General features: G+C 43.9%; 1 protein-coding gene and 1 pseudogene across 1 annotated transcript; one reads left to right on the forward strand and one right to left on the reverse strand.

Annotated features, from left to right (window-relative positions):
* Positions 1–15,965: 15,965 nt before the first annotated feature.
* On the reverse strand, positions 15,966–50,373 carry HPRT1 (hypoxanthine phosphoribosyltransferase 1). Its single transcript, XM_039239860.1, has 9 exons — positions 50,199–50,373; positions 39,551–39,657; positions 37,471–37,654; positions 26,473–26,538; positions 22,434–22,451; positions 20,141–20,223; positions 17,372–17,418; positions 17,124–17,200; positions 15,966–16,668 (listed from the first exon to the last, which is right to left on the reverse strand). Exons 1-9 carry the CDS (start codon positions 50,223–50,225, stop codon positions 16,621–16,623), a joined length of 657 nt encoding a protein of 218 aa, XP_039095791.1. The 5' UTR covers positions 50,226–50,373; the 3' UTR covers positions 15,966–16,620.
* LOC120236826 lies at positions 26,721–34,070 on the forward strand (annotated as a pseudogene).
* Positions 50,374–62,840: the final 12,467 nt, after the last annotated feature.

Consider the following 62,840-nt stretch of genomic DNA (forward strand, 5'->3'; position numbering starts at 1 on the left):
TTCGAGCCCCGCGTCGGGCTCTGTGCTGACTGCCAGCTCAGAGCCTGGAGCCTGTTTCAGTCTGTGACTCCCTCTCTCTCTGACCCTCCCCTGCTCACGCTGTCTCTCTCTCTCTCTCTCCTAGAAATTAAAAAAAAAAAAAAAATACACATCATTCGCTTAGAGCCTATTTAGAGTCAGTATGGTATTGCTCACACCGCATGCCTGAAACATCAGACTGGCAGCTCTCCCCTTCTTGATTTACACAATAGTTCCATATACCTGTCCCATTCTTGGGTCAGCTGTTGTCGTATCTTCTACTTCTACAACTGTTGTAAACCCCAGCGTACAGTTCTTATTCCCTCCTTTCTAGAGTTGTTTGTCCTTTAAGTAAGTTGAATTAAGAAAACACAATTTTTTATGTTTTACCCACTTAGTTGCTATTTCCAACGCTCTTCATACCTTCTTGTACACCTGGCTTTCCTTCTGGCGTCATTTCTTTTTGGTCTGAGGGAACCCCTTCAACAGTTTCTTGTAATGAAGGTCTCCTGGGGACACATTTTCTCACCTTTGGTTTACCTGAAACTGTTCCTCACTCATTTGTGAAGGATAATTTTGGATGGACACAGAATTCTGAGTTGACAGGCTTTTTTTCTTCCCCCAGTTTAACAAAGTTATTTCATTCTCTTCTGACCTCTGCTGTTCCGATGTCAGCAAGAAATCTTATCCCTGTTTCCCCCACGCCATTTCAGGATTATTTCTTTATATTTGGTTTTTAGCATTTGACTATGATGTGCCTAGGTGGGGTTCACTGAGCTTCTTGAAACTGTAAATCAACGTTGTTGTTTTTTTTAATCAATGGGGGACATTTTCAAATGCTTTCAAACGCTTTCTGCCTTAATCTCACTCATTATTGCCGAAGATTACAATTACACCTTCATTCTATCATTTCATATTGTTCAATAGGGCCATATTGTTCAATAGGGCCCTAAAAGGTCCTTTCTCTTCTTCTTTTCTAATCTTTCAGATTGGATTATTTCTATTGGTTTGTCTTTAAGTTTACATACTGTTTCTTCTACCTCTTTTCTATCTTAAGCTCATCCAGGGACTCTTTTATGTTACTTGTACTTTTCAGTTCTAGAATTTCCATTTTTTTGTGGGTTTCATTTTTCTGCTAGGATTCCTTATCTGTTCACTCACTAAAACTTAATTCCCCTAACGTTCTTTGACCATATTTGTAAGTGCTGTGAGGTCTTCCTGTTAATTACAGCATCTGGGCCATCTCAGGTTGTTTTCAATCCCTTTTTTTTTTTTTATCTTGACAACGAATCACATTTTTTTGTTTCTTTGTGTATGTAGTATTTTTGATTGAGTGCAGGACATTATGAACACTATATTGAAGATATTCTGAATTCCATTATCGTCCTCTGCAGAATAAATAGCTAATGACCTACCAGCTAATGACCATTATTCTTGTGTAGGCGTGGTTAGGGCCGCAGCTGGGCAAGATGGCGAAGGAGCCAGTGTGCCAGCAGCTCTGCGCTGCCCATACCCTTTCTGATGAGAGCACTGCCGAATAGAATTCACTGCCCTGCCCCCTTCTTACAGAAGTAGAGATCTGAAATAGGAAGGGACTTCTCCAAGGTCACGGGAAATGAACGGCAGGGAATGGACTACGTGCCCGGACTCCCAGGCCAGTGCTCTACATGGTCTTTTAGAGTCTGCCCCGTTACATGCCCTTAAAATAGATTAGGCAAAATAAAAATGCAGGTGGACAGCCGAAGCCACAGCTCAGGAGAAGATGACGGGCCTGACTTAGGATGGCAGCGGAGAGCTAGAGAGAAGCAGACAGATTCAACAGATATTTAGGAGGTCACATTTTTATTGTAAAAGGGATGTCCCTTCCCTTTCCCTGTCCGTCCTCTGAATTTGGTTATGAGGGCTTCCCTCCATCACCCTTCTCCATGAACAGTGATTCCCTGAAAGCCTGAGAGCGGTGAATGAGCTACGGAAGTGTCGAGGCCTAGACAAAGTGATTTTCGCACTCGCAAGAGAACAGGACAGTTGGCAAAAGTAATGATCACACTCACACGGTGGGCAGTGTATGGCCCTGCTATTCTTGGATTATGGTGCTGGAGGGACTTCCTCAGGCCCACACACTCCTGGGCACAGACACAGTGCTCTAGACTGAAGCTCTGTCCCTGTTGATTGGACCCAGCACTTGCTGGGTCACCACGTGAAGACAGGAATGTGTTGAAGAATGGTACGGGACACCTGAATCCCAGGCCTCCTCTTCCCAGGCTCCCCACAGGCTCCTGCCCACTTTCTCTTCCCTCTCACCCATAAATGCACCCATTCTTTTCCCTCACAATAGAGCTGTCTTTCAACAACACACAACTTGTTCACTCTCTGGATGGTAAGGAGGTCCCACGCCTTAAAAACCCGATGGTGTCTTCTAAAGCACCATAGCCATAGGGGTGTCTGGCTGGCTCAGTCGGTAAAGCATGTGACTCTTAATCTTGGGGACATAAGCTCAAGCGCTTCGATGGGTCTAGAGCTTAATGTAAAAAAATTTTGGGGGGGGGGTGCCTGGGTGGCTCAGTTGGGTAAGCGTCTGACTTCGGTTGGGTTCGTGAGTTCAAGCCCCGCGTCGGGCTCTGCACTAACAGCTCAGAGCCCGTAGCCTGCTTCAGATTCTGTGTCTCCCCCTCTCTCTGCCCCTCCTCTGCTCCCACTCTGTCTCTGTCTCTCAAAACAATAAATGTTAAAAAAAAATTTTTTTAATTACAATAAAAATAAAGCACCATAACCACACTAACAACAAACTGAGTTTTCATACCCTGATACCTTTTCTTATATGAAGACTAATGAGAATGTGTACCATTTCTGTTTTAAAAGTCCTATCATTTAAGAAAACACAAATGTATATGCTGAGCATGGAGCCTGACGTGGGGCTCGATCTCACGACTCTCAGATCACAACCTGAGCCAAAATCAAGAATTGGACGCACAACCGATGGAGCCACCCACGTGTGCCAGTTGGATTAGTTTTTTTAAAGTTTATTTATTTTGAGAGAGAGCATGGGGGAGGGCGAGAGAGAGAGAGAGAGAGAGAGAGAGAGAGAATCTCAAGCAGGCTGCACACTGCCAGTGCTAAGCTCAACGAGGGGCTCAAACCCATGAACCATGAGATCATGACCTGAGCCGAAACCAAGACTCAGACGCTTAACCAGTGGAGCCACCCAAGCGCCCCTGTTGGATTAGTTTTTAAGGAACATTCTCGGCATTGGGTGTATGGTTCAAATGTACATCCTACCGTGGAAGTTTTCAGCCATCTCAGTAGGGCTGTGAAAGGGACTGCTTTAAGTCAGGGCCTTCCAAAGACCACAGACAGGGAAATAAAGAGCTATTTTGATTTCGAAACAGTTACTGATTTAAAAATAACATACAGCTGTTAAGAAGACTGGCAATAAAAGTCTGTGCAGCAGTTGTATTAAGAATTGCCATTTACTAGGGTGCCTGGGTGGCTCAGCCAGTTGAGCATCCGCAGCTCAGGTCATGATCTCACAGTTCATGGGCTCGAACCCTGCATTGGGCTCTGTGCTGACAGCTCAGAGCATGGAGCCTTCTTCAGATTCTGTGTCTCCCTCTCTCTCTGCCCCTTCCCTGCTCATGCTCTGTCTCTCTCTGTCTCACTCTCAAAAATAATAAAGATTTAAAATAATAATAATAAAAAATTGCCATTTACTGACTGCCTACCCCGTGTTATTGGAAGTGGACCCTTGGTGGAAACTGAGGCTCAGAGAGGTTGAGAGGAAGTGAGGGTGAGCATGGGCATCCAAATCTGTCAGTAGACATGTGTTGCTCTCCTGCCTGGAAATGCATGTGACACACAAAAACAAGAAGTCGTGGTAGTGTATAAAATGTGATTACAATTAGGATAAAAAACACTGTGCGTTTACCATTGTATTTGGATGACTTACCTTCTAGTTTTCTGTATTTCCCACATTTTTAAAAATCAGAGAACCATAAAAACCATAGGAACACAAATCAAGGCTTTCTTTTGATATAAGCAGCATGATAGAAAAATTATGATTGAAAAGATAGGAAAAAAATCAGAGTGCATTAGCTTCCTTTAAAAAATAACCCCCCTTCTCTGTTTTAGCTTCAATAAAAATAATTTCATTTGTTCTGATGATATACATTTAGATATACACATAAAAGTTCAAGAACCAAGCAAAAAACCTGATTAAAAAATGGGCAAAGCACTTGAATAGACATTTCTCTGAAGAAGACATACATTTAAATAACCAGGGGCACCTGGGTGGCTCAGTTGGTTAAGTGTCAGACTTTGGCTCAGGTCATGATCTCACAGTTCATGGGCTCGAGCCCTGCATCGGGCTCTGGGCTGACAGCTCAGAGCCTGGAGCCTGCTTTGGACTCTGTGTCTTCCTCTCTCTCTGCTCCATCCCTGCTCATGCTCTCTCTCTCTCTCTCTTTTAAAAATAAATAAACATTTAAAAAGTTTATAAATAAATAAATAGCTAATAACCACATGAAAAGATGCTTAACATCACCAATCTTTAGAGAAATGCAAATCAAAACCACACCTGACTGGCTCAGACTCTTGAGCTTGGGGTCATGAGTTTAAGCCCCACATTGGGTGAGGAGCCTACTTAAAAGACAAAACAGGGGCGTCTGGGTGGCTCAGTCCGACTTCGGCTCAGGTCATGATCTCACAGCTCATGAGTTCAGGCCCCGCATCATGCTCTGTGCTGAATGCTTGCTCAGAGCCTGGAGCCTGTTTCGGATTCTGTGTCTCCTTCTCTCTCTGCCCCTCCCCTGCTCATGCTCTGTCCCTTTCTCTCTCTCAAAACTAAATCAACATTAAGAAAAAGATAAAACAAAATGAAACAAAACCCCCCACAATGAGATACCACTTCATACCCAGCAGGATGGCCATTATCAAGAAATCAGGGGGCGCCTGGCTGGCTCAGCTGGAAGAGCATGCAAGTCTTGATCTCAGGGTTGTGAGTTCAAGTCCCACGTTGGGCGTAGAGTTTACTTAAAATTTTTGTAAATATTAAAAAAGAAAACAGACCATAACAAGTGTTGATGAGGATGTGGAGAGAATGGCGCCCGTGTGCACCCCTGGTGGGACTGTAAATCATGCAGTCATTGTGGAAAACAGCAGGGCATAGAATTATCATATGATCTGGCATTTCCACTTCTGACTATATACCCAAGGAGAATTGAAGGCAGACTCCAATAGATATTTGTACACTCATGTTCACAGCCGCCTTATTCACAATAGCCAAAATGTGGGAGCAACCCAGATGTCTTAATTTGCTAGGGCCGCCATGACAAAAGACTAGAGAAGGGGGGAGGGCGGGGCCTAACCAAGAGACATTTATTTCCTCACAGCTATGGAGGCTGGAAGTCCGAGACCGAGGTCCCAGCAGGGTCAGTTTCTGTTGAGACCTGTCCCCATGGCTTATAGATGGCCTCCCGTCTGCTGCATCCTCACGTGGTCTTTGCATGCATCCTTGGTGTTTCTTCCTCTTCTTACGAGGACTCTAGTCCTATCAGACTAGGGCTCTGTTCTTATGACATCATTTAACCTTAATTACCTCTTCAGAGTCCTATCTCAATAAAGTCACATTGAGGGCTCTGGGCTTCGCCGATGGATGAATGGATAAATTCTGGTACCTGCTACAACATTGATGAATCTTGCAGACATCGCACGGAGTGAAAGGGCAGTCGTTGTACGACTCCACTTCCACTTAACCACGTAGAGCGGTCCGATTCGTAGGGCAGAAAGTAGAATGGTGGCATCCAGCGGCTGGGGTGGGGGGAGGGGCGGGGGGATTATTGTGTAGCCAGACATGGCGTGTCAATTCTGGAAGATGAAAAGGTCCTGGAGACAGTAGTGATGGTTGCCTGACAATGCAGATGTGCTTAAAGCCACGGAATTGTATGCTTAACAATGTTTAAAATGGTAAATTTTATGGTCCCACAATAGACGCAGGAGAACCTCCCTGAGATAATCATCATTAAGACTTTGGGAACTGAACTTCTGCCTCTTTTTCTATACACATATCACACGTTGTTGTTGTTTTTTTCCTTTTCGTCCTTGTAGGAGTCCTATTCATCAACTGTACAATATTCTGATTATATTTCAAATGTCTAGAGAATCATTTCAAGTATAAAGCATAGAGAATCAGAATGTAGATGCCTGTGTGCCCACCACTCAGCTCTAACCAAGTTTAACATTTCCCCATGCTTGCTCGAGATCTTTTATCAAAGTCTTTTTTTTTTTTTTATCATGTGACATTTAGTACCTACAGTATCGTATGTGAAATGTGCAGGTAAAAACATAGTTGGGAGCCCACAACACCTGACCTCAGCATTAGGCCCTTATGGTACCTTTGGATCTACCTGTGCTCTTCCCCGGGGTGGCCCGTCACTTCCTACCTGCACCTCCCTCCCCCAGGAAGCACTATCCCGACTTCCGTGTTTATTATCCCTTCGCTTAAACAACCTGTCACTTGACATATGGCTCTCCTCTGGCCACCTTGTGCTGTCTCAAAAACTTCCTCAAAACATAGGGACTTAAAGGATCAACCATTTAATTATATCTCAGGATTTTATGGTTCAGGAATTCAGGCCGGGTTCAGCGGGTGATTCTTTTATTTCACATAGCAGACGGGCTGGTCTGGAAGGTCCGTGTGGGCTCCACTCAAGTCTGGAAACTTGGTGGGGGCAGGTAAAAGATTGAGTACAGCTGCGACTCTATTGGAAGCTTCCCAAATGACCGTCTCCGAGTAGTCAAATTCCTCACATGGTAGCTCAGGTCTTCCGGAGCGTTCCAAGAGAGCCAAAGAAGGCTTATGAGGCTTCTTATGACTTAGCCTTCTTCAATAGTCCTAGAATATCCCTTCTACTGCCGTCAATTGTCAAGCAACCCTCTACGGCCAGCCTAGATTCCAGGAGAGGGGAGTTTGCTCCACCTCTTAATGGCAAGATTAGAAAAGGATTTTTGGCCATCTTCAATCTATCACAGCCCCTGGATAATATGTTTTTTAGTATTCTTAACACCAAATGGTGGCAGGGGTCCTGTACATGCTCAGCCTTGCACAGCAAATGTCACCTTCGCACGTAGGCTTATCCTGATAACTTGTTTTTCCTTTTTAAAAAAGATTTTATTTTTAAGTAATCTCTACACCCAACGTGGGGCTTGAACTCACAACCCCGAGATCATGAGTCGCATGCATCACTGACTGAGCCAGCCAGGCGCCCCTTTCTCTTCCTTTCTTAAAAACAACTTATTATGAAAAATTTCAAACACAGAAAAAGGTAGAATAGTATCATGAACTCCGCATTTACCATCGCCCAGCTTCACTGGTTACCAGCTCATAACCAATCTCATGGTCATGACCCTACCTATTTCCCCAACTCCTGTATTATTTTGAAACGAATCCCAGACATCAAGCTATTCTCATCTGTAAATAATTTAGCATGTATTTCTAAAAGATAGGACTCTCTCTCTTTCCGTCTCTTTTTTACCATAACCACAACATATTTCCACATTTTTAAAACCACAGTAATTCCTTGGTATCAATGTATGCTCAAGTCAGTGTTCACATTTCCAACTGTCTCATGTCAGAGATGTGTATTTAAAATTTTTATTGATGTTTATTTATTTTTTGAGAGAGAGAGCAGGGGAGGGGCAGAGAGAGGGAGACACAGAATGTGAAGCAGGCTCCAGGCTCCCAACTGTCTGCACAGAGCCCGACGTGGGACTCGAACTCATGAGCTGTGAGATCGTGACCTGAGCCAAGGTTGGACACTTAACCGACTGAGCCACCCAGGCGCCCCAGAGATGTGTATTTTATTTTATTTATTTATTTATTTATTTTTACAATGTTTTATTTATTTCTAGGAGAGAGAGAGAGAGAGGGACAGCGTGAGCAGGGGAGGGTCAGAGAGAGGGGGAGTCACAGACAGAAACAGGCTCCAGGCTCTGAGCTGGCAGTCAGCACAGAGCCCGACGCGGGGCTCGAACCCACGAACCGCGAGATCATGACCCAAGCGAAAGTCGGACGCTTCACCGACTGAGCCACCCAGGCGCCCCCAGAGATGTGTATTTTAAAGTTTACTCGAATCGGGACCTAAATGAGGTCCAAACATTGTTACTGGTTGATATTTCTTTAAGTCTCTCTTTATAGGTTTCCTCTTTCGTTTTCTCCCTTGCAATTTATTTGTTGAAGAAACCATGTTGTTTATCCCTCTAGACAAACACTGGAGAGTATCTTAGATGCACTGAAAAACAGGAATATTTTTATCAAACTTAAAAACTTTCCGCATTTCCCAGTTTTCACTTAACGAGCACAAGACTCCACTTTCTTGCCACTTGAGGCCACAGAGGCTGTTGGTTGCCTCCCCAGCACCAATCCCCCGTTACTCTACTTCCTCTTCACCAAGTTCAGATTTTGTTCTATGGGTCCCCAGGGAAATGGACTCTAATCTTAGCTCCGGAAGTGGGTCTGATGGGGCAAAGGGCAATCCCACCCCCAACCGCCAAGTGACCCACTGTGGCTAGTGAGACACAAGAAGCGATTTTTCAGCACCTCTAAAGGAAAGTTGACCCAGAAAGCCGTTCTCCACAAAGCTTGCACTCAGCTGACCTCACCTGACCGCAGGAGGGCCGGCCCGAGGGTGAAGCCGGCAGTATAGACAGAGGAGCATGGGGTGGGGACCACGTGGGGGCCTGGGATCAGAATGGAGCAGTGGATCAAGTGGATCAGGCTTGAGCTACCCTTGGGCTTCCAATTCCGTAGCCAATACGTGTCCGTATCGTTTAAGCCAGTTTGAGCCGGTCCATCTGACTGGAGGCCTAGAACATCCTAACACATACATAGGCCTTTACGATGACCCCAGTCTACCTCTCTGGCTTTCTCTTATCGCTCCCTTCTACATCCTCTCTGCCACGGCCAAAATAGCCTCCTCGCCGTTTCCCACGCTGCCCTGCGATTTTTTTTAACCCGTCCCTCCGCTCAAGCAGAGACCCTGTGGCTGAAAACCTTCCCCCAGTCTCCCTTCCTCTCTATGTACCTATCCGAGCCTTTCCCATCTTCCAAAGTTGCAGGTGAAACGTTGCTTCTCCCGGAAGCTTCTTCTGGAAAGCCCCCTTCCGCCCCCTCCTCGTTCTGAGTTTTCTTTGAACTCACATTATATTATGAGCACCTTCTTCTTCCAGGACAATGGAGCCCTGCCTTGCATTACACCTGTGCACTTGGCCTCTCTCCTCTCCTAGACCGTAAGTGAGCACACCAACCTGCCGCATCCTGGTGTCTAATACCGTTCTTCAAAGCAAACCAGGGTTCCTTGAAGTGACGGCTGATTGTGGGCCAGGGCGGGGATATTACAAGGTAAACCTGCAATGTCCTGTGGAGCCAGGAAATAGGGAAGCACTTGAAAAGGGGCGGGACACGAGAAGGGGACAGAGGGGTCACTGGGTAGATGTGGGGTGAGCGCTCCAGAGGAAGCCAGGTGCAATATAATGGAACCAAAGAAGCTCGCAAGTGTTGTCGTAATTAAGGAAAGAGGGGAAAAAAACAACCCACCTCAGGAAAGGGAGTTTCACTGTAAAGCTACCAAGTTTGAAAGTCACTTCGGTCATGAATCTTAACGGCGAGGCTCATTATGAACTGGACCCACAGTGTGTAAAGAGCAAACTTGAAAGAATTTGGCAGTTTTTATCAGTAATGCTTGAAGTTACAAATAATAATGAAAAAAACCATTAAAAAATCATTACTCTTTCAAGTGGTTTGAAGTATCTATAAAATTCACATTTAAAAATGGCAAAGAGCACACACACAATCCTTCATGCCAGGAAGTTATTTTGTCTGAAGCTGCCCATGGGATCGTAAAATAAGCCAGCAGAAAAATTTGAAGATCACATTGGAAGAACTCCGTAATTGTCTTTGAAAAGGGTTCTTAGAGCTGGAGGAAGTCAATTTATATTCTTAAAGATCAGCCGTGACCTCAAAGAGCTGTTTAATGTTCAAGTCATTTGGAATTATTACCTTCAACGAGCTTAATATTTTTCTCCATGCTGTCAGTGTAATAGTTTGCACATAAAAGCTGGGCACTAACAGTTAAGTGGCAATGAACTACAAGGGCAGATTCTGGAATAAGATTGCCTGGGTTCAAATTCCTCATCTCTCATGTCTAGCTGAGTGATCTCCGGCAAATTACGCAACCTCTCTGGGCCTGCATGTCTTCATTTGCAAAATCAGGATGATCAAAAAACATCTGCCTGGGGCGCCTGGATGGCTCAGTGGCTTAAAGCATCTGACTCTCGATAAGGGATCAGGTCATGATCTCCAGGTTCGTGTGATGGGGACTCGGTCTGGCTCTGTGCTGACAGCACGAGGGTGCTTGGGATTCTCTCTCCACCCCTCCCCTGCTTGCGTGCATGCACGCGCACATTCTTTCTCTGTCTCAAAATAAATGAATAAATGTTTTTAAAAACACACAAAAAATTGGCTTCATAGGGGTATCATAAAGAGTCAGCAGTGCTTACTTAGTATGACCATATCGCATATGGTGATAATTCAGTACCAGCTGGTATTAACAAGAAATAGATTTTTGTTTGTTTTCTGAGGTTTGTTTTTTTTTTTTGCTCAACCTGAAAAAACATTTTGCCTCTAATTCTAGGTACTTCAGATATAATTGTAAGTAGTTTATTTGCTTTTTAAGTTCCTATCATGTATCCAACAAATACTTAGCACAGTGGTAGCCAGGCTACACGCGCTGGAGGTACGCGGGGAAAGACTGGCAGTAAGTAGAGAAAGATCAATTGGCAGGTGCTTGGGAGCGAACAGCTCTGCCACAGATGTCACCATGTAGGGCATGGAAAGTCAACTGCATTCCGACCCCAGGGACCCTCTCGGGAAGAAGGTGAGCCGCCACCTGGTGAGGAGGCGTCCGCAGGCTTCACCCAGCTCATCTAGCGGGGGTCTGCCGTGCGTCAGTTTCTCGCCACCACCCGCCCCCCCACTTCGGGCTAAGCCATGTGACTTTCACCTTGCCGCCCGAATCGGGACCGAGCTGTCTCTAGAAAGTCACTTCGCTGGCGTGTGGAGGCGGCTCCTCCACGACAGGGCAACTAGCACTGTGTCATCTGCCCTCTGGTTCGGTGTCACCCTGTGGGACCCGGATGCGGGGAAGCGGCATCGCGCTGGTCTCGCTCAGGCGGAGACCGCATCCGCCTGGGCTGCTTCCTCCCCTGTCCCCGTGGGGACGGCCGGACTGCCCCCCAGTGCTGAGGGCCACGAGGAAAGTAAACACAACATGTCGTGGGGGGCGACTTTGAGGCTGTTAGAGGAGACCAGGGAAGGGCTCCCCGGGGTGGTACGTGAGCCAGCCTGGTGGATCAGGGGGAGTGGAGCCGCGGCAGGAGGAACAGCGGGGACAGAGGCCCTGAGGCAACGGGTGGGGGACCGGCAGGTCTGAAGAACTGAAAGAGCAGCGTCCCTGGAGCGAAGTGAGCAACAAGGGCAAATGAGGTCAGATGGCGGGGGGGGGGGGGGGGGGGGGGGGGGGGGGGGGGGGGGGGGGGGGGGGGGGGGGGGACTAGATCAAGTGCGGGCTTGCAGGCCAAGGGACAGCTGGAGCTTTCAAGTGTTAACCAGCCAAGTGATAGAGTCTGATTTATATTTTTAAAAGGTCATCATCCAAAAGAAGCAAGCGAGCACCAAAAGTAAGAACAGAGGGGCGTCCCTACAGCGGGGGGGCGAAATGGGGAGCGGGGAAGAGCAGCCGTCGGAGGGGGGAGGCGGGGGGGGCGGCTGCAGCGGTCCCCGCTGGGGCAATGGGCGTGGCGGCCCCCCGAAGGCTAGCGATTCCGGGAGCAGGCGGTGACGCCAGGGTGGCGGCAGCCACGGGCTGGGGACGAGCACACTACCCGCCCCGGGATGGACCTGGCCTTTCACCGCCAACCCGGAAGCCGCACGGGAAGGATCGGAGCCAAATCTAACATCTTAATTAGGGTCACTCTGCTGTCTTGGGACGCTGTGGGTGTCAGTCACCAGGACAGGGGCAGAGGATGGAAACTGGAGATGTGACTTCCAATAATCCGGGGAAGAAAAGGTGGCCAATTTGTCCATGGCAGCCTCCCCTCCACTAATTTGACAACTGACCCTCGGAGACCGTCTCTACTGTGAAAGGTGCTGAGAGCAAGTAAAAATAGTGAATACAAAGCACTTAGTGCCTCATGTGCGTGTATTGGAGGCAGTTACTCGTGATGTGGCTGGTTTTATTCCCGAAGCCCCTGCATCTACTTTCACAACTGCTCTGGGAGGTTCTTGTGCCCTTAAAAATTGCAAATAGAATTTTTCTAAACTTTTTAAAAAAAGTTTACTTCTTTTGAGAGAGAGAGAGAGAGAGACGGGGGAGAGAGAAAATCCCAAGCAGGTCAGCACAGAGGCCAACACGGGACTCAAACCGTGAAATCATGACCTGAGCCGAGGTCAAGAGTGGGAAGCTTAACCAACTGAGCCACCCAGGCGCCCCTGAAAATGCAAATAGAGTCTTAATCACTACCCCCTACTTAACNTTTCAAATAAACAGCAGTTCGCTGTAGTTCTAAAATGTAGATGAACTGTGCACATGTTGAGTGGCATGAATGGGAAAGTTTCATTTTACAAACCCCCCCCCCGCTGCACAGCGTGGAGAATCCGTGCTCGTAGCCACAGCCCGGCCCCGGCCCCATCTAGTCTCAGGTCCCACTCCTCTCTTTCCCTCTCTCCCTCCGACACCCCACAGGGCTCACTGCCACCTCAGCACCGTCCCACTGCAAGGGACTCGTCTCCCTGTGGCCGCACAAGTGAGCCCTCCCCTAAGCACCTCATCCGGCCCGGAGCCTGCGCCTCAACCCCCAGGCCCCAGCACTCCGCGGTTTCAGGCCCTTCGCAGCCTGCCAGTGGCTGAAACTTTGTTTACTGTCCCTTTCCCCGACTAGAATGACACGTTCACCAAACTGGGAACCTTGCCTGTCTTGCCTAGCACGTGGCACGCACAGGGGGCTCAGTGTGTTTCCAGAATCTCAGATGCAGGGAAGGACACGAACTTTCCAAGGTCATGGATTAGAGCAGTAGCCGAGATTCTCTCAAAGTCTTTACATGTGGGATTCAAATGGGGGCCCACGTGTATTCACAGGTCCGATATGTACAATATTCTAAGCACGTCCGATGCAGGGGCACATGGAAGGTTAGTGCACATGAATTTTCCAAGTGAGAGAGATGCTTCCCTCTTCTTTAAGCACCAACACTGCCTTGGATGGTAATATTCCTTTTGTTTTTTAAGTTTTTTTTTTTAATTTTTTTAATGTTTTATTTATTTCTAGGAGAGAGAGAGAGAGACAGCGCGAGCTGGGGAGGGTCAGAGAGAGAGGGAGTGACAGACTCTGAAACAGGCTCCAGGCTCTGAGCTGGCAGTCAGCACAGAGCCCAACGCGGGGCTCGAACCCACGAACCGTGAGATCGTGACCTAAGCGAAAGTCGGACGCTTAACCGACTAAGCCACCCAGGCGCCCCTGTTTTTTAAGTTTCTTGTGTGTGTGTGTATGCGTGAGAGAGAGAGAGAGGAGAGAGAGCGAGCGAGCACATGCAACATGGTAGAGGGAGAGACAGAGAATCCCAAGCAGGCTCCAAACTCACAAGATCATGAGATCATGACCTGAGCTGAAACCAAGTCGGACGCTCATCCAATTGAGCCACCCAGGTGGCCCCTGGGGATATTCCTCAGATTCCATGTTTCCATCTCTCCTAAAATCAAGCAAATGACATTTCACTTTCTTTCCTCACGCACATCCCTTATTACAAGGCTGTAATGAACGTTGGCCGAGGACTACTGACGTGTGCTGTTTATGACCATTTGCTCCTCTGCTAAATGACTCAACGACCCCAGCAGGCTTTATTTAGCTTTTTTTCATCAGTACGTTTCCTCTACCTTGACAGACTGCTATTCTAGAAATCAGTGATGCTCCCATCGGTATGTCCCTTTGGTGTGTCCCTTCTGTCCTCTTATAAAGGGACTACACATAACCCGTTGTAAATTGGTTAAAGAAATAAAGTTATTAGAAGCGTATGCCCGAAAAGCAGGTGAAGTAAGGTCTGAGGACTCTTACAAGAAAAGCACGTGAGGGGCGCCTGGGTGGCTCGGTCAGTTGAGCATCCGACTCTGGATTTCGGCTCAGGTCATGATGTGACAGCTCATCTTCAAGCCCCGCATTGAGCTCTGCGCTGACAGTGCAGAGACTTCTTGGGATTCTCTCTCTCTCTGCCCCTCCCACACTTCCTTTCTCTCTCAAAATAAATAAACTTTTTAAAAAAGTGTGGGAAGGGGAGGGGAGGGGAGGGGAGGGGAGGAAGGGAAGGGGAAGGGAGGGGAGGGAAGGAGAGGGAAGGGGAAGGGGAAGGGGAAGGGGAAGGGCAGGGCAAGGCATGGGCTCCCCAGACCTGCTACCTTCCTGGTTGCCAGCCGGGCTTCCTAATAGGTTTATGAAGCGGCTCTAACATCACCCAACCAGAAAGCAAGGAGTTCGGGTGAATCAGAAGGAAGAGCTGAGCCCCAAGAGTCAGACAGACCTCACTTTAACTTGCTGCCACTTAACCCGCCGTGCACCCACGTTCTCAAAATATCCACTTTTTTCGGCATCGACTAATGTTCATGGAGCTCTCACTAGGTCCCAGGCCACGCTGTCCTGTGTCACCTGCACTACTGCATCTAATTAGCCTTACGCCACGCCTGTGGACAGGCAGCATTCCCCCCCATCCAGGAGCTGAGGAAACAGGCTCCAAGGTTCCGTCACTCGATGTCATACAGCTAATAAGCAAAGGTCAGGACGGTCTAACCCAGGGCTCTTGGCCACTCATTCATTCAACAACGATCACCTGAGCTCCGGGTATCTTTGAGACACTGAATATACATCAGTGAACAAGACAGATAAAAAGTCTTGTCTTCCTGATGGGGCTTTTATTCTAGAAGACATGGACGGGGGAGACCAACAGTAAGCAATACATACAAATGTAAATAACACAGCATGTTTTTACATGACACCACTTGAAATTGCCAACAGCCAATGAGTTGTTACCTACAAGAACAGTCGTTTCACAGGGTTCAACCTGACCTGAGGTGGGAAGGGCACCGGAAAGGCGGCAGGGGGAGAAGCAGCAGGAGGCAGCCCCTGGGGCAGCCCACCAGGTAGCTCACCAGGAGGTGACGCGTTGATGGGAGGGGGGTCAGCACTTAAGGAAGATGCTACACTTGTGTGCGCCAACACTGACCTCAGCGTCACCAGGTTATTTATGAAGACTGAAGGAGATAATGAAAGTGAAAAGGTTTCACACAAGTTCTAGGACTGCGACAAATTACTTCTTAGTATGACATAAATTTCCCCACTTCGCTACTGGGAATTACAGCCAACTTTTTAAGGCACCGATACGGCTCAGCGGCTCACGGGGTTGCTGGTTCATACCCTACCTGGGGCAGAGAAGCCACTGAGAGTTTTGGTTTAAAACTTTTCTTCATGCTCCCAGAAACAAGAGGTTTTGTTGGTGCTGTTCTTTAATCAGTAAGGTATTATCTACACAAGGAAGGTAGCATCACATGCGCGCAGGCCAACTGCTGAGATGCACGTGAGACCGCGATCTGAACCATTTAACAGAACCCCAAGACAAAGCCGCGTTGTTTTAACACACTGAGATGTAATAAAGTACGCTGCGTGTCGGAAATTTAATGTCCCCCGTGCCGGTAAGAATGTCACTAGCTCCACCGACCCACTCAGACAGATAATCATTATTTGCTATGTTTGGTAAAGATTACAACTAAAATAGTTGCTAAAACTTAACAGACGAGGAAAAGGTAACCGCCAGAAAACTACACTAGGTTAATTTGTAGAGAAATGATAGGTATGCAGAGTTTCTTTTAAAGAGACAGCCTTTATTGCAAGGATTTTCACACGGAAGAATTCAAAACGTGGTAGAGTTTTCTGGCATCTGTTGAACTGTATTTAAAAGGAACGGTTGACAAAGATTCACCAGAGATCATCTGAACAAGTGAGAAAGCACAGTAACTACTATTGAAACAGCAAAATACTTCCAGGCCGTGTGGCTTATCCAACAAGATGGTACCTTGGGTGCTGCCATTGATACGAAAACTCTTTCTTCCTCTTCTAAATACACAGTAATATAATTACCAATATTCAATCGCTTCTGTTCTTTCTTGAATATATAAAAATTAAAATACCAATTAAAAAACTAATATATCTTCTCTTTAAATGTTTCTTACAGATACAATTTCATTATCTTCATTCAACAGTGGTGTGGTTTACGAGATTTTTTTCCACTCACAAGTCAAACGACAATTCGCCCGAAGGGAACTGAGAGTCTATAGGCTCCTAGGGCAAAGAAAGCCTTCGGGAATGCAGCAACTGACATTTCTAAAGTACAAAACAGATAACATCCTTAGGAGATACATGCAATAAGCTCTACAAGCAGCTGGCCCGGCACAGGGACACGGGCCTGGTGGTTCCGAGGGGACGCTGGCGCTCCCAGACTCAGCTGGAACTCCCATCTTAGGCTTTGTATTTTGCTTTTCCAGTTTCGCTAATGACACAAACATGCTGTAAAATAAAAACAAAAGTCAGAGAGCCCCATTAGAGAAGTGTATTCGGACAAGAGGCACGACGGGCATCGTGCGCGGCGCATGCAAACAGGCCTGACGGCTGCCGCCCGCGTGCATTACCAGCCTTCCCCCCCGACCCCGAGCAGAGCAGGGACCTGAAGGAAACTGAGCCAGGAGACTGGAGCCAGTTCGTGCGTTCCTTACTTAGGACCACATCTGTCTTCCGCAATACTAACGGGACAGTTACTGCGGCGGCCAGCACGAAGTGTCGCGCTTGCCTGGCCACGTTCCAGCTCTCGGAATGTCTGTACTCGACTACAGCTTTATGTGACTAATGGGAACCATCAGTGTGTTCAAATTATGAGGTGCTGGAAAGAGAAAACAATTCTTCTCTTTCGTAAATTTTTATGCGGGTTCTGAAAAACGAGAGCGAGGAAAAGCAGCATTACTTACATTCAAGTCCCTGAAGTATTCGTTGTAGTCAAGGGCATATCCTACAACAAACTTGTCTGGAATCTCAAATCCGACAACTACAAAGAATCACAATTCATCACTTAGATACAGGACGCATCACTTTCCGATCCAATGCCTACAAACGTGCCTTCTCTACAAATACTCTCTAGAGTAGCTCTACACCATTTCCTATGAAACTTGTTTGGGTTAAAGACGGTTAAATGATTGACAAAAAGTAATTCACTTACAGTCTGGTTTATAGCCAACACTTCGAGGGGTCCTCTTCACCAGCAAGCTGTTAATCACAAAATGTGACACGTGACATACGGAGCCTGACAGGGCATCGCAGAAGAGAACAGTATCGCTCCGAAACACGGCGTCGCCTGTGTGTGGGACACCGCGCTCGGTCTCCCCGCACCCAAGACACACTATGAAGCGGAGAGCTGGGTCACAGGGATCGCTGGGCAGGGGTGGCAGGGAGTTCACACACCACAGACAGGACCGTTGACTGATCCCCACAGAGCCAAATGAGTTGTTGGGTCCCCCAGTACACAAGTTATGTTTACACTACACTGTAGTCTACTAAGTCTGCAATGGTGTTATGTCTAAAAACTGTACCTACCTTAATTTAAAAACACTTTATTGCTACAACATGCTGACCATCATCTAGCTCTCACAAGGCATGATCACTGATCGCAGCTCCCCACAGCCAATATACAATACTGAAAAACTCTGCAACATTCCAAGAATTATCCAAATGTGACACAGATGATGTGAGCAAACGCTATCAGAAAAAAAGCACGGCGCCTACGCACAGACTTGCTTGATGCAGGGCCGCCACAAGGCTTCAGTCTGTGACACACATTATCAAACATATATGGAGTCCAACACTAAGAGCTTATTCAAAGTTTTCATGTTGAAAGAATTTACAGATTTGCAGCAAGTTACAAAAAGTGCACCGGGCGGTCCTACGTGCCCTGGCCCCAGGTTCCTCCAGTGCTAGCAGCTCACGTAACTAGGGCCTTGCCACCAGCAGTTCCCACGGAGACTTTGGGGAACTGCCCTTCTAAAGATTCCACCAGTCATTCACACGTATGTTTGTGCGTGTGCATGTATACCTCTTTGCAATTTTATCACACGTAGGGCTTCGTGTGACCACCACCACACTGAAGATACAGAACTTTCCATCTCACGAGGCTCTCTCTGCCCACCTCTTTATTTACAGTCACACTCACCCATCACCCCCTCACCCCTGGCAACCACTAATTTGTTCTCCATTTCCATCATTTTGTCACTGTAAGGGGGCTGCGTACATGGGCTCCCGGAGGAGGTAAGCCTTCCAGCCTGGCTTGACCAGCACATGTCCCCTGAGGCTCATCTAGGCGTCTGCGTGGCTCAATCACTGTCCTGTTCGCCGCAGAGGGACGCCTTGGTGGTTTCTAGTTTGGGCTATTACAGATGAAGCCGCTACGAAGTTTCATATACACATTTTTATGTGGATAGAAGTTCTCATTTCTCTGGAACAAACGCAATTGCTGGAGTCCTGACGCTCCACGTGCGGTTTCTCACGGAACTGCCTGCCTATTTGCCAAAGCAGCCACTCCGCCTGACCTTCCTGTCAGTTACGTTTTTAAGTTTTGTATTTTTTGAGAGAGACGGCATGAGCAGGGGAGAGAGGCAGAGAGTGAAGGAGAGAGGGACAGAGGGGAGGGGAAAGAGGGGGAGAGGGAGGGGGAGGGGGAGAGGGAAAGAGAGGGAGAGGGACAGAGAGAGGGAGAGGGAGAATGAGGGAGATGGGGGAGAGAGAGAGGAGAGGGAGGCAGGGAGGGAGGGAGAGAGAGAATCTCATGCAGGCTCCATGATCAGGGCCTGGACACGGGGCTCAATCCCACAGCCCTGGAATCACAACCTGAGCTAAAATCAAGAGTCAGATGCTCAACCGACTGCGCCACCCAGGCGCCCCAAGAGTTCTTCCATTCTTAAGTTAAAACGGTTCTCTAGTCATTCTTAAACCTGCATTGAATAAAAAGAACAAGCTACAATGCTTACTCTTTTTCTGTGTAAAGCACAGATACACATACACCAGAAACAGATACACAATGTATCTGAGATATTAAAATTTAATGGGGAGGGAGAGACTGAGAAGAGAAGGCTAAGAAACACGGACTCAGGCCAACTCCATCAGTAAGAAATGACCTAAGTGTTTACTCTTTGAGCACATCACACCTCCAGCCACACCAAATCTGTCTCTCACGAGGCAGTCTCTCTCAATTCCACAGCATACTCCAGGAAAGAGGTACAAAGGAACATCCAGGGGATACAGGACATTCTAGGTCAGAGTAGGTTGACATCTATAATCCTAACGAGCATGGAGAGAAATAAGCAAGTGCACCGACCGGCTGACAGGATACGCGTGCCCTAAGAACCTCACCCTACAGTGGGCGAGGCTCTGTGCCTCTGGCCAGCCCCCCATGCCTTGGTGCCCTTATCTGTAAAGCGGGAGAAAAGTGCTATCTCAGGGATGTTGGGCATTAAACTACAATTACGATGAAGTGCAATTATAATGAAGCTGGAAACAAAGGGAGAAGTGAGAAAGCAGAAACTGAACAGCGCACGCAGAGCCCGGAGGCGAGGCTGGCCCGTGTCGCCCCCACCCGGGGCCCTTGGAGCCCACCCCTTTACCCTCTTTCCTGCCACCTCCCAACCTTGATTTGGGATCCTCGGTCTCATTTTCCCAAGAAAGTCCCAGACCCTCCAGCACGCCCCCTAGGACAGGTCGATAGCATTACTAGCAGCTGAAAAGCCGAACTGCTGTTAGGTAAAAATGACTGCAATCAAGAAGGGCTTTGATAACACGTGACAAAATTACTCACAAAGGATATTCAGTGACTCTTGATTGAGATCACATTACTTTTTGAAGACAGAGAACGACTCAACATTTACCGCTGCAAAGAAGCAATTACTTAATCCTGTTTCGAATGAAGAAAATGTCCCATGTCAAAATGTTATACACATACCTCGCAACCTTGACCATCTTTGGATTATACTGCTTGACCATGGAGAGCAAGGTTTGCATTGTTTTGCCAGTGTCAATTATATCCTTAAAGAAAGGGAAGAGACATTTATATAGTGAATAAAACGGAGGCACTATATAAACACAAGATACCAAAACTCTGTGTGTAAATGGAATAATGCTTTTTTTTTTTTTTTTTTTTTTTAGTGTAACCAACTCTCAGATGCAGGTGATTAACAGACCACACTGTGAGAAACGTTGCTTTACGTCATCTTGAAAGTGTCCAATTAAATAAGGTTTTACTATATAAAAGTTTTACATGAAAGCGAATCTTAGCTATTGAGTCAACGTTAGCGGGGCACCTGGCTGGCTCAGTCGGCACAGAACGCGACTCCTGATTTCAGCATGCTGAGTTCAAGCCCCGTGTTGGGTGTGGAACCTCCTCAATTTTTTTAAAAAGGAGGACATGATTCAAAACAAAGCCATCTCTAACTGGGAAAACACTTCTTCAGTGGAACTGCCCCACAGACGGTGTAAAGCGGCGCTCCACAAACTGGTGTCCGTGGGTCACGACAAACACCAGGGCTCGACACCTGAGAAAATTATGGATTTCTGAGCCGTGGTTGGCTCACATTCGGATGGCCCCCAAGACGCCCGCTGCCCAGTACACACGTTGGGATAGCCCCCTCTGCGGGCGCGAGCAGGCCCAGGAAGATGAAGCGGAGTCACACACCCCCCCCCCCCCCCCCCCCCCCCCCCCCCCCCGTGACTAGCTCTATGAGACTGCACGGGGGAGAGAGATCTCCTGCCGCTCCTGGAGGCGTCGGCTGCCAGGCCGGAGGGCTGCGTGCAAGGCCGTGAGGTCGGCCTTTAGGGGCTGGGGGCCACCCCAGGCCAGCAGCTGGCAACACAACGGGGCTCTCGACCCTGCAACCACAAGAGCTCAATTCTGCCAGCATGAGCCACGGGTGAGACAGGAGCCCCAGCCGCGGTGCAGCCTCACGAGCCGGAGCGGAGGAGCCGGCTGAGCTGCACTCCGGCTGAGCTGCACTCCGGCTCCTGCCCCAGGAAAGCCGGCGCGCCGACGCCGGTGGCTTTAAGCTGGATTTGCGGTGCTCTGTTAGGTGGCATGGCCCCACCCGAAGTCGACGGGGCGTGGAATTAATGAATCTACCGTTAAAAACAAGCAGCCGGTTCCCAGGGATATACATGCATCCTTGGAAACCAGTGTTAGTTTTTAATCCACAGGCTAAAGTTTCTAAAAACCTTAAAAACCACAAACACAAATTGGGGGATACTGGTGTTCTTAAGCCGTAAACATTTTACATACAAGAACGAGAACTTGTTCTCCTGGTGACAGTGAAAAAGCACACAACTGCTCTGTTGGCTAATTTGGCAATAACGGTAAAACTGAAAATGTCCCAATTCTCCAGTGCAGGCACTGCCTTCTTGACGGCCTGTGTCCACAGGGCACTCACACACGTGCACAGAAGGATGCTCTTAGCAGCCGTATAGGAAAAATGGAAGGCTCGCCCTATTCGCAGGGCAATAAATTGGTGGATTTGTCACTGCAATGCGATTTTGCATTTTTTTTTAATATTTTTTATTTATTTCTAGGAGAGAGAGAGAGAGATAGCGTGAGCAGGGGAGGGTCAGAGAGAGAGGGAGTCACAGACTGAAACAGGCTCCAGGCTCTGAGCTGGCAGTCAGCACTGAGCCCGATGCGGGGCTCGAACCCACGAACCGCGAGATCATGACCTAAGCGAAAGTCGGACGCTTAACCGACTAAGCCACCCAGGCGCCCCCTTTTTTTTTTTTAATATTTTTTATTTTTTATTTGCGATTTTGCATTTTAAGGCCAACTGACTGTACGTCCCAGCATGAACCATCTCAGAATGTACTGAGTGAAAATCACAAGGGGTGTGAGAGAATATCAGTAGTGCAGCACTACAGAAACCTTTAAGTCACAAAATATGTTTTGGATATGGACACATCGATGCAACAGAAGTATAAAAAACATACATGAAATGACATATATCAACTTAAAAGAAATAAAAAAATCTCAAGCCCAAAAGAGAAGGGTAAGAAATATACTAACATTTTCCCATTATCCAATAAAAATAAATTACTAAGTATTTCTCACACACAAAAAAAACCCAATCTTACTCCCTTTTATATAACACAAGCCCACAATTAACACTGATGAAGAGGAATTTCTTTCCCTGGATTACTGTCAGGACTATGCAAACTAAATCAGGAAGATCATAAATATTATATTAAAAGAAGGTAGAACTTACCTCAACAATCAAGACATTCTAGAAGAAAAAGAAATGGAAATCAGTACAATGAGCTGGTGTTTCTAATTATAACTCAAATCACATCATAACAAGCTCATTATCCAAATTCTTGTTTTAAGATTCTTTCCTATATCAAACCCTGATTTAAACAATGGGCCATCTGCTGGGATATGGAACTCTTTCATTAGAAATGGCACTATAATGGCATTTTTAAAAATAAAATTTGACCTATATGTTCATTTTTTTTAAATTCTCACTACTTTAAATAGATGTCTAATCTTGAGCAGACAGTGAAATTTCTCCGCGCCTCAGTTTACCATGTGTCAAATAAGGAACTTGAACTAGTATGTATCTTTGACCTCCAACATTCAACAAGTAAAATTTGTACTGTAACTCTGAAATCGTGCGTTTAATTTACCATACGGAATCCAATTCAAAACCCATTTGCTCATTAGGCTGAAACTGATCTGTATTTTCTGAATGTGTTCATGTTCTTGGACTCAACTAAAGAAAGGTACCAATGCTTCCCTCCACCACAAACCCTCACCCCACTTCTACCTCTCAGAATTTGATAGCTGGAAAAGCCGTTATAGGAGAAACCATCTAACAATGACCTCCGAGATAGAGAAGCGATCTATCTGCTGTTATGTTACTTATAGGAACGAGGCAGCATCTCACATACCGGTTTAATCATTGTGATAAGAAAGATTCATGCTACGCTGTGTATTTGTAGAGCTCATTTCTTGGTCACATCCCTACTGCATCAGAATTTTAGTGTTCTACATATTCTTCTAAGTTGGTGGCTATCAAGGTAGGGCACAGAGGATCCACAGGAGTGCAAAAAAGAAATATTAGAACTTTTTTTAACCTTCTCCTGTTTAATCTATAATTTTGTGTGTACTTTGTAATATACACAGTACTGCTACCACAGTTCGTATATCATTTACCCCTTTCCTCATATCACAACTAATACGTCTCTTTTCAAAAGATACTGCAATCTCAATCGCTACTAAAACTGAATACATGCGGTTAGTGGACCCATAGTTGTCTTACCACCTACCGTGTGGTTCTGTCTCAACATTTTCCCCACCCCAGCTAGCGCATCTCCCGTCCGAGCCATGGCTCACCGCCGCAGCGATTTCCATCATGCAATGGAGTTACAGTTTGAAAACACTGCTGAATTATGAGACAGAGAAACTGTATTCCGGTCTTGACTCTAATTCTAGCTGCACAATCTTGATTAAATCATGATCGTTGACTTCTGGCATTATGATATAGTTTGTACAAATCAATCAAAATCCAGAGAGATTAAATATTTATCCAATATAAAATCGTAGTATCTAGAGTATGATCTCAATACTGTTTTAAAAACAAACAATGAGGGGCCCCTGGGTGGCTCAGTTGGTTACGCGTCCGACTCCTGGTTTTGGCTCAGGTCGTGATCTCACGGTTCAGGAGCTCGAGCCAGGCTCGGTTTCTGCACCGATAGCTAGGAGCCTGCTTAGGATCCTCCCTCTCTCTGCCCCTCCCCTCCACGTGCACCAGCTCGCTCTCCTTCACTGTCTCTCAAAATAAATAAATATACTTAATTTTTAAAATCTTTAAAAATAAAGAATGAGGGGTGTCTGGGTGGCTCAGTCGGTTGAGCATCTGACTTCAACTCAGGTCATGATCTCACGGTTCATGAGTTTGAGCCCCGCGTCGGGTTCTGTGCTGACAGCTCAGAGCCTGGAGCCTGTTTCTGATTCTGTGTCTCCCTCTCTCTCTGCCCCTCCCCAACTTATGCTGTGTTGCTCTCTGTCTCAATAATAATAAACATTAAAAAATATAAAAATAAATAAAAATAAAGAATGAGACTTTCTACCATTATGGAGAGCTTACTTTAGGCCAAATAGCTACATCCGTACTTCATAAATGAAAAGAATGAGACTCAGAGGTCAAATAATTTGCCTAAAGTCATAAAACTAGCCAAGTGGTAAAGATCTAAAGAAGTGTTTTCAGGGTCCAAAGCCCATGTTCTCAAGCGCTAACTGGAAAAAAAGAGGACAACTATTTACATACATATGTATCTGCACACACAGTGTCCCCAAAAGAACTGAACTAGAAAGTCTCAACAATCTCACCCCATGAAATAACCACCGAACTTACGGGTCTTGTTTTTTTTGTTCTCCCCACAACAAATGTGCTCTACTGTGACTATCATGAAAAATTTATTTTAGAAAGAGACCTTTAAAGATCACAAAGCCACGTAATAGGATAGAGCCATTAGGTGGGAGAGGCAAGGTCAAATGGAATCCCAGGAGGCTTTGAAGGCTAGGCCCTTCCAGCACTAAAACCTGATTATAGGAGTAAGGGCTTCAAATGACTTCTAAATATGGGCAAAGCACGCTGGAAGGGAAGAACAGGTTTGGCAGCGGTATATAGGATGGGCAGGAAGGGGAAAAAGTCAACAGATTATAATTTCTCTTTTGAAGTTTTCAAAAGATGCTGGGGAAGACAAGATTAGTTTGGCACGACACTGATACGGGCCAAGAGGCTCTGGCACTAGGATCGCAGGCTGAAGTTTCCGAACAGCCTCATGTAAGCTGTAAGCATTAAAACCTGCAAGCCAGAGGAAGAAAAGAGCTGCGGGGCCAGACAGACCTGCATTTATTTTCAACTCTGCCACTGCCTGGCAGTGTGACTTTGGACAAGTCCTTCAAATCTGCTGACTGGTAGTTTCCTGATCTGTACAATAGGGGCAACGGAATTGACCTCATGGGACTGTTGTGAAACTTGTATGAGATTATACCTTTATACTGGCAGGGTTTTGAAGTAAAAAAAAAAAAAAAAAATAACTAGCAGCTGAAAAAAAATGTAACATTCCATCATTTATCACTGGTTACTCAAAAATCATTTCAATGTATAAGAATAATATTCAAATATCTTAATATCTATATTATTTCTGCCAATTGTCTACACTGGACAAATCTTGATGCATTTAAAAAACTCTTTTTGAGATTTCTTAAAATACTAACATGTTTGAATTTATTGAGTATCCTACCTACCAGAAACTGTTGTAAGAGGTCTACATGCACTATTTCACTTAATGCTCTTAATTCTATGAGGTGGCTGCCATTACTGTCCCCATCTCATATATGGGAGACAGAGAGGTTAAATAATCTGTCCAAGGTCACACAGGAAGTACCGAACCAGGCTTTGAATCAAAGCTGCCCGTCTTAGGGCTGGCTCAGATGGTAGAGCATGGGACTCTTGACCTTGAGCCCCACGTTGGGTATAAAGTTTATTTTAAAAAAAAGCTGCCCATCCCTGGAACCCACACTTTCACAGCTACATAGATGTTTTGCTGTGTCAATTTTTTTTTTCTTTTTTTAAGGCTTTATTTATTTACGTAATCTCTGTACCGAACATGGGGCCCAAACTCATGACCTTGAGATCAATAGTCACGCATTCTACCAACTAAAGCAGTCAGGTGCCCCTGAGTGAGTCTGTTTTTAAAAAGAAGACTGTTTCTATGCTCCCTACCCCCCTCCCCCGCCGAAAATATATATATACGTATATCTTTTTAAAGTTTATTTATGTTGAGAGAGAGAATGCATGTGTAGGGGAGGGGCAGAGAGGGAGAAAGAAAATCCCAAGCAGGCTCCATGCTGAGCTGTCAGTGCAGAGTCCGGTGTGAGGCTAGGATCTCATGAACCATGAGATCATGACCTGAGCTGAAATCCAGAGTTGGAATGCTTAAATGAGTGAGCCACCCAGGAGACCCTGAAAAATATGTTTTTGAAGAATTCCAAATTAGATCACACAGAGGAAGTACTTTGCAATACGGACTTTAAGTTTAATGTTGGCTCCTGCTGCCTCTTTTGCATATGACCTAGGGAAAGACAGCTAACTTAGATTGCTTCTAAGAGTTAAATAACCCTTGTTTAAGTGTATAAATAACCATGTAAACTGCCTCTTAGTGATAAAGCACAGTGTTACTAATTGACTCTTGGCATGAAGTCAAGAGAACTCTTTTCTTCCTCTTCAAGGCACATACCTTTCCAGTTAAAGTTGAGAGATCATCTCCACCAATTACTTTTATGTCCCCTGTTGACTGGTCGTTCTGTTATTAAAAAAAAGATATAAATTTATGTATGTATATCCTTTTGCATACACACACACACACACACACGCACTCTTCAAATTATCAAATGGGAACTAGAAGATTTAAGAAGTTAGCTATCGAATGCCATAGCGTTATGATATTCTAAATGATACAAATTATTAAGAATTATCTTTCAAGAAATGAATGATGAGGTAACTTTCAGCTAGAGATTAGCAAAAATTTTAAAGTTCTAATTGGCCATTACTGATTTGATGCTTTTAAGAGTCCTAAAACACAGGATACCCACATTTTCAAGTAGGCAGTAATATCGCAGCTACCCATATTCAGTCACAGTAATTTCTGAACCTTAAAGGAAGTTATTAGCATGACAATGTCTGGTTCTGGCCCTGGACCATTCCCATGAGTCAGGCAAGCTGTGAGTTCTGGTCTATATCACACTCAACCACAAAAGATATTGCCTTCAAAAGTCTAGACCAGGTCCAGGTCATCTTCAACAGAGTCTGGAGAAACAGGTCTGATTAGGAGTCCTTGAAGGCATACCACTTAGGCTCCCAGTTTAACTTTTGTCACAGAATCCGGTAAAGACCCTTCCGGCAGTTCAAAGGGAAATTCTCCTTATCCACTGCAGTTAGCGGCGATAATAATCATAATGTGGCGGTGCTGGAGCCAAAGCGCAGGTGAACCAAAGAGCTGAGCCTTACCCTACCAGACACCAGACCACACCAAAGTTACAGCCATTACTGCAACGTCGTGCTAGCACAATTACTAACAGACCAAGGAATAGCACACACCCAGAAGTGTATAAGGACTTAGTATATGATAAAGATGGTATTTTAAGTCAGGAAGGAAAAGATGAATTAGTCAATGAAGTCGTTATCCATTTTGGGGGAAAAAATAAAGTATGATCCCTACCTCACAGCACACTCAAAAAATAAATTGCAGATGAATTAAAATCTAAATGTAAACAATAAAACCATAAGCAGACTGGAAGAAAACGTAGAAGAAAATATGTCCACATTCTTAGAAAGGATAAAAATCCAGGCATACCATGAACCCAAACGGAAAGAAAAGCCGGGCTCTGTGTTAACAGTGCAGAGCCTGCCTGGGATTCTCTGTCTCCCTCTCTCTCTGCCCCTCCCCTGCTCTCTCTCTCTCTCAAAATAAATAAAACTTAAATAAATAAATAAAAGTGTCAGCATGTATGCCATGTGCCCCAGCAATCCTACTTACAGGAACTGATGCTATAAAAACACAACGATGCAAAGGTACATATAAAGGAGGTTCACTGTATGAACTATTTCTAAAAAAGAAAAACTGGAGACAACCAACGTGTCTGTTAACAGGGACCTATTTAAATTGAATTCATCTGCACAAGGTAATACTGCACAGCTGTTAAAAAGAATCTGAAAGTCTACACACACAGACATGAACAATGGGAATTAAAAACACCAAGTAGCAGACCAGTGTGTTTTCTCTGAAACCACTTTTGTTCAGTATTTTAAACAAGTTTATGACATCAATTATGACTGAGTAGTGGGAAAGGGGATAACAAGGCTTTTTACTTTTATATACTTCCATTTTCGCCATATGCTTCTTTATACATGTCCATTTTATATGGGGTGTAATTTGAAAAAAAATAATTGGGCCAAAACTATTCAGTGTTGCAAACTAAAAAGATCTAAGTATGACTTCTGATATGAAAAAGCATATTGGTTCTCATCTTAAGGAAATAACAGACACCTTTCATTCTAACTAACTTAAAACCCAGAGTTTCAGAGAGAAATGATTCATAGAAGAAAGAAGAAAAGGAAGAAAGAAAGAAAAAAAGAAAGAAAAATTGTACAAAACCTGAAGCTTTTAATGAGTGAGTGAATCATATTAAACGACTTATACTGTATAGCTAGGTAGACAGTGACATCTTCTGGACAAGTTTGGTATTACAGTCCAATTCCAAATGCCCCCCGACCTGCTTTTTATTTATTTATTTATTTTAAAGGAGACCTGAAAAGCATGAAGTCAAGGAGGAAAAAACCCACGATCCAAAGACTGTGGTGATATGGTAAGAGAAGAGAGAACTCCAAGCACGCAAGACCCTGTTGCTCTCCTAGTGTCCAAATCTCCATATTCCTGTTTGCCTCAAGGTTTTTAGTTTAAATCTCCTTAAATTTTTAGTTTAGATCTCCTTAAATTTCAAGTGAACTGCCACCTTTCCAATGGAGGGTACTAAAAAAAAGATTCATTTAAGAAAACTATTCCCACCAGTGTGCCAGAATACAGGTGTAAGTGCCCAAACTGCACAGAAATGGCATCCCTGGATCAATTTCCCTGCGCCCCCTCCTCTCCTGGGTGCAACAAGCCTGCCCCTGTACTCCTGCCTCATTACATGACTGCGTGACCCCTGCATGCCTCATCTTTAAGGAGAGGAGGGGGCTGGCACAGGAGAGGGGAGAGCCCCCCTCACAAGTTGCTCTTCCCTCTTCTCAACCATCCCGTCTCCTCATTTTTCCCAGCCAGAGTGCCCAATCTGGCCTTGACTGACCATGTCATCGTCAACTACATACAATTCCCAAAGAACCTGTCTGGGTCTACAAATGCCTACTCTTAGCATCTGTGTCTACCTTTTTTCTTTTTTTTAGTGTTAAGACTGGCAGCTATGCTTTCTACTTTATTATTCAGGTATAGCTAACATACGGTGTTACAGTAGTTTCATATGTACAATTATGTTTTGGGAGTCTAGGTGAAAACAAATGAGATAGGAATTAGGAAGCAACTTTGCTCCTGGTTGCATATGGCTAGGGATCCTGAAGCCTTCTAGGCGGCAAGAACTGCAGTCTGGTTCTGGAAGCGGGGGAGACGGCTGTGGGAGAACATAGAATGAACGGGCTGCAAAGAACGGCTGGAACACACGGGAGGAGACCGTAAGACGAGGAGGCAGAGAGGCCAGTCCCCAGAGCTGAGCTCCCAAGCGGGCAAGACCTGCAGTCGTACTGAGGCGGGAAGTCTGGACTTAGCAGCACGTAGCTTGCTTGCCGCAGTGAACTTCAGACGGTTCTCTCAGAGCCCTGGGATGGACTTGCCGGGAAAGTCACGCCCTCCACCTCCAGCTAGGCCCCTGTCACGGTACCGCAATCAAACATCAAGAGCGATGAGAATATTCGAATCATATACCTTCAAAGGTAGACCACACCTTAGATAAAAAATGGCAGATACCCAATTTTTGAAACATATATACAGAAAAATAAGTCTGGAAGGATATATACCCAGGGAATAATTTATTTACCTGCATTTTATGAGTTTTTTGAAAAACATGTTGCTTTATTAAAAAAAAAAAGCTATTACTACCAGTTTAAAAAATGATGCTAATAGTGAAGGGCACCTGCTGGCTCAGTCAGCGGAGCCCAGGGCTCTTGATTTTGGGGTCGTGAGTTCAAGCCCCATGTTGGGCATAGAGCTTACTTAAAAAATTAAAATTAAAAAAAAAAAGGGGCACTTGGGTGGTTCAGTCGGTTAAGCATCTGACTCTTAATCTCGGCTCATGGTTCATGAGATCGAGCCCCGCATTCTCTGCACTGACAGTGGGGAGCCTTCTTGGGATGTTCTCTGCCCCTCCCCCATTCATGCCTGCACTCTCTCACACAATAAATATTTAAAAATAAATAAATAATTAAAGATATAATTGAAAATGACGCTGACAAAGCAGGGCCCTTTGAACATCTACTAGTCCTGCACTACCCGATGCAGCAGCCACTGAGCACATGTGGCAATTCCAGGTGAGCCTTGAACAACACAGGTTAGAACTATGCAGGCCCACTTATACATGGATTTTTTTTTTTATCAATACAGTGCAGAACTACCAATGTATTTTCTCTCCCTTGTGGTTTCCTTATTAACATTTTCTTTTTTCAAGTTTTCTTAACTGTAAGAATACAGTATATAATACATATAACATACAAATTAAGAGTTAATCAAATACAGTATATGATATATATAACATACAAAATATGTGTTAATGAGTTGTTTATGTTAGCAGTAAGGCTTCTGGGCAATAGCAGGCTATGAGTAGTTACGTTTTGGGGGAGTCAAAAGTTAAGAATTTTCAACTGTGCAGGGGGTTAGCACCTCTAACCCCTGTATTGTTCAAGGGTCAACTGTTCTTACAATTACATAAAATTAAAAATTCAGTTCTTGGGGCACCTGGGTGGCTGTCGGTTGGGTGACTGACTTTGGCTTAGGTCATGATCTCGCGGTTCGTGGGTTTGAGCCCCGTGTCGGGCTCTGTGCTGACAGCTAGCTCAGAGCCTGGAGCCTATTTTGGATTCTGTGTCTCCCTCTCTCTCTGACCCTCCCCTGCTCTCTCTCTCTCAGAAATAAATAAACATTAAAAAAAATTTTTTTAATTCAGTTCTTCCGTTGCACAAGACCTATTTCAAGTGCTCAACAGAGAATGGCTCTGTATGTGATAGCACAGATATAGAACATTTCCATCACAGAAAGTTCTATTGCTCGGCATTGCTCTAATCAAGCCAAAGATACCATTTTGCACAACATAATACTGAAGAAAATAGAAGAGTTAGTGTTGACATTTAATATCTAGTGTTTTTTGGCACCCCTGGGTGGCTCTTTGGCACCCTTGGTTAAGTGTACAACTTCAGCTCAGGTCATGATCTCGCAGTTTGTGAGTTCGAGCCCTGCATTGGGCTCTGGGCTGACAGCTCAGAGCCTGGAGCCTCTTTTGGATTATGCGTTTCCCTCTCTCTTTGACCCTCCCCTGCTAACCCTCTGTCTCTCTCTCAAATATAAATGAACATTAAAAAAATTTTTTAAATAATGTTGAATTTCCACACATTTGTGAATATCCCAACTTTTTCCCTGTCATTCACTTCTAATTTCACTTTATGATGATCAGAGAACAGGCTGTGTATGGTTTCAATCCGTTTAAGTGTACTGAGGTTTGTTTTACTGCCTAATAGATGTTCTATCCTGGAGAATGTTCCACGTGCACTTGGAGTGTACGCCTTCAGCTCAGGTCATGATCTCAGGATTCGTGGGTTCAAGCCCCACATCGAGCTCTGTGCTGACAGCTCAGAGCCTGGAGCCTGTTTCAGATTCTGTGTCTCCCTCTGTCTCTGCCCCTCCCCTGCTCACGCTTTGTCTCTCTCAAATAAACATTTAAAATTTTTTAAAAATCTAGTGTTTTTCAAATCCAGTTTCCACAACCTTCAGAAGTTATTGCGCCCAATCTTCATGCTTTTCAGTCTAGGTCTGTTTTGGAACAAGGATCTGATCAAATAAACATGTCCAGCAGAACCACTCTGCATGGCCTTGTAGACAAGTGAGTCATCTGTTGCTGAGGGAATTAATTCCCTTAATTTTTAAATATAAAATGTGTGGGTCAGCAGGACCAAACCTGAACATGACCTTTATGTTCTAAGAAACAAGGGGTTTATATAACCTCAGCCTACATTGAAGTGAAAATCCACCGGAAATGGCTACAGAGTGTACTTTTCACACCAGTCTTGTTAGTTCCTTATTCCGTAGATAGTACACATCCCTTTTCCTGCCCATTTAAAGTGAACAAATTCTTTCCCCCATGCAGGTCTATGGTCTTAAATGAATAAGCAGGAAAGAGACATAAATAATTCCATTTGCTTTATACATAGACAGATGTTAGATTTACAGAAGATTATAAAGAAAGAAAGAAAAAGCATACCTCAAAGCAACTGACTGAATAAAGGAAAAGATCAGACTGAAAGCTACTGACCTCTTCTCGCAAGAGACACTTTAAGACACTACTCCAGTATTTTCCACATTTTTCTTTAACAAGTTCAAATAGCCACCTTCTTACAAATTACAAGGTAATTTGCATCTTTGATATATTAAACAGCTTAATCAGGCTACCAATCAGGTAACTTCCAAGATCAAGACTGAAAGTTACAGCTTTATGCACCTTGACTGCAACTGATGGAAAAAAATCTCACAACTGACGAGTTGAATTGTTCACATACGAAACTTCTGACTAGTAGAAAATTAAGAAATAAAAGGAGGCCATATTAGAGGATTCAAGTCAGCTACAAATTTTCCCAAATGAGACTGAGTTCTGTGCAATTAAAGGCGTGGGTTCAAGTCAAAGACCTGTATGATCTTAGACAAGTCCCATTTCATCCCCCTGCACCTCCCTGTTCTCAAATGTACATGGGGATCATAATTCAGAACTCAAAAAAAAAGTTTTCTGCAAGATTTCAAATCTTAAGAACAATTTCATTTTAATGTAAGCCACTCTGTCTGGACTCACAATATATCAGGCTAATTTTCCCTTTGCTTAAGACCCACACAAAAATATTGCCACAAAAAATTCACCTGACAACTTTTCCTCCTGAGGCTTCATCTTTTTATGAAAAAAAAATTTTTTTAATTCTTATTAAATTAAACTCATAAGAAAATACATTTGTATATTTATCAATTATTCCATTTTTTCTGAATACCACAGAGCCTTAGAGATGGCAAGGGTCTCTGAATATATACATACAGTACTACATTTCATTGTTCTAAGCTGCACACTCACATTTTAATACCCCTGAAATCGATGTATTATAACTGATGGCAACTTACACAATATAACTGACAGTGTCTTCTTTCTCAGCGATACAAAGAACAGGGCTACGTGACCAGCAGTAATACCTTAGATTTAATGAAATATGGTACTTGAAATCCCCAGGCAATTCCCCATCGAGGCACTAAGCAAATTAAAATCCTCCCTAGCTACTCTGGTTGAGAGTACGTAAACCATGCTCCCTGAGCAGTGCCATGGCAACAAAACAAGCGCTTTACAAAAGGTGGCATAAAGGGAGCCAAGAAGAAAACTTGATCCATTTTCTAGGAAAGGTTGGTATAATATGAAAGCACCAGCTATGTTCAATATAACAAATATTGGAGGAACACTAATCACAAGAACTCAAGGAACCAAAACCACGTATGATGGCCTCAAGGGATTTTTGAAGTGAGCCTTGCTGATCTGCAGAATGATAAAGTTGCATGTAGAAAATTCAAGCTAATTACTGAGGATTTCCAGGGCAAAAACCACCTAATCTCCGTGGCCTAGATCTTACCCAGCACAAAATATGCTCCATGGTCAAAAAAAATGGCAGACCAGGACTGAATCTCATGTTGATGCCAAGACTAGCAATGGTTCTTTGCTTCATCTATTTTGTGTTAGTTTTACTAACAAACACAACAATCAGATTCAGAAGACCTCTTATGCTCAGCACCACAGGCCCACCAAATTCGGAAAAATATGATGGAAATCACGACCCGAGAGGTGCAGACAAATGACTTGAAAGAAGTGGTCAACAAATTGATTCCAGACGACATTGGAAAACACACAGAAAAGTGAAAATGCTGAAAAAGCCTCAGTTTGAATCAGGAAAGCGCATGGAGCTTCATGGTTAAGGTAGCAGTTCTGGAAAAGCTACTGGGGATGAAACTGGTACTAAAGTTGAAAAGCTGATGGATATGAGTCACCAGTCCAAGAATCTTTAAAATTAAAACATTTAATGGTGAAAAAAATCTTATTTGTGATGTTTAAAAAAAAGAGTATATAAACTCAAATATGTATGTACATATACTCAGAGAGAAAATTCCTTAAAAGATTAGAAATATGGGCACCTGGGTAGCTCGGTCAGTTAAGGATCTGACTCTTGACTTCAGCTCAGGTCATGATCTCACAGTTGGTGGATTCAAGCCCTGCATCAGGCTCTATGCTATCAGCAGGGAGCCTGCTTAGGATTCTCTGTCCCCTCCGTGCTCGTATACAGTTTCTCAAAATAAATGAACATTTAAAAATTTTTTTTTTATGTTTTTTATTTATTTCTAGGAGAGAGAGAGAGACAGCGTGAACAGGGGAGGGTCAGAGAGAGGGAGTCACAGACTGAAACAGGCTCCAGGCTCTGAGCTGGCAGTCAGCACAGAGCCCGACGCGGGGCTCGAACCCACGAACCGTGAGATCATGACCTAAGCGAAAGTCGGACGCTTAACCGATTAAGCCACCCAGGCGCCCCCAAAAAATTTTTTTAAATAAAAAATAAAATACTAGAAATAAAAGTGGTAGTAGAATTTAATGTAACTTCATTCCTTCATTTCATCCTGTAATTGTATGCTTTTCATTATAAACATGTATTCTTTAATCAAAAAGTGCAATTTTTATTTTGGAGGAAAACTAGATGCAGTGTGCTGACATTGTTATTGCTGTTTACATATTCCAGAAACATTTACTAGTTCATGGAGCATTTCTTTAAGATTAGTACACATCGGGGGCGCCTGGGTGGCTTAGTCGGTTAAACATCCGACTTTCGCTTAGGTCATGATCTCATGGTTCGTGGGTTCGAGCCCCGCGTCGGGCTCTGTGCTGACTGCCAGCTCAAAGCCTGGAGCCTGTCAGTCTGTGACTCCCTCTCTCTCTGACCCTCCCCTGCTCACGCTGTCTCTCTCTCTCTCTCTCTCTCCTAGAAATAAATAAAACATTAAAAAAAAAAAAGATTAGTACGCATCGGTTAATGTTTAATTCACCATTTCAAACTGGTCAAAATCAGCATGTAAAACTATACTAACATCAATGGTACCGAAACTGCAACAATTCTAAATTTCCATCTTAGGATTTTATCAAATTAAGTTGTGTGGTTCTTAAGATATGTACATGTAAATATCTTCCATGACAAGCTGATGAATTATTAAATCAGGCAGAAATGTTACTTCAAATCAACAGTAAAGATATGGATTTAATTTTTTTTTCTTTAGGAGTAAATACACACAGAATTTCACATAGAACAGATATGATTTTTCTCTACCTTAAAAACTAACCTAAAAACTTGGTTTGCTTATGCTTAAGACTTCATTCTTTTTTTTTAACATGTGTTTTTTTTTAATGTTTATTTATTTTGAGAGGGAGAGAAAGAGTGCACGCACGAGCAGGGGGGGGGGGGGGGGGGGGGGGGGGGGGGGGGGGGGGGGGGGGGGGGGGGGGGGCGAGAGACACGATCCCAAGCAGGCTCCACACTGTCGGCGCAGAGCTCGATGTGAGGCTGTAACTCCCACGAACCATGTGATCATGACCTGAGCCCAAATCAAGAGTTGGACGCTTAACTGACTGAGCCACCCAGGTGCCCCTAAGATCTCATTCTTTTTATCAGCTCAGGATTTAAGCTTAATAATCCTCTAAGATTTAAAACTAATAGGAAAAAAAACTCTAGAAGTAGAAAATGGAATTAAACTGCCAAAGTACTTCCATGGCTTTAAATTATTCTTATAACTATAAAATACTTTAAAAAATATTAACTCCCCTCATTTTTTTTCACAAGTTTTCTTTTCAAAGAAAAAGCATTCTATGCAAATCCTGAAAGAAATTAAATTTAGGGGCGTCTGGGTGGCTTAGTCGGTTAAGTGTCCAACTTCAGCTCAGGTCATGATTTCACAGATCGTGAGTTTAAGCCCCACGTCGGGCTCTGTGCTGTCAGCTCAGAGCCTGGAGCCTGCTTCAGATTCTGTGTCTCCCTCTCTCTCTGCCCCTTCCCCGCTCACACTCTGTCTCTCTTTCCTTCAAAAATAAATAAACATTAAAACATATGTTGTCTACACACAATTCTTTAAAAAAAGAAAGAAAGAAAGAAAGAGAAATTAAATTTAAAGCATAAAGAAACAAGACTGATTTTTATGTATACGTGTGTGGAGTGGGGGCGGGGGGACTCAGGAAGATCAAAAAAAGAAATCATACCACGGACCAGAAGTACATGTTTTGACTCTAAGCCAACAATAAAGGCTGGGTAGCTATGCTGCTAGCAGCTATACTGACTAGATTTAAATCTTACTGTAAACCAGCTAACTAACTGTAACTAACTTCTGTTGAGTGAAAATCCAAACTCTGTATTTGAACAATTCTTTAAGTCACGCAAGACTCTGACAAATTAAAAGGAGCTTGTAAGTATGAAGGAATGTCACGGCATGTGAGCACAGCAGGTTTTCAGGGGATAGGGGAAGTGTCTGAAATGGTTCTCCAGTCACCCAGAGGACTGATGAAAATGTGGAAAAGGTCAAATAACTTGGGTCAAATAGATGATTAACTGGGAGAATGAAGGTTGAAAGTTAAATGCTAAGTAGTCTTACTCTCAATGAAAACATAAACAGAAGGGTAGTTTCGACAAAGGTTGCACAATACAGATTCATGAAACAGCAAAGACCAGACCTTTGCTCTGATCTTCGAAGAAGCTAGAAGAAACCCCACTTTTAAGGAAAAGAGTGACTCACAGGAACCGCAATGCCAACAGGCAACCAGAAACAAACAACACTAGGAACTAATCAAAATCACACGTTCACATGATCAAAGAAATTACGGATGATGAAATTCACATGTAAAGATCACACTGACTCTGGCTCATCCCACTGTTGATTTTGGTTACTGTGTCAATATTCTCGAACATTTGAGGTCCCGTGACACCGGCAGAGTAACTGAATCAAAAGTGGCTTCTGCAGTGGGCCGATGCCTTCCCTCCACATGTGCCTTCTAGGAAACAACTGTTGACTCACCTTATTTATCAGCTGCAAAGTGACTTTCAACTCCCTGGAAAACCAGTCTAGCCAACAGCACGTATAGTCAAAAAAGATCCCTCAAGTCCTAACAGCAGCTCCCAAAAGTGGTCTTTAAAAAATCCAAAAACCCAAACCAAACCAAAACTCCTTTCAAAAAAAAAAAGTGGCTAGTCCAAGGTGACTAGTTTAAAAAAGACAATATTCGCTTGGGTATAAAGTAGCAGTGAACAGATTAGAAAATGTCGCTGTAACCAAGGGCAATCAACATGTAAGTATGGTTTGTAGAGCTTCAAAAACACACAGAAAAACGTACAGTTACCAAGGTTTCAGTAAGCATATATTAAATACACTTACACAGTAGCTCTTCAGTCTGATGAAATCTACAGTCATAGGAATGGATCCATCACTATTTCTGTTCAGTGCTTTGATGTAATCCAGCAGGTCAGCAAAGAATTTATAGCCCCCCTTGAGCACACAGAGGGCTACGATGTGATGGCCACCCATCTCCTTCATCACGTCTCGGGCAAGACGCTCGGTCCTACAGAAATATCAGGAATTTAACAGAAATTAATTTATAATAGAATAGAAATATATTTAACCTTATAATAAACATCCCTTTAGGCATTCAACTTCCACCAAACACATCCTTTGCCCCCCATGAAGTATATCCTTGCTTCGTAAAGATAAAAACTTTTAAACTCTTCAAAATACAGGTCTACCATAACATCTATCATAAATATTTAAGGGGCACTGGGATGGCTCAGTCACCTAAGTGCCAGACTCTTGGTCTTGGCTCAGGCCATGACCTCACGGTTCATGGGTTCGAACCCCTCATCAGGCTCTGTGCTGAACACTGCAGAGCCTGCTTGGGATCTTCTCTCCCTCTCTCTCTGCTTCTCCCCCACTCACTCTCTCTCTCTCTCTCAAAATAAATAAATAAACATTAAAAAAGTAAATATTTAAAATGCAAATTAAAATATTACTTTCACCTACCACAATGGCAAATTCTTATTAAATGAGATTTCTCTGATAATAGGCAATATTGTAAGGCTGTGAAAAAACAGCACTCTCATATACCACTGTGAGTATAAATTCAAATAACTTTTTGGAGGATAATCTGGCAGTATCAGAAGCATTCAATAAATACCTTCCCGTTGACCCAGAATTTCCCCATGGATAAAGTTGAAGCAAGTGCCCAAACGTGTATAAAAGAACGTTCCCTTCTAGTATGGTCTGTAAAATAATGGAGATACCCTGCGTGTCCATCAGTAAAGGACTGCTTAAGTCAATTATGGTACAGTCAGAAAATGGAATGTTACGCAACCTTCAAAATATATGATAGCTCTAAATATACTAATATGAAACAGTGCCCAATAAGTTTCAGACCTATATGACAGTACCACCTTCAAAATATAGGATATAGCTCTAAATATACTAATATGAGAATATTTCCAATACATTTCAGACCTATATGATAGGACACACCTATGTATTAAAATACATACAGTTGACTCTTGAAAAACACTGCACAAGCCCACTTATAAATGGACTTTTGTTATAAATCTCCTACTATAAATGTGTTTTCTCTTCCTTATGATTTTATTAATAACATATTTTCTCTAACTTACTTTATTGTAAGAATATATAATACATATAACATACAGAATATGTGTTCATCAACTGTATGTTATCAGTGAGACTTCTGATCACCAGTAGGCTATCAGTAGTTAAGTTTTAAGGGGAGTCTGAAGTTATACACAGATTTTGACTGCACAGGCATTGGCGCCCGTAACCCGCAATTGTTCAAGAGTTAGTGTACATATATTTGCATACAGTATATGTGCACAGCCAGTATGTATGGAAGGACTATCTATGCAGGAGGCTGAGAGACCTCTATTCTTCTCACTTAAAGCCTCAATCCTTAGAATATCTCACAGCACACATATATGGATACTATAATCTTAAAATCAAAAAGAAAATAGCCACACCAGGCAAGCATTTAAATACAAAGTAAAGTTTCTCACTGTAATTCATTTAAGGGGAACTTGTCAAGCTAGACATGCATAATAATCAAAACATGACCTTCCCCTCATGTGACTTCGCCCCAGCCCATTACTCTGTTCAGGGCTGAGTAATCAAAGACTGTTACTGGAGTTCATTCCTCCAATGTCCCTTCAATGTTTACTTTATTCTACTCCCTACAGATTCCCAGTACACCATGACTCACACTGGGTAATTAGCTCTCCCCCTACCTTTTTTGTAAAGAGGGCTCTAAAATAGAAAACATCTATTATTTGACAAGCTGGCCTAGTTGATGTTCAAATATCAACTACTTGAAAAAGTTGCTGACACCTGAAATCAATGCAAATAAAAAACAAAAACAAAATAGAAACTGAGAAAAAACCAAAAACTTCACTTTTAAGATCTTACTGACCTGTCCATAATTAGTCCATGAGGAATAAACACCTTTTCCAGATCCTCAACGTAATGATGAGGTATACAAAATAAATCTAGGTCATAACCTGGTTCATCATCGCTAATCTGGAAAAGAAATAGTACTGTTTCAGTGGCAGCATTACACGACTGAATTTAGATGCTAAAAAACCTTAGCCTTTACGGGAAATTTAGGTATGAGACATCAAGAATTTTCTGTAACTTTGTAGGTATGACAATGAATTATAGTTATATGAGAAATGAACTGTTTCAGAGATGAACAGTTATGGTTGTAGAAGTAAAAGGACATGATATGAAATTTCCTTTAGTTCAGCAAAGAGAAAACGAACAACTTTAAAGAGTTAAGACAAATGTGGCAAAATCTTGCTAACATTTTAAACACGGCTGATGAGCATATGGGGATTCATAGACCCCATATTATTAATGTATTAATCCTAAAATTAGGATTCTCTGTCCCCTCCGTGCTCGTATACAGTTTCTCAAAATAAATGAACATTTAAAAATTTTTTTTTTATGTTTTTTATTTATTTCTAGGAGAGAGAGAGAGACAGCGTGAACAGGGGAGGGTCAGAGAGAGGGAGTCACAGACTGAAACAGGCTCCAGGCTCTGAGCTGGCAGTCAGCACAGAGCCCGACGCGGGGCTCGAACCCACGAACCGTGAGATCATGACCTAAGCGAAAGTCGGACGCTTAACCGATTAAGCCACCCAGGCGCCCCCAAAAAATTTTTTTAAATAAAAAATAAAATACTAGAAATAAAAGTGGTAGTAGAATTTAATGTAACTTCATTCCTTCATTTCATCCTGTAATTGTATGCTTTTCATTATAAACATGTATTCTTTAATCAAAAAGTGCAATTTTTATTTTGGAGGAAAACTAGATGCAGTGTGCTGACATTGTTATTGCTGTTTACATATTCCAGAAACATTTACTAGTTCATGGAGCATTTCTTTAAGATTAGTATCATCGGATGATGATAAGAGTTTTGGCAGTTTTCAAGAAATACTGGTCAAACCGTAATTAAATCTCAATGTATCAGCTAACAGCTACTGAACAGCTTTCCATCAGCACTATGTTAGATGCTTAAGGATAGGTAGCTAGGCTTTCAATAAATTTTAAAAATACATACTTAAGATTTATATTATTATTCACAGAATTCATAATTATATTCTGAAAAATTTGAGGTGCATGTCACTTTTTCAGACCCAAAAGATCAGTTTTGAGCTCTCCAGACTTGGGTGGAATTTTAGGTACTGTCTTACCCAGCTGGTAGTACCTCCACACCACCTCCACCTCTGCACATGGCCAGGAAGCCGGCAGTGAGGCAGGGGTGTGGACCAGAACACGAACACGGACATGACCGTGTGGCATATGGTGCCCAGGCACTCGCTCGGCAGCCAGACTGAGAGTGGTAGGAAGTCAGTATTGATTTGTTTTTAAATCAACACATACTACTACTTTCACACACAGCAAGAAAAATTCTATTCTTGCGGGGGCGGGGTGGAGGGGAAGATTATGCCAGATCTGGCATAAAGTACTAATGTATCTGCTAAACATTCACGTCATGCACATTACAGAACACCTTCACTACAAAGAGAATGGAAATGGGACATTTGTGTCCCCTACAGGAGTATTTCAAGAATACTTTATAACAAGCAAGTATTACTTTTTTAAATTTTATAAACTGAAACTCAGCTTAAGTTTTGGGAAAAGGCAGACCTTGCTAGATCCTGTAAGAGGAGAGGATAAACATTCAGGCCTGGCTCAGAATACATCTGCTATTACCTGACAAGAATGAAGACGGACCACTGCATCCTGCTTTGACACTAAGACGATCCAGAGCACCAAAATGGCTTCCCTGAAGGTTACTCACCACTTCTACCAAGTTACTCCTGGCTCCGCACAAGCATAAACCAGGACCCACCCAGGACTCTTTGAAATGTGCAACATTTGTAAAGCCTACAGCTTCTGTGAAAATGGCTTCGTGCCCGGCTACAGGTTTTGCAGGCAGCCTAAGAACTCCATGAGTCTGATTTGTCTCAAAGCCAAAGTGAATTCTACCCAGAGCTCGTCCCAGACATGCCGTCTAATACAGACAGAACAGCTGGGATGTACATCAAAAGAGGAATCCTACACCAAATTAATTTCTAATGTAAAAGTTTTTATTTTCAATCAATACTATTAGGTTTATATATCACATTTAATGTTGATTTGTGATTATATGAGAATATTACGATAAATTACATGCCAACAAACTGGACAACCTAGAAGAAATGGATAAATTTCTAACAACATATAACCTCCTTAAACAGAATCAGGAAATAGAAAATTTGAAGAGACCAATTACCAGCAATGAAATTGAATCAGTATTCAAAAAACTCCCAACAAACAAAAGTCCAGGACCAGATGCCTTCACAGGTAAATTCTACGAAACATCTAAAGAAGAATTAATACTCATTTTTCTCAAACTAGTCAAAAAAAAAAACAGAAGACGAAAGAAAACCCAAATTCATCCCATGAGGCCTGCATTACCCTGATACCAAAACCAGATAAAGACACTATAGAAAAAGAGAACTACAGGCCAATATCACTGGTGAACATGAAAAAAATCCTCAACAAAGAATTAGCAAACCCAATCCAACAATACATTAAAAAAATGATTCACCATGATCAAGTGGTATTGATTTCTGGGATGCAAGGGTAGCTCAATATTTGCAAATCAACCAATGGGATCAAAACCATTTGATCATTTCAATAGATACAGAAAAGGCATATGACAAAGTACAACATCCATTCACGGTAAAACCGTCAACAAAGTAGTTTTAGAGGGAACATACATGAACATAATAAACGCCATATATGAAAAACTCACAGCTGGGGCGCCTGGGTGGCACAACTGGTTAAGCGTCCGACTTCGGCTCAGGTCACGATCTCACCGTTTGAGAGTTCGAGCCCCACATCAGGCTCTGTGCTGACAGCTCAGAGCCTGAAGCCTGCTTCGGATTCTGTGTCTCCCTCTCTCTCTCTCTCTGCCCCTCTCTTGCTCGCACTCTGTCTCTCTCTCTCTCAAAAATAAATAAACGTTTAAAAAAAACTCCACAGCTAACATCATACTCAACAGTGAAAAACTGAGAGCTTTTCTCCTAAGGTCAGGAAGAAGACAAGGTTGTCCACTCTCACCACTGTTATTCAACATAGTACTGAAGTCCTGGCCACAGCAAGCACACAAGAAAAAAGTAATAAAAGGATTCAAACTGGTAAGGAAGAAGTAAAACTTTCGCTCTTTGGAGATGACATGATACTATACATAGAAAACCCTACAGACTCCACCAAAAAAACAACTAAAACTTCAGTAAGATCACAGGATACAAAATCATTGTAGTGAAATCCATTGCATTTTTATACACTAATAATTAAGTAACAGAAAGAGACATTAAGAAAGCAATCTCATTTATAACTGCATCAAAAATAATAACAACACCTAGGAATAAACTTAACCAAGGAGGTAAAAAGATCTGTACTCTGAAAACCATAAAACACTGATGAAAGAAACTGAAGACAACATAAACAAACGGAAAGTTATTCCATGCTCATGGATTGGAAGAACAGATATTGTTAAAATGTCCATACTACTCAAAGCAACCTACATATTTAATGCAATCTCTATCGAAATACCAACAGCATTTTTCACAGAACTAGAGCAAATAATCCTAAAATTCCTATGGAACCACAAAAGACCCTGAATACAGCCCAAAACAAATCTTGACAACGAAAAGTAAAGCTTGGAAGTATCCTAATTCCAGATTTCAAGTTATACTACAGAGCTGTAGTAATCAAAACAGTATGGTGCTGGCACAAAAACAGACACACAGATCAACAGAACAGGATAGAGAGCCCAGAAACAAACTCACGATTGTATGGTCAATTAATCTTCAACAAAGCAGGAAAGAATATCCAGTGGGAAAAAGTCTCTTCAACAAATGGTGTTAGGAAAACTGGCCAGCCACATACAAAAGAATAAAACTGGACAATTTTCTTACACCACACACAAAAATAAACTCAAAATAGATTAAAGACCTAAACGTGGAACCTAAAGCCATAAAAATCCTAGAAGAGAGCACAGGCAGGAATTTCTCTGACATCAGCGGTAGCAACTTCTTTCCAGATAGGTCTCCTAAGGCAAAGGGAAACAAAAATAAACTATTCAAGTTCTTCAAATTAAAAAGCTTCTGCTCAGCAAAAGAGACAGTCAATAATACTAAAAGACAGCCTACTGAATGGGAGAAGATATTTGCAAATGACATATCCGAAAAAGGGTTAGTATCCAAAATATACAAAGAATTGATATAACACCCAAAAGACAAATAACCTAATTAAAAAATGAGCAGAAAGTGTGCCTGGGTGGCTCAGTCGGTTAAGTGTCCAACTTCCACTCAGGTCATGATCTTATGGTTTGTGAGTTTGAGCCTCGTATCAGGCTCTGCACTGACAGTGTGGAGCCTGCTCATGATTCTCTCTCCCTCTCTCTCTGCCCCTCCCCTACTTGTGCTCTCTCTCAAAATAAATAAACTTTTAAAAATGAGCAGAAGACATATGTATATGTGCTGCCGAAGCGAGCACAATGAGCAGAAGACATATGAACAGGCATTTCTCCAAAGAAGACATCCAGAAAAAAAAAAACAGAAGACATCCAGATGGCCAACAGACACATTTGAAAAGATGCTCAATATCATTCATCACCAGGGAAATGCAAATCAAAATTACAGTAAGGTATCACCTCACACCTGTCATAATGGTTAATATCAACAACACAAGAAACAACAGGTGATGGTGAGGCTATGGAGGAAGGAGACCCCTTCTGTACTGTTGGTGGGAACGCAAACTCATGCAGCCACTGTGGAAAACAGTATGGAGGTTCCTCAAAAAGTTAAAAGTAGGGGCGCCTGGGTGGCTTAGTCGGTTGAGCATCCGACTTTCGCTTAGGTCATGATCTCGCGGTTCGTGGGTTCGAGCCCCACATCGGGCTCTGTGCTGACTGCCAGCTCAGAGCCTGGAGCCTATTTCGGAGTCTGTATCCCCCTCTCTCTCTGACTCTCCTCTGCTCGCGCTGTCTCTCTCTCTCTCTCTCTCTCTCTCTCTCTCTCCCCTAGAAATAAAAATATTAAAAAAAATTATATTCTAAATATAATGAAAGTGACAGTGGAGAAACACTGGACTTTCTATTTATAATTTTGAAGGAACGTATTTACAAGGATACATCTGCAAGCCCACATTCACTATCAAAACACAATTTACAACATAATTTANTCTCTCTCTGACCCTCCCCTGCTCACGCTGTCTCTCTCTCTCTCCTAGAAATAAATAAAAAATTTTTTAAAAAAAGGTTAAAAATAGAACTACCCTACGATCTAGGAATCACATTACTGGGTATTTACCAAAACAAAACAAAACACTAATTCAAAGGGATACATGCACCCCTATGTTTACTGCAGCATTATTTACAATAGCCAAATTATGGAAGCAGCCCAAGTACCCATCGATTGATGAATGCATAAAGATGAGCTGGGTGTATACACACACACACACAATGGACTATTATTCAGCCATCAAAAAAGAATGAAATCTTGCCATCTGCAACAACATGGATGGAGCTAGACAGTATTTATGCTAAGTAAAATGAGTCAGAGAAAGACATACATGATTTCATTTATATGTGGAATTTAAGGGAAAAAAACAAAGGAGAAAAAAAGACAAACTAAGAAAGAGACTCTTAACTATAGAGAACAAACAGATAGTTACCAGAGGGGAGGTGGGGAGGAGGGATGATGGGTGAAATAGGTGACGGAGACTAAGAGTACACTTACTGTGATGAGTACTGAGTAATGTACAGGATTGTTCAATGACTATATTATACACCTGAAACTAATACAACACTATACTGAAATTAAAAATTTTTTTAAAAAAGTAAATTTTTAAAAAGGGTGATTTGTTCAAGCATAAAAAACATGTTAATATAACTCTTTCCAAAAGGCAGAAGCAAAAAATCTTAAAACTTGTACTGCTTGAGGTACTTTAGGCATGAATCACAACTCTGTTACAATTCACTGTAAATAAAAGGGGTATACTGATTGGGGTCCTAATTTAAGAAATAAATGATTGGCCACAGGTAGTCTGTTGTCAGAACTGGGCAATGTGTGTATGAGGGTCTGTTATACTATTATCTCTACTTGTAGATATTTCAAATATAAAGTTAAATACAGAGTAATTTTTTTAAATGATGACAAGGCACCAACATCAACTTTTCCCAATTTTTACATTTAAGGAAAAGTCCAGGGCTTTCAAATCCATATATAATAACCAAATATTAGAATACTAATTTTAAAATGGCGAGGACCTTATCCAGAACCTGTATTCTTATTACTAATACTCAAATATTTATTGAGAACCTACTATGTTCTATGTACATACTAGAGAGGATTAGATAAACCTGACATACCTACCCTCAAGGAGCTTACAGTATAGAAGACATGACATGTATATGAATAACCATAAGGAAGGGTTAAACTGCTATGAAAAAGATACCCATGAAGGATGCTGGGAGTTTAGAGAGTACTCAAACTCTCAGAAGCCTCACTTGCACCTAGACCAATGGTAAGAAATAAAAAAGATATAATTCAATGAACATGAACTTGGTTTTTATTTTTTTTTTCATTTTACTTATTTTAGAGTGGAGGGGAGAGGGGCAGAGGGAAAGAAAGAGAGAAGGTGGGGGAGAATCTGAAGCAGGCTCCATACTCAGTGGGGAGCTCGATGCAGGGCTCAGTCCCACGACCCTGAGATCATGACTTGAGCAAAAATCAAGTCAGACACTCAACCGACTATGCCACCCAGGCGCCCCCAGGAACTTGGTTCCAAAACATCCAAATCATCCAAAACACCAAAACTTCATATTAAATGGGTCCAATAACCTCAATCTCTACAAGAGCTAGACGGAAATATACTCGGTGGCCTTTAATCTTATTAGCCCTTATTTGTCTCATCTGATATTAATATCTGATATTAACCTCATCTGATGTGAATTAGTTAACAATCCAGTGGCTGCTCTGACAGGAAGGGATTGCAATATATTAAATTTCATAAAAATGCATTTTGCATTCACGTTGATAAGGCACTGTGCAATAAGTTTTGTAGGAAACATACAAAGATGAGTTTAAACTGAGAGCCCTCAAAGAACTTATAATCTAGTAGAAAAGACATATATTCATACAACTATACGGCACAATAAAGCTTGTCATTTGTACCTGAATTGAATTTGACCAAGCCCACAAATTTGTGATTATCAAAAGCAGTTATATGTGCACGAAAGATAAACCTGGAACCCAGCACCAATGACTCCCCCTACAGCAATACCAAGCTTAAAGTAGTCTGTTGCCTGGTTGTAAACTGAATCAAGTACACTGGCACGTCTCTAATACTGAATTAGCACAGTTTTCTAAATTAACCAGGCAATAGTTGATGATGAAGGTAAGTCACACTTGTAAATGAACGGAAATCCCATCTGTTTTATTGGCGACTTGGTGTTGCATGTCTAAGTGTGTGGTTATTACACCTTCTAAAACACCCGCATTAGCCTGCTGGAGCTGCCATCACAAAATCCCACCGACTGGGTGGCTTAAACAACAATAATTTATTTCTTGCAGTTCTGGATGCTGAGAAGTCCAAGATCAAGAATGCCAGCATGATAGGTTACATTCCAAGGCCTCTTTTCTGGGCTTGTAGGTAGCTGCTTTCTCCTAGCTCTGTGCACAGTGGAGGGTGGGGTGGGAGCTCTTTGGTGTCTTTTCTTAAAAGACCAGGACCCCAATCTCATGACCTTATCTAATCCTAATTACCCCATAAAGGGCCCCATCTCCAAATACCACACAGTGGGCAGTTAGGGCTTCAACATGTGTATTTGTTGGCTATTACTGGAGACACAAACATTCAGTCCATAACAAGAAACTGACATAAAATGGCTAAAGTAGATTACAAAGAAGATTCTGGATGGCTCTGGGAAGAGCCCAACCCAAAAGTATTTGAGGAGGAGCTGGGGCACCTGAGCGGCTCACTTGGTTGAGTGTTCAACTTCAGCTGAGGTCATGATCTCACGGTTCGTGGGATGGAGCCCCGTGTAGGGCTCACTGCTGTCAGCACAGAGCCTGCTTTCCATCCTCTGTCTCCCTCTCTCTCTCTCAAAAATAAATAAATCTTAAAAAAAAATATTTGGGGCACCTGGGTGGCTCAGTCGGTTAAGCATCCAACTCTTGGTTTCAGCTCAGGTCCTGATCTCACGGCTGGTGAGTTCGAGCCCCATCCTGGGCTCTGTCTGTGCTATCAGTGTGGAGCCCACTTGGTATCCTCTCTCCCTCTCTCTCTCTCAAAAATAAATAATAAAACATTTTTAAAAAATGGAGAGGTTAAGAAGCACCCAGGTGGCTCAGTCAGTTGAGCATCTGTCTGGCTTTGGCCTAGGTCATGATCTAATGGTTCCTGGGTTTGAGCCCCATGTTGGGCTCTGCACTGACAGCACAAATCTTGCTTCAGCTTCGCTATCTCCCCCTCTCTCTGACCCTCCCCTGCTCTCTCTCTCTAATAAATAAACAAACATTAAAAAATGGAGAGGTTAAGAGCAGACTCTGGGGCCAGATAACTCAGATTCAAATCCTAGCATTGCTGGGTGATCTTGGGTAAGTTACTTAACCTCTCTGAGCCACATAAATTTATTTTTCAATTTAAAAATATCCAATCAGTTAACATATGTAAAGGGCTTAGAACAGAAACCAGAACACAGTAAGCACTAGATGAGTGCCTGTTGTTACTAACATGCAGACAATTTTTGGCAAGGAAATAAAAAAAGAACAGGACTTTGCCAACCAAAACCACACTGAAGTTCTTAATGTTCAAACGAAACTAACAATAGTGAGTTCTAGCAATAATAATTCACTGTGTGCTGGGGCAGGCATCACCCCCAAAGCTTAAAACATCTAACTTCCTCAGCAACTGAGTAAACACAAAAGCCCCCACCATTTTTTGAGTACCTACTATTAGGATACCATTTAAGGGCATGGGCTCTTGAGGGAGACCTAAGTTTGAGTTTGAGTTTCTCTTTGGAACTAGGTGAAGTGGGTATGGCCAGAAGCAAAATTACTTAACTTCTCTGAGGCTCCGAAGATTCCTTCTCTGTAAAATGTTAAGAATCATGCTATTGTTACAGGGTTGTTTTGAGGACTAAACTGGACTGTGGAGGTAAACACACAGTAGCTATTACTACTATTCCCAGTCAAAGACCATGGAAAGGTTGCTTAATCAGACAGTCTTACAATATTTCAATAACACCCTGAGGTAGCTAGCACCTCAGTTATACATTAGGGACACTTGAGCTCAGAGAAGTGAAGTAAGTTACCCAAGGCCACACAGCTAGTGAATTAGCCCAAACCAGCAAGATTCCAGGCCAGACTCCATGAAGAACACTGCTCTTTACCTTAAGCCATCATTCCCACTAGCAATAGGATCCTTCCTTTTGGGGCGGGGGGGGGGGGGGGGGGGGGGGGGGGCGGGCTCAAGTGTTTATTTAATTTATTCATTCAACAAACCATTATGGAGAATTTCTTACATACCAGGCACTGTCCTATATGCTGTGGTTACAGTGGTGATCCCTGACCTTATAACGTTTGTTTTAGTGGGAGAGACAATCAACAGGTAATCAGGTAACTGCTAAAATAAAACGATGACCGATGATGCAGACCGAGGTATGTCACTATTGGGCGGGGTGTTGGCCATTTTAGCAAGCATAATCAGAAAGGGTGGGGTGGGGGGTGGTGCAGCTTGGCTTTTTCCAGAAACAGAAACGAGGTTGGAGACAGGATACAGAGGCTGATGATGGTACGAATGTCCTTGAAGGTGAGGACCAGATTCGCACGTTTTGTCCGTGCAGCATCAAAGAACACAGGATCCGGTTTGGGGCGTGCCTGGTTTCGAGGCCTAGCTACCTCAGGGCTGAGAGAAAATTACCTAAAATCGGTTCACTGTTTTCCTCGTGTGTAAAAAGGTAGGCATGGTTACCGCTGCCAAGCCTGCTGTGAGGCTTCACCCCGGCAATGCGCATTCGCACAGTCATGGTGGCATTTGCGGAACTAGGTGCAAGTCCCAGTCCCCGCACGCTCTCCCACGTGGCCGCTCCCGTGCCCGCGCCCTGTTCAAGGGGCCCTGAGGACCTCAGCGGCACGGCCCCAGTTTAGAGAAGGGCTTCTAGTGACAAAGCCGCCATCCGCGGCGCGCCGCGTCCTTCCCGAACTGGCCCGCTGGCCCGCCCCGCAGCACGCTCCCCAGCGACACCGAGGCCACCAAAACGCCATTGCCACCCCGTCCTGCCCCACGCAGCCCTCCCCCCGCCAGGCCTGTCCCGGGGCACCCACCCCGCACCTCGCCCTGCGTCCCCCACGCCGCCCCGCGTGACGTAAAGCCCGAGCCAGGACGCGGCGGCCGCCCCCCGCCCCTCCGGGCTTCCCCGGGCCACGCCGGCCGGCGCCCGCACTGCGGGCCCCGAGCCTCAGGAGCCGCGCGCCGCCGCCGCGGGCCACGCCGCTCACCACGACGCTGGGGCTGCAGGTCGACATCACGGAGCCGGCGAGCGCGCGCTGAGGGCAGCCTGAGGAGGAGGAAGTCGGAGGCGCAGGCTCCTCAGAGGGCGGCGACGCGCGGGAGAGCCGACAGATCCGTCCCTCCTGCACTCTAGGCCGCAGACGCCGCCGCCAGAGCGAAGGCAAAACAGGCCCCGCCCGCCCCGAGGCTCCGCCCACCTCCGAGGCTCCGCCCACAGACCGCCCGGGCGCCTATGCCGGCGCCTGCCGGTCTTCACGCGCCGGACGTGGGAATTTTCCTGCGGAAGAAGCGGAGACGGCTGGTGCGCCGCCTCCTTCCAGCTTTCCCTGGGGCTCCCCAGCGGGAGGGCGCCCGGATCCCCAAACCTGCCGCCGCCCGGTTTCTTCTTAGCGGCCCTAAACTGGGCGCTGGCTTTTCAGCCTGCAGTCACCACGTGCTTCTGTCGCCCGGTGTCCCTTTCCCAAGACTCTGGACTGCATTGCGGATTCCGTTTTCCCAGTTCTACCAAAAATCTTTCACTGGGTGTGAGTTGAGACCAAGAGCCCCAGAGTCAGCAGATCAGGGTGCCAGTCGGACGGGGGACACCTAACTGCTGTGTGACCTTGTACAAATCAGATTCGCTGAGCCTCTTTATTCGTCTCCGTAAAATGAGGATATTAACAGGATCGTTGTGAGAGTTACACATGGTATCCCTGTGTGTGTCTGTGTGTGTGTGTGGTACAGTACCTAGGACATTGCATAATCAGTAAATGGGAACTGTCGCCATCACTGATCTTTATTTTTGCCTCCACAAGTCCCTTTATGGAACTGGGGGCAGGAAATCTTCCCCTACTCTCAAATAGGTCAGGTAACCAAACAACAGGTGTTCATTCCTAACGTTTGTACAGCTCCAGAATCCACCATAGTGCCTGGCACACAATTGGCGGCCCCTATTAAGGCCGCCGAGGGATATGTGACAGTAAGAGATGTGTGAAACTGGGCAAATCATTGAACTTCTCTGAGCCTCAGTTTCGTCGTCCACAAACTGAGAAGAATAATTCTTGCTGTGAAGGGTTATGAGAATTGTAAAAATAATTTATGTAAAGCACCTAGCATAGTACTTGCCTCATAGTAGGTGCTCAAGAAATAGTAGCAGTTATAATTTTAGCATATATGAGTGTGTGAACCCCATACTGTCCAAGTTTCTCTGCCGCCCCTATGGAAAAGGTACTTGTGGGCTTTGGATTGAGACAGATCTGAGTTTAAATCCCAAGCTTAGGGGCACCTGGGTTGCTCAGTTGGTTAAGTGTTGACTTCAGCTCAGGTCATGATCTTGCTGTTCATGAGTTCGAGCCCCGCATCCGGCTCTGTGCTGACAGCTTGGAGCCTGGAGCCTGCTTCAGATTCTGTGTCTCTCCCCTCTCTCTGCCTCTCCCATGCTCATGCTCTGTCTTTCTCTGTCTCTCAATAATAAATTTTATTTTATTTTTTAATAATAAATTTTTAAAAAACATTTAAAAAATTTAAATCTCAGGTTTATACCTTGAGCAGGATCCTTGACTTCCACATGCCTCAGTTGCCTTATATGTCAAATAAGGATAATATCCCCATCACAGGGCACGGTGAGGATTAAACAAAATAATGCAAGAGTGCATAGCATATAGCCGTTGCTTCAAAAAATGTTCAGGGGCACCTGGGTAGTTCAGTGGGTTAGGCATCCGACTTTGGCTCGGGTCATGATATCACAGTTTGTGAGTTCCAGCCCTGGGTCGGGCTCTGTGCTGATAGCTTAGAGTCTGGAGCCTGCTTCAGATTCTGTGTTTACCTCCCTCTCTGCCCCTCCCCTATTCATGCTCTGTCTCTTTCAAAAACAAGTAAACGTTAAAAAAAATTTTTTTTTAATATTCATACCCATGCTATGTGTTCCTTTTTTTTTTTTTGCCTTTTTTGCCTCTATCCTTCTAGCCTCTAAGACTTATCCATTCTCCTGGTGATGGACATGTGGGCAGTTTCAAGGTGTGGTTTATTACAAATAGTGCTGCCATGAACATTTTGTACACATCTTTACATACCTTTTGGTAAACACATGAACGCGTTTCTTTGGACATAGACTTTGAAGTTCGTATCAGCACATGTTTATTACTTATCCTTTTAACAAGCACTGTATTCCACCGGAAGGTAATTCAGAGCACTTCCAAAAGTTATACATTTGGCCCCTGACACGTGGATTCAGCTGCCCACGTTTGTTTCTAAATCAGGCAGCCCACACTTCAGAGCCCTGGCAGTTTTTTTGCGGCTTGCAGTTTCTTTCCCCAACACCTGTGGTAGCACAGACTCCTGTATTTTCACAGAGGTTTGACATAAACAGCGATTGCCTGGTCATTGTAAAGACACACATACTATTATTTCAATCCTATCATTCCAGGACAACTTGAAGCTTTTGTGTTTAAAATTCTAAATAGCAGGGGCGCCTGGGTGGCTCAGTCGGTTAAAGTGTCTAACTTCATCTCAGGTCATGAGCTCATGGTTTGTGGGTTCAAGCGCCGCATCAGGATCTGTGCTGTCAGTGCAGAGCCCGCTTCAGATCCTGTCTCCCTCTCTCTGCCCCTCCCCTGCCTGTGCTCTCTCTCTCTCTCTCAAAATTAATTAATAAATTAAAAAAAAAATTTAAAACAGCAAACTGCAATTTGTAAGACGTAATACTTTTTTTTAAATTTTTTTTATGTTTTATTTATTTCTAGGAGAGAGAAAGAGAGACAGCGCGAGCAGGGGAGGGTCAGAGAGAGAGGGAGTCACAGACTGAAACAGCCTCCAGGCTCTGAGCTGGCAGTCAGCACAGAGCCCGACGCGGGGCTGGAACCCACGAACCGCGAGATCATGACCTAAGCGAAAGTCGGACGCTTAACCGACTGAGCCACCCAGGCGCCCCTGTAAGACGTAATACTTTTATTTGGTACATGAAAATCTGGTTCCCGTGAAATATTTTGCTGAATTTGGACAATATATTTAAAATCAAAATGTGTTATTTTAAAATTATAATTCTTAAAAACTGAAAAATAAAATGATAATTGTCTTGACACCAAAAAAGAAATCAAGAAAATAATAATTATTACAGAAAATAAAATTTTCATAGATGCCAGAGGCCGGCTCCAGCAGGTCCAGGGGTCCCTGAAGGATGGACGGTGTCGGCGAGAGAGAGTGAGAGAGCCCCGGAGATTCTTTCTGATCACCAGGCAGGCATCTCTGTCCTGTCGGTTTTTGTATCTTTATTTAAAGGTTCAGCAACAAGATGAAGTCATAAGAAGGAATTTCTTACAATGGGAGGCCTTTTGTGATATCAATTACAGAATTATAACAGAATGTTCTTAGTGAAAAACAGCATAACATACAAGTTAAATTGCGTATAGATAAGCTAGGAGTTATTCTGTCTGGCTCTCAAGAAGATAAATGTTTCTGAATTGGTTTATTTGTGGAAACTAACATGGGGCCCCTAAATGTGTCCGTCTTTGCACCTGGGTTTATGTTTTAGCTATTTTATCTATCCTCATCGCAGCTGCCAGTGTAAGGGGGGGTGTTTGCGGAATGCAGGCCTTGAGGAAGGGACTGCTATGCTTTACCGATTAGCAAAGATATATGTAGTAGCTGAGTTCTGCTTTTAACCCCAAAATAGGCTCTTTGTCTCGGGGCCAGGCTCAATTGCAACTCTTGTGTTCTTAACCCCCTAAGTCTTGGATCTGCAAGGCCCATAGGAAGAGCCTTTTGACAATCGCCCACAGAGCTTTCATCGAAAATCTCTTTTGTAAAGGCAGGAATATGCTTTTCCTTATGAGGTATCTGTATTCAGAATAAGGGTCTGATATGGAATATTGTGAGGACTGATCAATACCAGAAGGCTTATATCCAACATGAGCCAATAGTAGCAGAAGGAGATACCAGTTTTCATTTCTCATGGGAGGAGCTGCAAACATTGTCACTTCCTTGCTGTGATTGTCATCCAGAGAGGCCGGTGCGGCTCCCGGCACATAGAGACAAAATAATTTTGTCAGTTTTTTAATTAAAGTTTACCGAGTCTGGGTCTCAAATATGCTAAATATGCCACTGTTCTTTACTAGAGTATCTGCACAGAGGAAGAAATGAGGAAAGCATGGGTATAACCCAAGATTCCCCTTCCTCTCTCCTGCCTTTCCAGAAACAACTTTGTAGTCTACTTGTTTGGGCACAATGAGGAATTATGTACTAGAGCCAATTCTGAGTATATTTATGCTCCACATGCTTCTTCATTTAGCAAGAACCTTGTTTTTACCATGGTGCTGTGCTCCACCAAAATTTGTATTTCTACGAAAACAATAATCACCACCAAAGTACTCATCCTAAATGTCGACCGTGTAAACTGAATTTACTGCAGCTTCCTAAGTAATCTTGGCTATTTCCCCCTCATCGGAATAAGTTTCTGTAAGCTTTGCTTTGAGTCCATGAGCTGGAAGAAACCGTGAACTAGTATTAGAATTAATTCACGTGACGGTTAATCTTATGTGTCAACTTGTCTGGGCCACGGTGCCCAGATAGTTGGACAAACACTATTCTGGAAGTTTCGGTGAAGGTGGGTTTTGGAGGAGATTCATATTTAAAGCACGCTGAGCATGGAGCCTGCTTGGGATTCTCTCTGAAAATAAATAAACATTAAAAAAAAAAAAACCCTTTAAATTGGACAAGATGCTGGGATGGCACACCTGAGCATAGAGCCCCCCGCAGAGGTGTAGAGCCCGGGGCGGCGGATGCCATCCAACACTGTTGCTGGGGGCTCTTTGCTGCGGTATTTCCAATCTCTGACCACGATTTTCTTCGTCTCTAGTGGTCCCTGGCCACCCCGCCTGGCATAATTGTGCTTCCGACTCATCTAGACACCTCCAAGTCCCTGGGCTTCCACTCTACTCCCAGCTTCCCTGGCTTCCCACTTCAGTGTGGATCCCACGAGAACCTGCTGGAAGTCCTTTGTACCCTCCTAACTCTGCTCCGCCTGGACGGCAAATCCACCTGGTGGTGCAACCCCACAGCCTGTTTGCTCTACCCCCCCCCCCCCCCCCCCCCCNCCCCCCCCCGGTAGGCTGCAGAGTGCTGCTGGGGAAAATCCCACAGCCTTGGAGATTGGTTCCTCCCAGGTCCCAACTGGGCCCTAAACACCCCTTCATAGTCTTTTACGAGACGGTGGTCTGCCCCCCATCACGTTCCCCTCTGTAATGTTCTGAACATTTGTCCCCATTCGACTTCATCATCCTCACTCTAGAAGGAGAGACTCAACCCATTGACTTAGGAAGAGAGCAAATGAAACAAGGATGAAACATGTCAGTCCCATCCACCCACACCTACGCTATGTCTCCTCTCTCCTCCGGGCCCAGAGGTGAGGGGTCCCTCCTCTGACCGGCAGATCCATGTGCACCCTGCAGTCCATCACTCTGGCACCTGCCTCTGTCAAATAGCTACTTTTATTCTCCCATAGCTTTCGTGTCCTTCCTTCTAGTCCTTCCCCTTAGGCCTGTACACACACTCAAGTTTCTCCTATCCTAAAAATAAATAAGTAAATGAATAATCGAATGAATGAATCAATGAACATGTTTAAAGTCATCTCTTTTGTATTTAATATTTATTTATTATTTTTTTAGAGAGAGAGCGTGAGTGCAGGTGAGCAGCAGAGGGAGAGAGAGAAAATCCCAAGCAGACTCCACGATGAATACAGAGCCCAATGCGGGGCTCGATTCCACGAACCTTGAGATCATGGCCTGAGCCAAAACCAAGAGTCGAATGCTCAATCGACTGAGCAACCCAGGTGCCCCGAAAGTCCTCTCTTAATGCTCAGAAAAATTTCCATGAGGTTCTTTGAAAAGTTTGGGTTTTTTTAAAGTTTATTTATTTGTGAGAGAGAGAAAGAGCAAGCGGGGGAGGGCCACAGAGAGAAAGAGCGAGAGAGAGAGTCCCAAACAGGCTCCATGCCATCAGCATAGAGCCCAATGTGGGGCTCGAACTCATGGACCACATGTGGCTATTAAATCTAAGTTTAAATGAATTAAAATTAAATAAAAACTTTGGTGCCTCCGTCCTACTAACCACATTTCAAATGCTCAACAGCCACTCATAGCTGGCGGCAACTGCATTAGACAAGCAGGGACAAAGACCATTTCGGACACTATGGAAAGTTCTGTAGATTAGCTCTGGGCTAGAGGGTGGGACTTCCAGAGGGAATGACAAAGAACTGTCTCAGAGCTTCGGTGGGCAGGGCTCTAGCGGAAGCCAGCTCCTCTGTAAACCGATACTGCTACCAGGTGCATAAAACTGTCAGACTGTCCGGGTACACCTAACACCTAGGATTTCCAGGATCATCTTAGCCCAGAAGCAGATGACTTCGTGAGAGCAGACTGCTACTCCGAGTAGAAAACCAAGTAGGACTGAGTGACGTTGATGAGAAATCTAGTGGTGGTTTGTCTTAGAATCTTATGGGAATTGTTTTGAATGTTCCATTTCTGGCAGGCATAGGCAAAGCCCCCTTTCTCTTCTCTCTCCTCGAGCCGTCAGTTTAGCAGGCTGCATCCATGCCATCGGGGTGCACACATTTGCTCCGAGCTCATTACCTAAACTTCTAAACCAACAGCATACCTCTTTCCTTGCCTGGTATGTTAATTCAATGATCTGATTTGTGGAGAGGTGCCTTTTTTTTTTTTTATTTCTGAGAGAGACAGAGAGACAGTGGGGGAGGGTCAGAGAGAGAGGGAGATACAGAATCTGAAACAGGCTGCAGGTTCTGAGCTAGCTGTCAGCACAGAGACCGACGCGGGGCTCAAACCCACAAACCGAGAGATCATGACCTGAACCGAAGTCGGACGCTCAACCGACTGAGCCACCCAGGCGCCCCGAGAGGTGCTTTTAAAGAAAACCTAGTAAGGGAGAAATCAAAGCAAGATAGGGACAGGGAGAGAGCGGAGCGAGGATAAGGCCTTAGGTGAAGTCTAGCCCTACCCCAACTCCCTGGGGCTTACTCACTTTGGTCTCAATCTTGAGACAGGGGACAAGGACTTTGTATCCTAGTATCATGGGCTCCCTGGGTACAGGGGCACTATAGCCTCCCAGGCTCCCATAAGGCAAGGGCAAGTAACTGGAGAAGGTCACAGGCATCAACTATACAGCTAGAGATGTTTGCAAACATTTTCCTAACCTAGGAATGAAGTTTAAAGGAATAGTATATTATCATGAATATAAATAACTTTAAGTAATGACCCTGCATGCCACAGAATTAAGACTATGTCTAATTTCCACCATTTGTGGAACAATTCATTTTTTTATGTTTATTTATTTATTTTGAGAGAGAGAGAGAGTGCATGCAAGCAGGGGAGGGGCAGAGAGAGAGAGAGGGAGCGAGAAAGAATCCCAAGCAGGCTGCACTGTGACCATGCATCCTGACACGGGGCTGGAGCCCACAAATTGTGAGATCATGACCTGAGCTGAAATCAAGAGTTGGAGGCTTAACCGATTCAACCACCCAGGTGCCCCCATTTTTTTTTAAATAATGTTTATTTGAGAGAGAAAGAGAGAGAGCATAGGTGCATGCAGGAGGGGCAGAGAGAGAGAGAAGGAGACAGAGGATCCAGAGAAGGCTCTGCGCTGACAGCAGAGAGCCTGATGGAGGGCTTGAACTCATGAACCGTGAGCTCATGACCTGAGCTGAAGTTGGATGCTTAACCGACTAAGCCACCCAGGCGTTCCCGTTTCTTAGAAAGTTAAAAAGCAAGTGATCATGTGGCGCCTGGGTGGCTTAGTCGGTTAGGCGTCCGACTTTCGCTTAGGTCATGATCTCGCGGTTCGTGGGTTCGAGCCCCGCGTCGGGCTCTGTGCTGACTGCCAGCTGGGAGCCTGGAGCCTGTTTCGGATTCTGTGTTTCCCTCTCTCTCTGATCCTCTCCTGCTCACACTCTCTCTCTCTCTCTCTCTCTCTCTCTCCTAGAAATAAATAAAAATATTTAAAAAAAAATTAAAAAAAAAAGCAAGTGATCAGGCAACAAATTAATTGCATTTTCTCTGGTAGCTATTTAGTAATGATTTGTTTAGCTGAATCCAGGTAACTTTCTGAAATTTACATGAATACCTAGAAATGTTTCTACTCGACTTTGTGTGAGGACTTTTAAAGGCATACTATCTGCATGTTTGTAAAGATTTTTTGGCAATTATATTTTATCTCTATTTTATATCTCTTAGTATTCTTAAGTGTCTTTGGGGAGTTCAAATCAGCATAAAACCACATTAATAAGCATCTAATTTTATACAGTCTACTATAATTGCCTGAGATATATGCCTGTATCACATATAATATAGAGACAGTGGTAATATATAAAGTGAGTGGTGACTTCAAGATGATTTCAAAAACCTCAAGAACTTGTGTCTATGTTTCCCTTCCCCTGAGAAAGTGTGGAAATTAGGATAAGAATAGCAAACACTTAAATTGCACTTACAGTTGGAGAAGCTTAAACACTGGATGTTTGAAGACAATCAGGAGTTACTGCTAAAAACTGAGGCGTTCCATTAACGGCATTGTGACTGTATTTTTCAAAAGTCTTTGTATTTTAGAGATACATAATTACAAATCAATACATAAAAATGACATGTCTCAGATTTGCTTTACAATCAACTACAGTGCGTGGGAGGGGAATAGGTAAGGGTAGAGATGAAATAAGACTAGAAATGAATGGACACCCGTTGAAGCTGGGTGATGTGTTCACGGTAAAATCTTTCTGTGGGGAGTCTAGCAGGATGCACCAAAAATGTGCACAGAACTTTAACTTGGCAATTTCTGTGTAGAAATCGATCTTAAGGACAAGCAGACAAGGGCAGAAAGGTGTATATGTAAGAATGTTCGTCTCAGCATTATTTATTTTTAAGTAGTTGTTACCCGTGCTTCCTGTAAGAGGAAAGGAAACGTTATTTCAACGAAATGAAAAAGGAACATAAAATAGATGAGGACATTGAAATATAAACAAAACGGTGGTAGCTGAAGGGAGAAAACAGCTTGAAAGGCCAATTTCCTGTATTTTGGGTGGACTTCAGCAGAAAACGTGGGGAATCACCCTGAGTCATGGGGAGGGAGGAATTTTCTCTAGGCCACTCGATCCAAATATAATTCATGCTCTTTCCTCCAGATGTGGTTCCTCTCCCCTCCTGTTCCCTGAGTTTGGACCTTCTTCAGGCTCCCTAACAATGGTTGTTATTTCTGTTGTTGTATTTAACTTGAAGGGTTTTTTTTTTTTTCCAAATTATAGAAAAGTTGCCAAAAAAAAAAAAAAAAACCCAAAGAGTTCCTGCATATCATCCACCACGATTTGTCAACTTGGCCCACTTGCTTTTATCTCTTCACACACATGCGTGCGCGCGCACACACATTCTTTTTCTGAACCAGTGACAAGGCAGACATGACCCTTTCCTCCTAAACACTCCAGTATATATTTTCTAAGAAGAATCTTCCCTTATATAACCACAATTACCAAAATTAACACTGACATAATAATATCTAATCTTCAATCCATATGTACATTTCGTTGTCCCGTCTCTTTATCACCTTTACTCTGGAACAGTTTTTCAGCATTTCTCTGATCTTCAAGACGTTCACTTCTTTGAAGAGTACGGGCCAGTTGTCCTGGAGAATATTCTTCTTCTCTGCTGTTTCTTCATCTTTAGATCAGCACTGTTTGCAAGAGTAAAATAACAGCGACAAAAAACCTGGGAACTGAACCAAGGATGGTGAAATGGCTAAGCTATCACATCCACAAAAGATGTGCAACCAATAAGAATGATAGAGTGTAGGGGCGCCTGGGTGGCTCAGTCGGTTAGGCACCGGACTTCAGCTCAGGTCATGATCTCACGGGTTCGTGGGTTCAAGCCCCATGTCGGGCTCTGTGCTGACAGCTCAGAGCCTGGAGCCTGTTTTGGATTCTGTGTCTGCATCTCTCTCTGCCCCTCCTCTGCTCATACTCTGTCTCTCAAAAATAAATAAATGTAGGGGCACCTGGGTGGCTTAGTCGGTTAAGCGTCCGACTTTCACTTAGGTCATGATCTCGAGGTTAGTGGGTTCGAGCCCCACATCAGGCTCTGTGCTGACTACCAGCTCAGAGCCAGGAGACTGTTTCAGAGTCTGTAACTCCCTCTCTCTCTGACCCTCCCCTGCTCACGCTGTCTCTCTCTCTCTCTCTCTCTCTCTCCTAGAAATAAATAAAAAACATTAAAAAAAATTTTTTAAATAAGTAAATAAATGTAAAAAAAATTAAAAAAAAAGAATGATAGAGTTTATTTACTGAACTGTGAAGGCATTTTCACCTTTTAAATGGAAAAAGCAGAATACAACTTAGCAGGTATAATATGTGCCCATTTTATATAATTACACATATTCACAGAAATGTTTGAAGATTTTACGGAAGAGATGATGGTGACCTGATGGTTCATAAGATTCTGGGAGCTTTGAAATGTTTATTTTTACTCATCTGGATTTTCTCATTCTGGTATAATGTGCATCAATTCAGGGGTGAGTAGTGAAAATCTAAAAACCTTTTCCAAGGAACAGGATAGCTTTACTTTTATACCTGAAGGATCACGTATAGAAAGGGGACTAGGTGATGGAAGGACTTTTCAGTCTGGGTCCCTGTCATCGAACGTGTTACTCTTGTTCCCAGGATAGCTGCAAAAGCAGATTAGCAGAGGATCACGCGACAGTGCTTTGGACAGTCGAGGATGTTACAGGCAAGGAGTCGAGGAACTAAGCACCGAAGAGTACCCACAGGCTTTAGCAACGGCCACGGGTGGGCTTTGCTGGAGCAGCTCCACGGTAGTTGAGAAAGCAAATGGGTGCGAACCAAAGTGAGAGTGACGAAGCTGAAGCAGGGGTTAGAAAAACATGGAGATGGAGGCGGAGACGCCGAGTGGGGACTCGACTTTCAAGAAAATTATGAGAAGAGGAGAGAAACAGGTCAAACTAGAAGGGAACACAGGAACAAGGAACACGGTGTCAGGGGACGGGAGACTCTTGAGTCCGTGTTCTCTCCTTTCATTGTCACGAGGCTATGCACGGACTATCTTTACCTGCATTTTATTTTATTTTTTTTTAATGTTTTATTTATTTCTAGGAGAGAGAGAGAGAGACAGCATGAGCAGGGGAGGGTCAGAGAGAGAGGGAGTCACAGACTCTGAAACATTTACCTGCATTTTAGAGATGGGATCATGGAGGCGGAGATTCTGTAACTTAGTCAAGGTCGCACAGGATCCACGCCAAGGCCATCAGAACCTAGAGTCCCTACGCTTATGTTTGTCATAGTTTTATAAGTATAAAAGGAAAGACAACGGGGCGCCTGGGTGGCTCAGTCGGTTAAGTGGCCGACTTCGGCTCAGGTCATGATCTCACGGTTCGTGGGTTCGAGCCCCACGTCGGGCTCTGTGCCGACGGCTAGCTCAGAGCCTGGAGCTGGTTTCGGGTTCTGTGTCTCCCTCTCTCTCTGACCCTCCCCTGCTCACGCTGTCTCCCTCTCTCTCTCTCTCTCAGAAATAAATAAAACATATAAAAAAAATTTAAAATAAATAAAAGGAAAGACAAGTAAGTAAAAAGGACTGAAGACCAATGTGGAGAGCCTGAGACAAAACACCAATATTTGTGGTGGCATCCGTCCACACTGTTGCCATCTCTTCTAGCGGGTCACCTTTCCCAGATGGAACAGTGGCCTGAACTCCAGGCATGGGGGAGGTGACAAGGGCGGATGAGAACTGAGAGAAGCAGGAAGCTGGGGCCAGCGTCTAGAGGCACTGGAGATTGAGTAACCACCTCACGCGGACTGAGTAGCTAAGGAAGCGAGGCCAAGAACTGCCCAGTACAGAAAACGAAGGAACGAAGAGTCTGACGAACACGGGTGCACAGTGGAAACGGAAGTTAGGATTCTGGGCAAAAGGTGAAAGAGAAAAACAAACCAGCAAACGCCGAGTAAAATCCAAACTCGCTTATCAGCAGTAAGAACGGAGAGGATGGATCCAAAAGACAGAATGACAGATTGCGAGGAACTGAGCAAGCTGATGTGGAGGTGTAAGCAGACCAACTGTGGCCCGATCAACTGAGGGTGCCATTAATAAAGAGAGAAAACTCGTGAGTGTCCAGGAGAGGGGTTGACACTCTTCAGTGGGTGGAGCCAGCTGTGGTCAGGGACGGGGACTCATCAGCGGAACACACAGCTGACAGCTGTAGCAGATCACTCTGATAAGTGAGAACAATACAAGCAGGGCAGAGACCGGAACACTCACATCAGGCTAGGGAGAATATTCAGGAAAGGAGTAGTGTTCAAGGGGTGGTACAGACCATGGGAATTAAGGTAAGAGAGTTTCTAGGAGGGCATCAAAGGAAGAAATTGAGGATGCGGAATGTTCCAAGTTCTGTGTCGATCTTTCTAGGAAGTGGCACAGAGTTGGCTGCATTTCCAAGTTTCATGGAATGAAGTGACCCCAGTTATGAAATGCCGTGAAGGCCGCCGAAAACTTCTCTGGCCTACCCTGCCTCTTCCCAAGCGGGAGAAAGAACATCTGCCAAGCCTTTCCCTTAAGCAACACATGTTTTCTTTAACCCTTCTCCCTGTGTTGCCGCCC

This window comes from Hyaena hyaena, unplaced genomic scaffold, assembly GCF_003009895.1.
Source record: "Hyaena hyaena isolate Hyena2069 unplaced genomic scaffold, ASM300989v1 scaffold_162, whole genome shotgun sequence".
NCBI lineage: Eukaryota > Metazoa > Chordata > Mammalia > Carnivora > Hyaenidae > Hyaena > Hyaena hyaena.

Excerpts from the sequence above, each read along its gene's own strand:
- HPRT1 (XM_039239860.1), bottom strand. The coding sequence starts at position 50,225 with ATGTCGACCTGCAGCCCCAGCGTCGTG. Across the intron at positions 26,539-37,470 it reads TCAGACTGAAGAGCTACTGT|AACGACCAGTCAACAGGGGA; the intron begins GTAAGTGTATTT and ends TTTTAATAACAG. Across the intron at positions 17,419-20,140 it reads AAGATGGTCAAGGTTGCGAG|CTTGCTGGTGAAGAGGACCC; the intron begins GTATGTGTATAA and ends TGTGATTAACAG.